Genomic DNA, 72,089 nt, shown 5'->3' with positions numbered 1-72,089 from the left:
GGCATTGCCCTAATTTAAAGTCTAAGGCTAGTCCGAGTTAATAAAACTCGAGGGAATGAAGATTATTTGGCATTGACCAAATTTAAAGGCTAAGGCCAGTCCGAGTTAATAGAATTCGAGGGCATGAATCTTATTTGGCATTGCCCGAATTTAAAGGCTAAGGCTAGTCCGAGCTAATAAAATTTGAGGGTATGAAGCTTATTTGGCATTTCTCGAATTTAAAGGCTAAGGCTAGTCCGAGTTATTAAAACTCGAGGGCATGAAGCTTATTTGGCATTGCACGTATTTAAAAGCTAAGGCCAGTCCAAGTGAATAAAACCCGATGGCATGAAGGTCATTTGACACTGACCGAATTTAAAGGCTAAGGCCAGGCCGAGTGAATAAAACTCGAGGGCATTAACCTTATTTGGCATTGCCCGAATTTAAAAGCTAATGCCAATCTGAGTTTAAAAAAACTCGAGGGCATGAAGCTTATTTGGCATTGGCTGAATTTAGAGGCTAAGGCTAGTCCGAGTTTATAAAACTCGAGGGCATGGAGCTTATAAAAATATAAGGCCAGTACGAATGAAAAACACTAGAGAGCGTGAAGCTTCTTTGGCACTGCCCGATTTTAAAAGCTAAGGCCAGTCCGAGTTAATAAAACCCGAGGGCATGAAGCTTATTTGGGATTGGTCGAATTTAAAGACTAAGGCCAATCCGAGTTAATAAAACTCCGGGCATGAAGCTTATTTGGCAATGCCCGAATTTGAAGGCTAAGGCCAGTTCAAGTTAATACAACTCGAGCGCATGAAGCTTTTTTAGCATTTCCCCAATTTAAAGGCTAAGGCCAGTCCGAGTTAATCAAACTCGAGGGCATGAAGCTTTTTTGGCATTTCCCGAATTTAAAGGCTAAGGACAGTCCGAGTTAATAAAACTCGAGATCATGAAACTTATTTTGTATTCCTCGAATTTAAAGACTACGGCCAGTCCGAGTTAATAAAACTCCGGGCATGAATCTTATTTGGTAATGACCGAATTTAAAGGCTAAGTCAGTTCAAGTTAATACAACTCGAGGGCATGAAGCTTTTTTGGCATTTTCCGAATTTAAAGGCTAAGTCCAGTCCGAGTTTATAAAACTCGAGGGCATGAAGCTTATTTGGCATTTCCCGAATTTAATGGCTAAGGCCAGTCCGAGTTTATAAAACTCGAGGTCATGAAGCTTATTTGGCATTATCCGAATTTAAAGGCTAAGGCCAGTCCGAGTTAATAAAACTCCATGGCATGAAGCTTTTTTCGCATTACCCGAATTTAAAGGCTAAGGCCAGTCCGAGTTAATAAACGCGAGGGCATGGAGCTTATTTGGCATTGCCCTAATTTAAAGGCTAAGGCTAGTCCGAGTTAATAAAACTCGAGGGAATGAAGATTATTTGGCATTGACCGAATTTAAAGGCTAAGACCAGTCCGAGTTAATAGAATTCGAGGGCATGAATCTTATTTGGCATTGCCCGAATTTAAAGGCTAAGGCTGGTCCGAGCTAATAAAATTGGAGGGCATGAAGTTTATTTGGCATTTCTCGAATTTAAAAACTATGGCCAGTCCGAGTTAATAATACTCCATGGCATGAAGCTTTTTTCGCATTACTCGAATTTAAAGGCTAAGACCAGTCCGAGTTAATAAACTCGAGGGCATGGAGCTTATTTGGCATTGCCCGAATTTAAAGTCTAAGGCTAGTCCGAGTTAATAAAACTCGAGGGAATGAAGATTATTTGGCATTGACCAAATTTAAAGGCTAAGGCCAGTCCGAGTTAATAGAATTCGAGGGCATGAATCTTATTTGGCATTGCCCGAATTTAAAGGCTAAGGCTAGTCCGAGCTAATAAAATTTGAGGGTATGAAGCTTGTTTGGCATTTCTCGAATTTAAAGACTAAGGCCAATCCGAGTTAATAAAACTCCGGGCATGAAGCTTATTTGGCAATGCCCGAATTTGAAGGCTAAGGCCAGTTCAAGTTAATACAACTCGAGCGCATGAAGCTTTTTTAGCATTTCCCCAATTTAAAGGCTAAGGCCAGTCCGAGTTAATCAAACTCGAGGGCATGAAGCTTTTTTGGCATTTCCCGAATTTAAAGGCTAAGGACAGTCCGAGTTAATAAAACTCGAGATCATGAAACTTATTTTGTATTCCTCGAATTTAAAGACTACGGCCAGTCCGAGTTAATAAAACTCCGGGCATGAATCTTATTTGGTAATGACCGAATTTAAAGGCTAAGTCAGTTCAAGTTAATACAACTCGAGGGCATGAAGCTTTTTTGGCATTTTCCGAATTTAAAGGCTAAGTCCAGTCCGAGTTTATAAAACTCGAGGGCATGAAGCTTATTTGGCATTTCCCGAATTTAATGGCTAAGGCCAGTCCGAGTTTATAAAACTCGAGGTCATGAAGCTTATTTGGCATTATCCGAATTTAAAGGCTAAGGCCAGTCCGAGTTAATAAAACTCCATGGCATGAAGCTTTTTTCGCATTACCCGAATTTAAAGGCTAGGGCCAGTCCGAGTTAATAAACGCGAGGGCATGGAGCTTATTTGGCATTGCCCTAATTTAAAGGCTAAGGCTAGTTCGAGTTAATAAAACTCGAGGGAATGAAGATTATTTGGCATTGACCGAATTTAAAGGCTAAGACCAGTCCGAGTTAATAGAATTCGAGGGCATGAATCTTATTTGGCATTGCCCGAATTTAAAGGCTAAGGCTGGTCCGAGCTAATAAAATTGGAGGGCATGAAGTTTATTTGGTATTTCTCGAATTTAAAAACTATGGCCAGTCCGAGTTAATAATACTCCATGGCATGAAGCTTTTTTTGCATTACCCGAATTTAAAGGCTAAGGCCAGTCCGAGTTAATAAACTCGAGGGCATGGAGCTTATTTGGCATTGCCCGAATTTAAAGTCTAAGGCTAGTCCGAGTTAATAAAACTCGAGGGAATGAAGATTATTTGGCATTGACCAAAGTTAAAGGCTAAGGCCAGTCCGAGTTAATAGAATTCGAGGGCATGAATCTTATTTGGCATTGCCCGAATTTAAAGGCTAAGGCTAGTCCGAGCTAATAAAATTTGAGGGTATGAAGCTTATTTGGCATTTCTCGAATTTAAAGGCTAAGGCCAGTCCGAGTTATTAAAACTCGAGGGCATGAAGCTTATTTGGCATTGCACGTATTTAAAAGCTAAGGCCAGTCCAAGTGAATAAAACCCGATGGCATGAAGGTCATTTGACACTGCCCGAATTTAAAGGCTAAGGCCAGGCCGAGTGAATAAAACTCGAGGGCATTAACCTTATTTGGCATTGCCCGAATTTAAAAGCTAATGCCAATCTGAGTTTAAAAAAACTCGAGGGCATGAAGCTTATTTGGCATTGGCTGAATTTAGAGGCTAAGGCTAGTCCGAGTTTATAAAACTCGAGGGCATGGAGCTTATAAAAATATAAGGCCAGTACGAATGAAAAACACTAGAGAGCGTGAAGCTTCTTTGGCACTGCCCGATTTTAAAAGCTAAGGCCAGTCCGAGTTAATAAAACCCGAGGGCATGAAGCTTATTTGGGATTGGTCGAATTTAAAGACTAAGGCCAATCCGAGTTAATAAAACTCCGGGCATGAAGCTTATTTGGCAATGCCCGAATTTGAAGGCTAAGGCCAGTTCAAGTTAATACAACTCGAGCGCATGAAGCTTTTTTAGCATTTCCCCAATTTAAAGGCTAAGGCCAGTCCGAGTTAATCAAACTCGAGGGCATGAAGCTTTTTTGGCATTTCCCGAATTTAAAGGCTAAGGACAGTCCGAGTTAATAAAACTCGAGATCATGAAACTTATTTTGTATTCCTCGAATTTAAAGACTACGGCCAGTCCGAGTTAATAAAACTCCGGGCATGAATCTTATTTGGTAATGACCGAATTTAAAGGCTAAGTCAGTTCAAGTTAATACAACTCGAGGGCATGAAGCTTTTTTGGCATTTTTCGAATTTAAAGGCTAAGTCCAGTCCGAGTTTATAAAACTCGAGGGCATGAAGCTTATTTGGCATTTCCCGAATTTAATGGCTAAGGCCAGTCCGAGTTTATAAAACTCGAGGTCATGAAGCTTATTTGGCATTATCCGAATTTAAAGGCTAAGGCCAGTCCGAGTTAATAAAACTCCATGGCATGAAGCTTTTTTCGCATTACCCGAATTTAAAGGCTAGGGCCAGTCCGAGTTAATAAACGCGAGGGCATGGAGCTTATTTGGCATTGCCCTAATTTAAAGGCTAAGGCTAGTCCGAGTTAATAAAACTCGAGGGAATGAAGATTATTTGGCATTGACCGAATTTAAAGGCTAAGACCAGTCCGAGTTAATAGAATTCGAGGGCATGAATCTTATTTGGCATTGCCCGAATTTAAAGGCTAAGGCTGGTCCGAGCTAATAAAATTGGAGGGCATGAAGTTTATTTGGTATTTCTCGAATTTAAAAACTATGGCCAGTCCGAGTTAATAATACTCCATGGCATGAAGCTTTTTTCGCATTACCCGAATTTAAAGGCTAAGGCCAGTCCGAGTTAATAAACTCGAGGGCATGGAGCTTATTTGGCATTGCCCGAATTTAAAGTCTAAGGCTAGTCCGAGTTAATAAAACTCGAGGGAATGAAGATTATTTGGCATTGACCAAAGTTAAAGGCTAAGGCCAGTCCGAGTTAATAGAATTCGAGGGCATGAATCTTATTTGGCATTGCCCGAATTTAAAGGCTAAGGCTAGTCCGAGCTAATAAAATTTGAGGGTATGAAGCTTATTTGGCATTTCTCGAATTTAAAGGCTAAGGCCAGTCCGAGTTATTAAAACTCGAGGGCATGAAGCTTATTTGGCATTGCACGTATTTAAAAGCTAAGGCCAGTCCAAGTGAATAAAACCCGATGGCATGAAGGTCATTTGACACTGCCCGAATTTAAAGGCTAAGGCCAGGCCGAGTGAATAAAACTCGAGGGCATTAACCTTATTTGGCATTGCCCGAATTTAAAAGCTAATGCCAATCTGAGTTTAAAAAAACTCGAGGGCATGAAGCTTATTTGGCATTGGCTGAATTTAGAGGCTAAGGCTAGTCCGAGTTTATAAAACTCGAGGGCATGGAGCTTATAAAAATATAAGGCCAGTACGAATGAAAAACACTAGAGAGCGTGAAGCTTCTTTGGCACTGCCCGATTTTAAAAGCTAAGGCCAGTCCGAGTTAATAAAACCCGAGGGCATGAAGCTTATTTGGGATGGGTCGAATTTAAAGACTAAGGCCAATCCGAGTTAATAAAACTCCGGGCATGAAGCTTATTTGGCAATGCCCGAATTTGAAGGCTAAGGCCAGTTCAAGTTAATACAACTCGAGCGCATGAAGCTTTTTTAGCATTTCCCCAATTTAAAGGCTAAGGCCAGTCCGAGTTAATCAAACTCGAGGGCATGAAGCTTTTTTGGCATTTCCCGAATTTAAAGGCTAAGGACAGTCCGAGTTAATAAAACTCGAGATCATGAAACTTATTTTGTATTCCTCGAATTTAAAGACTACGGCCAGTCCGAGTTAATAAAACTCCGGGCATGAATCTTATTTGGTAATGACCGAATTTAAAGGCTAAGTCAGTTCAAGTTAATACAACTCGAGGGCATGAAGCTTTTTTGGCATTTTTCGAATTTAAAGGCTAAGTCCAGTCCGAGTTTATAAAACTCGAGGGCATGAAGCTTATTTGGCATTTCTCGAATTTAATGGCTAAGGCCAGTCCGAGTTTATAAAACTCGAGGTCATGAAGCTTATTTGGCATTATCCGAATTTAAAGGCTAAAGTCCGAGTTAATAAAACTCCATGGCATGAAGCTTTTTTCGCATTACCCGAATTTAAAGGCTAGGGCCAGTCCGAGTTAATAAACGCGAGGGCATGGAGCTTATTTGGCATTGCCCTAATTTAAAGGCTAAGGCTAGTCCGAGTTAATAAAACTCGAGGGAATGAAGATTATTTGGCATTGACCGAATTTAAAGGCTAAGACCAGTCCGAGTTAATAGAATTCGAGGGCATGAATCTTATTTGGCATTGCCCGAATTTAAAGGCTAAGGCTGGTCCGAGCTAATAAAATTGGAGGGCATGAAGTTTATTTGGCAGTTCTCGAATTTAAAAACTATGGCCAGTCCGAGTTAATAATACTCCATGGCATGAAGCTTTTTTCGCATTACCCGAATTTAAAGGCTAAGGCCAGTCCGAGTTAATAAACTCGAGGGCATGGAGCTTATTTGGCATTGCCCGAATTTAAAGTCTAAGGCTAGTCCGAGTTAATAAAACTCGAGGGAATGAAGATTATTTGGCATTGACCAAATTTAAAGGCTAAGGCCAGTCCGAGTTAATAGAATTCGAGGGCATGAATCTTATTTGGCATTGCCCGAATTTAAAGGCTAAGGCTAGTCCGAGCTAATAAAATTTGAGGGTATGAAGCTTATTTGGCATTTCTCGAATTTAAAGGTTAAGGCCAGTCCGAGTTATTAAAACTCGAGGGCATGAAGCTTATTTGGCATTGCACGTATTTAAAAGCTAAGGCCAGTCCAAGTGAATAAAACCCGATGGCATGAAGGTCATTTGACACTGCCCGAATTTAAAGGCTAAGGCCAGGCCGAGTGAATAAAACTCGAGGGCATTAACCTTATTTGGCATTGCCCGAATTTAAAAGCTAATGTCAATCTGAGTTTAAAAAAACTCGAGGGCATGAAGCTTATTTGGCATTGGCTGAATTTAGAGGCTAAGGCTAGTCCGAGTTTATAAAACTCGAGGGCATGGAGCTTATAAAAATCTAAGGCCAGTACGAATGAAAAACACTAGAGAGCGTGAAGCTTCTTTGGCACTGCCCGATTTTAAAAGCTAAGGCCAGTCCGAGTTAATAAAACCCGAGGGCATTAAGCTTATTTGGGATTGGTCGAATTTAAAGACTAAGGCCAATCCGAGTTAATAAAACTCCGGGCATGAAGCTTATTTGGCAATGCCCGAATTTGAAGGCTAAGGCCAGTTCAAGTTAATACAACTCGAGCGCATGAAGCTTTTTTAGCATTTCCCCAATTTAAAGGCTAAGGCCAGTCCGAGTTAATCAAACTCGAGGGCATGAAGCTTTTTTGGCATTTCCCGAATTTAAAGGCTAAGGACAGTCCGAGTTAATAAAACTCGAGATCATGAAACTTATTTTGTATTCCTCGAATTTAAAGACTACGGCCAGTCCGAGTTAATAAAACTCCGGGCATGAATCTTATTTGGTAATGACCGAATTTAAAGGCTAAGTCAGTTCAAGTTAATACAACTCGAGGGCATGAAGCTTTTTTGGCATTTTCCGAATTTAAAGGCTAAGTCCAATCCGAGTTTATAAAACTCGAGGGCATGAAGCTTAATTGGCATTTCCCGAATTTAATGGCTAAGGCCAGTCCGAGTTAATAAAACTCGAGGTCATGAAGCTTATTTGGCATTATCCGAATTTAAAGGCTAAGGCCAGTCCGAGTTAATTAAACTCCATGGCATGAAGCTTTTTTCGCATTGCCCGAATTTAAAGCGTAGGCCAGTCCTAGTTAATAAACTCGAGGGCATGGAGCTTATTTGGCAATGCCCGAATTTTAAGGCTAAGGCTAGTCCGAGTTAATAAAACTCGAGGGAATGAAGATTATTTGGCATTGACCGAATTTAAAGGCTAAGGCCAGTCCGAGTTAATAGAATTCGAGGGCATGAATCTTATTTGGAATTGCCCGAATTTAAAGGATAAGTCCAGTCCGAGCTAATAACATTCGAGGGCATGAAGCTTATTTGGCATTTCTCGAATTTAAAGGCTAAGGCCAGTCCGAGTTATTAAAACTCGAGGGCATGAAGCTTATTTGGCATTACCCGAATTTGAAGGCTAAGGCCAGTCCGAGTTATTTAAACTCCATGGCATTAAGCTTTTTTCGCATTGCCCGAATTTAAAGCATAGGCCAGTCCGAGTTAATAAACTCGAGGGCATGGAGCTTATTTGGCATTGCCCGAATTTTAAGGCTAAGGCTAGTCCGAGTTAATAAAACTCGAGGGAATGAAGATTATTTGGCATTGACCGAATTTAAAGGCTAAGGCCAGTCCGAGTTAATAGAATTCGAGGGCATGAATCTTATTTGGCATTGCCCGAATTTAAAGGCTAAGGCCAGTCCGAGCTAATAAAATTCGAGGGCATGAAGCTTATTTGGCATTTCTCGAATTTAAAGGCTAAGGCCAGTCCGAGTTATTAAAACTCGAGGGCATGAAGCTTATTTGGCATTGCACGTATTTAAAAGCTAAGGCCAGTCCAAGTTAATAAAACCCGAGGGCATGAAGGTCATTTGACATTGCCCGAATTTAAATGCTAAGGCCAGGCCGAGTTAATAAAACTCAAGGGCATGAACCTTATTTGGCATTGCCGAATTTAAAAGCTATCGCCAATCTGAGTTAAAAAAACACGAGGGCATGAAGCTTATTTGGCATTGGCCGAATTTAGAGGCTAAGGCTAGTCCGAGTTTATAAAACTCGAGGGCATGGAGCTTATAAAAATCTAAGGCCAGTACGAATTAAAAACACTAGAGACCGTGAAGATTCTTTGGCACTGCCCGATTTTAAAAGCTAAGGCCAGTCCGAGTTAATAAAACCCGAGGGCATGAAGCTTATTTGGGATTGGTCGAATTTAAAGACTAAGGCCAATCCGAGTTAATAAATCTCCGGGTATGAAGCTTATTTGGCAATGCCCGAATTTGAAGGCTAAGGCCAGTTCAAGTTAATACAACTCGAGGGCATGAAGCTTTTTTAGCATTTCCCGAATTTAAAGGCTAAGGCCAGTCCGAGTTAATCAAACTCGAGGGCATGAAGCTTTTTTGGCATTTCCCGAATTTAAAGGCTAAGGACAGTCCGAGTTAATAAAACTCGAGGTCATGAAACTTATTTTGTATTCCTCGAATTTAAAGACTATGGCCAGTCCGAGTTAATAAAACTCTGGGCATGAATCTTATTTGGCAATGACTGAATTTAAAGGCTAAGTCAGTTCAAGTTAATACAACTCGAGGCCATGAAGCTTTTTTGGAATTTTCCGAATTTAAAGGCTAAGTCCAGTCCGAGTTTATAAAACTCGAGGGCATGAAGCTTATTTGGCATTTCCCGAATTTAATGGCTAAGGCCAGTCCGAGTTAATAAAACTCGAGGTCATGAAGCTTATTTGGCATTACCCGAATTTGAAGGCTAAGGCAAGTCCGAGTTAATTAAACTCCATGGCATGAAGCTTTTTTCGCATTGCCCGAATTTAAAGCGTAGGCCAGTCCGAGTTAATAAACTCGAGGGCATGGAGCTTACTTGGCATTGCCCGAATTTTAAGGCTAAGGCTAGTCCGAGTTAATAAAACTCGAGGGAATGAAGATTATTTGGCATTGACCGAATTTAAAGGCTAAGGCCAGTCCGAGTTAATAGAATTCGAGGGCATGAATCTTATTTGGCATTGCCCGAATTTAAAGGCTAATGCCAGTCCGAGCTAATAAAATTCGAGGGCATGAAGCTTATTTGGCATTTCTCGAATTTAAAGGCTAAGGCCAGTCCGAGTTATTAAAACTCGAGGGCATGAAGCTTATTTGGCATTGCACGTATTTAAAAGCTAAGGCCAGTCCAAGTTAATAAAACCCGAGGACATGAAGGTCATTTGACATTGCCCGAATTTAAAGGCTAAAGCCAGGCCGAGTTAATAAAACTCGAGGGTATGAACCTTATTTGGCATTGCCCGAATTTATAAGCTAACGCCAATCTGAGTTAAAAAAACTCGAGGGCATGAAGCTTATTTGGCATTCGCCGAATTTAGAGGCTAAGGCTAGTCCGAGTTTATAAAACTCGAGGGCATGGAGCTTATAAAAATCTAAGGCCAGTACGAATTAAAAACACTAGAGAGCGTGAAGCTTCTTTGGCACTACCCGATTTTAAAAGCTAAGGCGAGTCCGAGTTAATAAAACCCGAGGGCATGAAGCTTATTTCGGATAGGCCAAATATAAAGACTAAGGCCAGTCCGAGTTAATAAAACTTCGGTCATGAAGCTTATTTGGTAATGCCAGAATTTAAAGACTAAGGCCAGTTCAAGTTAATACAACTCGAGGGCATGAAGTTTTTTTAGCATTTCCCGAATTTAAAGGCTAAGGCTCGGCCGAGTTAATAAAACTCGAGGGCATGAACCTTATTTGGCATTGCCCGAATTTAAAAGCTAACGCCAATCTGAGTTAATAAAATTCGAGGGCATGAAGCTTATTTGGCATTCGCCGAATTTAGAGGCTAAGGCTAGTCCGAGTTTATAAAACTCGAGGGCATGGAGATTATTTACCATTGCCCGAATATAAAGGCTAAGGCTAGTCCAAGATAATAACACTAGAGGGCATGAAGCTTATTTGGCATTGCCCGATTTAAAATCTAAGGCCAGTACGAATTAAAAACACTAGAGAGCGTGAAGCTTCTTTGGCACTACCCGATTTTAAAAGCTAAGGCCAGTCCGAGTTAATAAAACCCGAGGGCATGAAGCTTATGTGGGATTGGCTGAATTTAAAGACTAAGGCTAGTCCGAGTTAATAAAACTCCGGGCATGAAGCTTATTTGGCAATGCCCGAATTTGAAGGCTAAGGCCAGTTTAAGTTAATACAACACGAGGGCATGAAGCTTTTTTAGCATTCCCCGAATTTAAACTCTAAGGCCAGTCCGAGTTAATCAAACTCGAGGGCATGAATCTTTTTTGGCATTTCCCGAATTTAAAAGCTAAGGACAGTCCGAGTTAATAAAACTCGAGGTCATGAAACTTATTTTGTATTCCTCGAATTTAAAAACTACGGCCAGTCCGAGTTAATAAAACTCTGGGCATTAATCTTATTTGGCAAGACCGAATTTAAAGGCTAAGTCAGTTCAAGTTAATACAACTCGAGGGCATGAAGCTTTTTTTGGCATTTTCCGAATTTAAAGGCTAAGTCCAGTCCGAGTTTATAAAACTCAAGGGCATGAAGCTTATTTGGCATTTCTCGAATTTAATGGCTAAGGCCAGTCCGAGTTAATAAAACTCGAGGTCATGAAACTTATTTGAAATTGTCCGAATTTAAAGGCTAAGGCCAGTCCGATTTAATAAAACTCCATGGCATGAACCTTTTTGGGCATTACCCGAATTTAAAGGTTAAGGCCAGTCTGAGTTAATAAACTCGAGGGCATGGAGCTTATTTGGCATTGCCTGAATTTAAAGGCTAAGGCTAGTCCGAGTTTATACAACTCGAAGGAGTGAAGATTATTTGGCATTGACCTAATTTAAAGGCTAAGGCTAGTCCGAACTAATAAAATTCGAAGCCATGAAGCTTATTTGGCATTTCTCGAATTTAAAAGCTAAGGCCAGTCCGAGTTATTAAAACTCGAGGGCATGAAGCTTATATGGCATTGCACGTATTTAAAAGCTAAGGCCAGTCCAAGTTAATAAAACCCGAGGGCATGATGGTCATTTGACATTGCCCGAATTTAAAGGCTAAGACAATACGAGTTGATAACACTAGAGGGAATGAACCTTATTTGCCATTGCCCTATTTTAAAATCTAAGGCCAGTCCAAGTTCATAAGCTCAAGGGCATGGAGCTTATTTGGCATTGCCCGAATTTAAAGGCTAAGGCCTATCCGAGTTAATATAACTCGAGGGAATGAAGTTTATTTGGCATTGCCCGAATTTAAAGGCTAAGGCCAGTCCGAGTTAATAAAACTCGAGGGCATGAAGCTTATTTTGAATTTCCTAAATTTAAAGGCTAAAGCCAGTCCGAGTAAATAAAACTCGAGGGCATGAAGCTTATTTAGCATTTGCCGAAATTACAGGCTAAGGCCAGTCCGAGTTACTAAAACTCGAGGGTATGAAGCTTATTTGGCATTGCCCGTATTTAAAAGCTAAGGCCAGTCCGAGTTAATAAAACCATAGGGCATGAAAGTTATTTGGCAATGCTCGAATTTAAAGGATAAGGCTAGTCCGATTTAATAAAACTCTAGGGCATGAAGCTTATTTGGCATTGCCCAAAATTAAAGGCTAAATCCAGTCCGAATTAATAAAACTCGAGGGCATGAAGCTTGTTTGGCATCGCCCAAATTTAAAGACTAAGGTCGGTCTAAGTTAATAAAACTCGAGGGCCTGAAGCCGATTTGGCATTTCCCGAATTTAATGGCTAAGGCCAGTCCGAGTTAATAAAACTAGAGGACATGAAATTTATTTGGCATTGCCGGAATTTATAAGCTAAAGCCAATCCGAGTTAATAAAACTTGAGGACATGAAGCTTATTTTGCATTGCCCGAATTTAAAGGTTAAGATAGTACGAGTTAATAGCATTAGAGAGCATGAAGCTTATTTGGCATTTCCCAAATTTAAAGGTTAAGAAAGTATGCGTTAATAACATTAGAGGGCATGAAGCTTATTTGGCATTGCCCGATTTTAAAAGCTAAAGCAAGTCCGAGTTAATAAAACCCGATGGCATGAAGCTTATTTGGAATTGCCCGAATTTAAAGGCTAAGGCCGGTCCGAGTTAATATAACTCGAGGGCATAAAGCTTATTTGGCATTTTCCCAATTTAAAGGCTAACGCCAGTCCGAGTTAATAAAACTCAAGGGCATAAATCGTATTTGACATTGCCCGTATTTAAAAGCTAAGGCCAGTCTGAGTTAATAAAACCCAAGGGCATGAAGCTTGTTTGGCAATTCTCGAATTTAAAGGCTAAGGCCAGTCCGAGTTAATAAAATTCGAGGGCATGAAGCTTATTTAACATTGCCCGTATTTAAAAGCTAAGGCCAGTCCAAGTTAATAAAACCCGAGGGCATGAAGCTTGTTTGGCAATGCTCGAGTTTAAAGGCTAAGGCCAGTCCGATTTAATTAAACTCGAGGGCATGAAGCGTATTTGGCATTGCCCGAATTTAAAGGCAAAGACCAGTCCGAGTTAATAAAACCCGAGGGCATGAAGCTTATTTGGGATTGCTCGAATTTAAAAGCTAAGGCCAATCCGAGTTAATAAAACTCGAGGGCATGAAGCTTATTAGGCATTTCCCGAATTTAAAGGTTAAGACAGTACGAGTTAATGGCACTAGAGGGCATGAAGCTTATTTGGCATTGCCCAAATTTACAAGTTAAGACTGTACGAATTAATCACACTAGAAGGCATGAATCTTATTTGGCATTTCCCAATTTTAAAAGCTAAGGCCAACCCGAGTTAATAAAACTCGAGGGCATGGAGCTTATTTGGGATTGCCCGAATTTAAAGACTAAGGCCAGTCCGAGGTAATATGACTCGAGGGCATGAAGCTTATTTGGAATTGCCCGAATTTTAAAGCTAAGGCCAATGTGAGTGTCACGACCCAAACTAACCCCTGTCGTGATGGCGCCAACCGTGGAACTAGGCAAGCCGACTCATTTCCAAAACAAACCGATATTTCATTTCAAAGATAATTTCAATGTTATTTAACATAAAAACCTTCGTAGGAGTTCCAATCAAAATAAAAGTGCGGAAGGAAAAGTCCGACATCGGGGTGTCACTAGTCATGACCATCTACTACAATCTATCTAACAATATCAAGGCTAACTCTGCCTGGAAAATAGCTAAATACAACTAGAGGAAGATACGAGGGAGAAGAGCAGGGGCTGCGATCGCCAAATAGCTACCTTGCTATCTCCAAGAAAAATCTTCAACCAGAACAATCAACAACCGCTACCGTGTCTAGCTACACCTGAATCTGCACACAAGGTGCAGGGAGTAACGTGAGTACGCCAACTCAGTAAGTAACAACAATAAATAAAGACTAAGCAGTAGTGACAAGCAATAAACCATATAACGTTCATATCATGAAATCTTAGTAAAATACCTCATGCTTTTAAAATCAGGATTTGAATCAAAATATCTCGTTTAAACCCAGTTCCAGTTAAAACTCATTTAAGGATATTTTTCAACAGCTTTCAAATAGAGGAAAAATGCAAAGGTGAGCAAAAATGATGAAATCATAAACAGCCCCTCGGGCAAAGCATCACTCATATACAGCCCCTCGGGCAAACCTCACAATCACTCTTGCCACTCGGGCAAACCTCACAATCACGCATGCCTCCCAGTCACTCAGCACTCGGCACTCGCACTTAATAGGTACCTGCGCTCACTGGGGTATGTACAGACTCCGAAGGGGCTCCTTCAGCCCAAGCGATATATCAAGCCAAATCATGGCATAAATCACTCAGGCCCTCGGCCTATACCAAACATGTTGCGACGTGCAGCCCGATCCCATAAATATCTTCACAAATCAGGCCCTTGGCCTCACTCAGTCATAAACCTCTCAAGCCACTCGGGCATTTCAGTAAAAGCAGGGCATTCGGCCTAAAACAACATTTATATGCATCAAAATAGAGTCATAAAACTGAGTTATGCAGTAAACAACTATAACCATGACTGAGTATAGATTTTCAATCGAAAACAATGAGAGGATAGTAAAAAAAAGGCCCCTAAGTGTCCAAACAACACTTGCACAAGGCCCAAAATATGGCATTCAGCCCAATTTACAGAAACTCTTTCTAAAATATGTAAGTATCATATAGATTCAACAAAATATGCAACTTCACAGTTGCTACTGGGCAGACCAAGTTACAATCCCCAATAGTGCACGCCCACACGCTCGTCACCTAGCATGTGCGTCACTTCACAATAGTAAAATGATATGAAATCCAGGGTTTCATACCCTCAGGACTAGATTTACAATCGTTACTTACCTCAACCCAGTCAAATCTCTACCCCGCAATGCTCTTGCCTCTGGACTCGGCCTCCAAATGCTCCAAATCTATTCACAATCAGTACAATACCATCAATATATGCTAATGGAATGAATTCCACAAGAAAAGCTACAAAATTAGACCAAAACCCGAAATTGGCTCAAATCCGGCCCCCAGGGCCCACGTCTCGAAATCTGACAAAATTTACAAAACTAAAAAGATCATTCACTCACGAGTCTAACCATACTAAATTCATCAAAATCCGACATCGTTTGGTCCTTCAAATCCTTAAATTACTTCTCCAAAAATCCCAAGCCCTAACCCCTCATTTTCACTAATTACAATGATTAAACAACGGAAAATCACTATATATACAAGTATTAGGGCTCAAGTAACTTACCTCAATGAAACCCCCTTGATTCCCTCTTCAAATATCTCCCAAAAGCTCCAAAACCGAATAGAAAAATGGTGGAAATGAACCAAAATTCGCGAAGTGCTATCTATACATTCTGCCCATATTTTCGCATACGTGGCCTATTCCACGCGCCTGCGGGACCGCACATGCGGTCAAAAATCCTCGCACCTGCGAGAATCACTTAAACTCTCAGCCTCCGCACCTGCGCCCTGGTCCGCACTTGTGATCTTGCAGGTGCGGCCAAATCCTTCGCACCTGCGCTCCAGACTTGGCCTCCCATTTTTCGCATCTGCTCCCCAGGTCTCGCAACTACAGGCTCGCAGATGTGACAGACTTCTCGCACCTGCACATCCTGCCTATCCTAGAACTGTCCGCACCAGCGGCCTCGCACCTGCGACTCTTTCTTCCGCATGTGAGAAAATAACAGTAGCAGCAACTTTAGCTGCATTTTCCAACTTTGACAAATCCGTTAACAACCCGGAATCACCCCGAGGCCCTCGAGACCTCAACAAAAAATACCAACAAGTCATATATCAACATACCAACTTAGTCGAACCTTCGAATCACTCAAAACAACATCAAATCATCAAATTACCCTCGGATTCAAGCCTAAGAACTCCTAAAGTTCCAAATTCGGCAACCGATGCTGTAACCAACCAAACCACGTCCGAATGACCTCAAATTTTGGACACACATCAAAAATGACACTACGAACCTACTCCAACTTCTGGAATTCCATTCTGACCCCGATATCAAATTTTCCACTACCGACCGAAATTGCCAAATTTCCAATTTCGCCAATTCAAGCCTAATTCTACCATGGACCTCCAAATCACATTACGGACGCACTCCTAAGTCCAAAATCATCTAACGGATCCAACGGAACCATCAGAATTCAAATCCGAGATCATTTACACATAGGTCAACATCCGATTGACTTTTCCAACTTAAGTTTCTACTTAAGAGACTAAGTATCTCAATTCACTCTGAAACCACTCCGGTCCCAAACCAACTAACCCTATATAACATAATATAGATGAATAACACAAAAAGAAATATAAATAGGGAAAACAAGGCTATAATTCTCAAAACGACCGGGCGGGTCGTTACATCCCCTCCCCCCTAACTATCCGTTCGTCCTCGAACGGATCTAGAAACATTCCTGGAGTCTTGAATAGGCGTGGATATTTTCTCTGCATCTCCCGCTCAATCTTCTAGGTGGCCTCCTCCACAGGCTGACCTCTCCATTGCACCTTAACTGAAGCTATATCATTTGACCTCAACCTTCGAACCTGCCGATCGAAAATAGCCACCAGCTTCACATCATAAGTCATATCACCCCCCAACTGAACCGTGCTGAAATCCAAAACATGGGATTGATCTCCAATATACTTCCAGAATAGGAAAACATGAAACACTGGATGCACACTCGACAAGTTGGGTGGCAAGGCAAGCTTATAAGCCGCCTCCCATATCCTCTGAAGCACCTTAAAAAGCCCAATGAATCGGGGGCTCAACTTGCCCTCTTCCCAAACCTCACAACACCCTTCATGGGTGATACCTTTAGCAAAACCTTCTCCCCAACCATAAAAGACACATCACGAACCTTCTTATCAGCGTAGCTCTTTTGCCTAGACTATCCCGTGTGAAGCTGCTCCTGAATCAATTTCACCTTATCTAATGCATCCTAGACCAAGTCTGTACCTAAGATCCTAGAATCACCCGCCTCAAACTCAATGACTCAAGCACGCAACATGTCCTCCAATATCTTAATAGTGTGCTCGGACTGCCCGTCCATCTGAGGGTGAAAAGTTGTGCTCAACTCAACCTGAGTACCCAACTCTCGCTGAACAGCCCTCCAAAACTGCGATGTGAACTGAGTACCCCTATCTGAAATGATGGAAACTGGGACACCATGCAGGCGAACGATCTCTCGGATGTAAATCTCAGCCAACCGCTCTGAAGAGTAAGTAGTACCAACTGGAATGAAGTGCGCAAACTTGGTCAGCCGATCCACAATAACCCAAATAGCATCGAACTTCCTCGAAGTCTGTGGGAGCCCAACTACAAAATCTATGGTGATCCGCTCCAACTTCCACTCTGGGATCTCTAATCTCTGAAGCAAGCCACCCGATCTTTGATGCTCATACTTAACCTGCTGACAGTTGAGACACCGAGCCACAAACCCAACTATATCTTTCTTCATCTGCCTCCACCAATAGTGTTGCCTGAAATCCTGGTACATCTTTGCGGCACCTGGATGGATGGAATACCGCGAGTTGTGGGCCTTCTCAAGAATCAAATCTCGAATCCCATCTACATTAGGCACACATATCTGGCCCTGCATTCTCAGCAAGCCATCATCACCAATAGTCATATCCCTAGCATCACCTCTCTGAACCCTGTCCTGAAGAACAAGCAAGTGGGGGTCATCATACTGACACTCCCTGATACGGTCATAAAGAGAAGACCTGGAGACAACACAAGCCAATACCCGACTAGGCTCCGAAATATCCAATCTGACAAGCTGGCCCGCTAAGGCCTGAACATCCAACGCCAAAGGTCTCTCTGCTGCTGGAAGATATGCTAAACTCCCCAAACTCTCTGTCCGATGACTGAAAGCATCGGCCACCACATTGGCCTTCCCCCGATGGTACATGATAGTGATATCATGGTCCTTAAGAAGCTCCAACCATCTTCGTTGACGCAAATTAAGATCCTTCTGCTTGAACAAATGCTGCAGACTCCGATGATCAGTATAGATCTCACAATGAACCCCATACAAATAATGACGTCAAATCTTCAAGGCGTGAACAATGGCTGCTAACTCAAGATCATGGACAGGATAGTTCTTCTCATGGGTCTTCAACTGGCGTGAGACATAGGCAATCACCCTACCCTCTTGCATCAAAACACAATTAATGCCTATCCTCGAGGCATCATAATACACAATGTAAGAACCTGAAGCTGATGGCAGAACTAACACTGGAATTGTGGTCAAAACAGTCTTGAGCTTCTTAAAGCTCTCCTCACATTCATCCGACCACCTGAATGGTGCACCATTTTGGGTCAATTTGGTCAAGGGCGATGCAATAGATAAAAATCCCTCCACAAAGTGACGGTAATAACCCGCCAAACTAAGAAAGCTCCTAATCTCCATGGCTGAGGACGGTCTGGGCTAACTCTGCACCACCTCTATCTTCTTCAGATCCACCTGAATACCCTCACTAGACACCACGTGCCCCAAGAATGCTACTGAACTGAGCCAAAACTCACATTTGGAGAATTTTGCATAAAGTTTCTCCTCCCTCACTCTCTGTAATACAATCTTCAAATGTTGAGCGTGCTCCTCCTGGTTATGAGAGTACACCAGGATGTCATCAATGAATACAACAACGAATGAGTCCAAATAGGGCTAGAATACACTGTTCATCAAATACATGAATGCTGTTGGGGCATTGGTCAGCCCAAAAGACATCACCAAGAACTCATAATGGCCATATCAGGTCCTGAAAGCTGTCTTAAGAATATCTGAATCCCAAATCTTCAGCTGGTGATAACCGGACCTCAAATCAATCTTGGAAAACATCCTCGCTCCCTGAAGCTGGTCGAATAAATCATCAATACGAGGCAAAGGATACTTGTTCTTGACTGTGACCTTGTTCAACTGCCTGTAATCAATACACATTCTCATGGAACCATCATTCTTCTTCACAAATAGAACCGGTGCACCCCAAGGTGACACACTAGGCCAAATAAATCCCTTATCAAGGAGTTCCTGAAGTTGTTCTTTCAATTCCTTCAACTTCGTCGGTGCCATATGATACGGTGGAATAGAAATGGGCTGAGTGCCCATCACCAAATCAATACCAAAGTCAATATCCCTGTCAGGCGGCATGCCCGGTAGGTCTGCAGGAAACACATCCGAAAAATCATGTACCACCAGAATAGAATCAATGACAGGAGTATCTGCACTAACATCCCTCACAAAAGCCAAATAAGATAGGCAACCCTTCTCAACCATGCGATGAGCCTTCAAATATGAAATCACCCTACTTGGTACATAATCTACAGAACCACTCCACTCAACCCTCGGAATTCCCAGCATAGCCAATGTCATCTTCTTAGCATGATAATCTAGAATAGCATGACATGGAGATAACCAATCCATACTTAATATCACATCAAAGTCGACCATACTGAGCAGCAAAAGGTGCACTTGGGTCTCTAGACCCCCAATAGTCACCACACATGACTGATATATGCGGTCCACAATAATAATATCGCCTACAGGAGTAGATACATGTACAGATAAAACTAAAGACTCACGGGGCATATCCAGAAAATGGGCGAAATATGAGGAACCATATAAATACGTGGAACCAGGGTCAAATAATACTGAGGTATCTCTGTGACAAACTGAGACAATACTTGTAATCACAGCATCTGAAGCAATAGCATCTGGTCTGGCAGGGAGGGCATAAAAATGGGCCTGGCCACCCCCTGATCTGCCTCCCCCTCTAGGACGACCCCTAGTTGACTGACCTCCACCCTGAGCTGACTGGGCGGGTGGTGAGGTAACTGGTGTTGAAGTCGGAGGCTGACTCCTCTGCTGAGATAGACCTCCATAATGATGAGGACAATGCCTCCACATATGCCCAAGCTCCCCATACTCAAAACAACTCCCTGGTGCTGGTGGCGGAAACTGACGGGAACCCTTAGAACCAGGATGACTGGTAGAAGAACCTAGCATGGAAGAGCCTTGAACAAGTGGAGCACGGGATGAACTCTAAGCTGGAAGGGCACTATGTGGTGAGTGGCCCTGATGAGAACTGTGAGAACTATGGCCAGATGATGCATCCCAATGAAATAGCCGAGCTGACTGAGCCTGTCTGAAATGACGACCTCTACCGTGCTGGAACTGACCCCCAAAACGAGCACCGCTGAATCCACCCTGACCATGAGGCCTCTTGGCCTCCCTATACTAACCGCGAACCATCTCAATTTGTCGAGCAATGTCGACAACCTCATCAAAAGTAGCACCCGAAACCCTCTCTCTGGTCATGAGCAACTGTAGTTGATAAGTGAGACCATCAAAAATCTCATGATCCTCTCCTTGTCCGTGGGAACCAACCATATCGCATGACAGGCTAACTCAGAGAACCGCATCTCATACTATGTCACAAACATATCACCCTGGCAAAGCCGCTCAAATTGTCTGCGCAGCTCCTCTCTGCGGGATCGAGGCACGAACTTCTCCAAAAAGACCACGGAGAACTGTTGTCAAATAAGGGATGTTGCGCCAATAGGCCTACGCCTCTCATAAGTCTCCCACCATCTGAGTGCAGCCCCATAAAACTGAAAGGTAGTGAATGAGACCCCACAAATCTCCAGAATACCAGTAGTACGGAGTATCTTCTGACACCTGTCCAAAAAGTCCTGAGCATCCTCTCTATCTGCCACTGAAAGGTGGTGGCTGGAGTCTCCCAAACCTCTCCAACTTACATTTATCATCCTCAGGCATAGCAGGAACCACATAATCCTGAGCAACTGCAACCGGATGGGCTGGTGGTGCCTCTAGTGTCTGAAGTCCCTGAATAACCTGCTCGGGTGTGCGAGCGATAGGAGTCTGAGTGCCTCCCCTGGCCTGAGAAGTGGCTGCGGCCGTCGAAATAGAGACCTCCTGAGCAAGGCCGGTACACGCTGTCAGAATATGAGTTAGGGCCTCCTGAAGGCCTGGAATCACAATTGGCACAGGTGGTGCTTGAACTGGTGCATCAACAACTGGAACCTGGTCCGCATCTGGGACAACCAGTGGATCTGCAGGTACTTCCCTAGCTATTGTACGGGCTGCACCTCTGATGAAACAACAGATGTTTAGTTACTAGAATCAATAGATTCGCACTACAAGAATTCAAGAATGTGAAGTTTGCTAAAGGTTCTGCAGCCTCTCGAAGATAAGTACAGACGCCTCCGTACCGATCTGCAAGACTTTACTAAACCCTCTCATGAGACCTATGTAACCTAGGCTCTGATACCAATCTGTCACGACCCAAACTAACCCTTGTCATGATGGCGCCTATCGTGGAACTAGGAAAGCTGACTCATTTCCAAAACAAACTAATATTTTTATTTCAAAGATAATTTCAATGTTATTTAACATAAAAACCTTCGTTAAAAAGTTCCAATCAAAATAAAAGTGCGGAAGAAAAAGCCCGACATCGGGGTGTCACTAGTCATGAGCATCTACTACAATCTGTCTAACAATATCAACGCTAACTCAGCCTGGAAAATAGCTAAATACAACTAGAGGAAGATGTAGTTTCAACAACATATGGCATTGGCACAAGGCCCAAAACATGGCATTCAGCCCAATTTACAGAAACTCTTTCTAAAACATGTAAGTATCATATAGTTTCAACAAAATATGCAACTTCACAGTTTCTACGGGGCGGACCAAGTCAAAATCCCCAATAGTGCACCCCCACACACCCGTCACCTAGCATGTGCGTCACTTCACAATAGTAAAATGATACGAAATCCAGGGTTTCATACCCTCAGGACTAGATTTACAATCGTTACTTACCTCAACCCGGTCAAATCTCTACCCCGCAATGCTCTTGCCTCTGGACTCGGCCTCCAAATGCTCCAAATCTATTCACAATCAGTACAATACCATCAATATACGCTAATGGAATGAATTTCACAAGAAAAGCTACAAAATTAGACCAAAATCCGAAATTGGCTCAAACCCGGGCCCCGGGCCCACGCCTCAAAATCTTACAAAATTTACAAAACTAGAAAGCTCATTCACTCACGAGTCTAACCATACCAAATTCATCAAAATTTGACATCGTTTCGTCCTTCAAATCCTTAAATTACTTCTCCAAAAATCCCAAGCCCTAACCCCTCATTTTCACTAATTACAATGATTAAACAACGGAAAATCACCATATATATAGGGCTCGAGTAACTTACCTCAATGAAACCCCCTTGATTCCCTCTTCAAATCTCTCCCAAAAGCTCCAAAACCGAATAGAAAAATGGTGGTAATGAACCAAAATTCGCGAAGTGCTATCTATACATTCTGCCCAGATTTTCACACCCGCGGCCTATTCCACGCGCCTGCGGGACCGCACATGCGGTCAAAAATCCTCGCACCTACGAGAATCACTTAAACTCTCACCCTTCGCACCTGCGCCCAGGTTCGCACCTGCGAGCTTACAGATGCGGCCAAATCCTATGCACCTGCGCTCTAGACTTGGCCTCCTATTTTTCGCATCTGCGCCCCAGGTCTTGCACCTACGGGCTCTCAGATGCGACACTCTTCTCGCACCTGTGTATCCTGCCTAGCCTAGAACTGTCCGCACCTGCGAACTCCCCACGTGCACCAGCGGCCTCGCACCTACGACTCTTTCTTCCGCAAGTGCAAAAATAGCAGTAGCAGCAGCTTCAGCGGCATTTTCCAACTTCGACAAATCCGTTAACCACCTGGAATCACCCTGGGGCCCTCGGTACCTCAACAAAAAATACCAACAAGTCATATATTAACATACCAACTTAGTCAAACCTTCAAATCACTCAAAACAATATCAAATCATCAAATTACCCTCGGATTCAAGCCTAAGAACTTCTAAATTTCCAAATTCGGCAACCGATGACGAAACCAACCAAACCACGTCCGAATGACCTCATATTTTGCACACACATCACAAATGACACTACGAACCTACTCCAACTTCCGTAATTCTATTCCGACCCCGATACCAAATTTTCCACTGTCGACCGAAATCGCCAAATTTCTAATTTCGCCAATTCAAGCCTAATTCTATCACGGACCATCAAATCACATTCTAGACGTACTCCTAAGTCCAAAATCACCTAACGGGGCTAACAGAACCATCAGAATTCAAATCCAAGATCTTTTATATATAGGTCAACATCCAGTTAACTTTTCCAACTTAAGTTTCTATTTAAGAGACTAAGTGTCTCAATTCACTCTAAAACAACTTCGGTCCTGAACCAACTAATCCGATATAATATAATATAGTTTAATAACACAAAAAGAAGTATAAATGGGGAAAATGAGGCTATAACTCTCGAAACAACTGGTCGGGTTGTTACACTGAGTTAATAAAACTTGAGGGCATGAAGCTTATTTGGCATTGGCCGAATTTAAAGGCTAAGGCCAGTCAGAGTTAATAAAACTCGAGGGCATGAAGCTTATGTGGCACTACCCGAATTTAAACGCTAAGGTCAGTACGAGTTAATAAAACGTGAGGGCATGAAGCTTATTTGGCATTGCCAAATTTAAAAGCTAAGGCCAATCTGAGTTAATAAAACTCGAGGGCATGAAGCTTATTTGGCATTGGCCAAATTTAAAGGCTAAGGCCAGTTAGAGTTAATAAAAACCCGAGGGCATGAAGCTAATTTCGCATAACCAGAATTTAAAAGTTAATACAGTACGAGTTAATAACTCTAGAGGGCATGAAGCTTATTTGGCATTGCCTGATTTTAAAACCTAAGGCCAGTCCGAGTTAATAAAACCCGAGGGCATGAGGCTTATTTGGGATAAACCGAATTTAAAGGCTAAGGCCAGTCCGAGTTAATAAAACTCGTGGGCATGAAGCTTGTTTGGCATTACCCGAATTTAAAGGCTAAGGCCATTCCGAGTTAATAAATCTCGATGGCATGAAGCTTATTTGTTATTGCTCGAATATAAAAGGCTAAGGCTAGTACGAGTTAATAAAACATAAGGGCATGAAGCTTATTTGGCATTGCCTGAATTTAAAGTCTAACACCAGTCCAGAGTTAATAAAACTCGAGGTAATGAAGCTTATTTAGCATTGACCGAATTTAAAGGCTAAGGCCAGTCCGAGTTAATACAATTCGAGGGCATGAAGCTTATTTGGCATTGGTCGAATTTAAAGGCTAAGGCCAGTCCGAGTTAATAAAACTCGAGGGCATGAAGCTTATTTGGAATTTCCCAAATTAAAAGGCTAAGGCCAATCCGAGTTAATAAAACTTGAGGGCATGAAGCTAATTTGACATTGCCCGTATTAAAAAACTAAGGCCAGTCCGAGTTAATAAAACTCTAGGGGATGAAGATTATTTGGCATTGCCCGAATTTAAAAGCTAAGGCCAATGCGAGTAAATAAAACTCGAGGGCATGAAGCTTATTTGGCATTACCCGAATTTAAAGGCTAAGGCAAGTCTGGGTTAATAAAAACTAGAGGGCATGAAGCTTATTTGGCATTGCCCAAATTTAAATGTTAAGACAGAATGAGTTAACAACACTAGAGGGCATGAAGCTTATTTGGCATTGCCCGCTTTTAAAAGCTAAGTCCAGTCCGAGTTAATAAAACTCGAAGGAATGAAGCTTATTTAGGATAGCCCGAATTTATAGGCTAAGGCTAGTCCGAGTTAATAAAACTCGTGGGCATGAAGCTTATTTGGCATTAAACGAATTTAAAGGCTAAGGACAGTTCGAGTTAATAAAACTCGATAGCATGAAGCTTATTTGGCATTACCCGAATTTAAAGGCTAAGGCCAGTCCGAGTTAATAAATTTTGAGGGCATGAAGCTTATTTGGTGTTGCCCAAATTTAAATGCTAAGGCCAGTCCGAGTTAATAAAACTCGAGGGAATGAATCTTATTTGGCATTGCCCGAATTTTAAGGCTAATGCCAGTCCGAGTTAATAAAATCTGAGGGCATGAAGCTTATGTGGCATTGCCCAAATTTAAAGGCTAAGGCCAGTCCGAGTTAATATAACTCGCGGGAATAAAGATTATTTGGCATTGCTCGAATTTAAAGGGTAAGGCCAGTCCAAGTTAATAAAACTTCGGTATGAAGCTTATTGGGCATTGCCCTAATTTCTAGGCTAAGGCCAGTCCGAGTTAATAAAACTCAAAGGCATGAATCTTATTTTGCATTACCTGAATTTAAAGGCTAAGGCTAGTCCGAGTTATTAAATCTCGAGGGCATGAAGCATGGCATTGCCCGAATTAAAAGGCTAAGGCAGTCCGAGTTAATAAAACTTATGGAGTTGCCCGAATTTAAAGGCTAAGGCTAGTCCGAGTTAATAAAACTCGAGGGCTTGAAGCTTATTTTGCATTGCCCGAGCTTAAATGTTAAGTCCAGTCAGAGTTAATAAAACTCGAGGGCATGAAGCTTTTTTGGCCTTTCCCGAATTTAAAGGCTAAGGCTAGTCCTAGTTAATAAAACTCGATGGCATCAAGCTTATTTGTTATTGCTCGAATTTAAAGGCTAAGTCCAGTCCGAGTTAATAAAACTTGGGGGCGTGAAGCTTATTAGGCATTGCCAGAATTTAAAGGCTAAGGCTAGTCCGAGTTAATAAAACTCGAGGTAATGAAGCTTATTTGGCATTGCCCAAATTTAAAGGTTAAGGCCAATCTGAGTTAATAAAACTCGAGGGCATGAAGCTTATTTGGCATTGCCCGAATTTAAAGGCTAAGTCCAGTCCGAGTTAATAAAACTCGAGGGCATGAAGCTTATTTGGCATTTCCCAAATTTAAAGGCTAAGGCCAGTTCGAGTTAATAAAACTTGAGGGCATGAAGCTAATTTAACATTGCCCGTATTTAAAAGCTAAGGCCAGTCAGAGTTAATAAAACTCTAGGGCATGAAGCTTATTTGGCATTGCTCGAATTTAAAAGCTAAGGCCAATCTGAGTTAATAAAATTGCCCGAATTTAAAGTCTAAACCTAGTCTGAATTAATAAAACTCGAGGGCATGAAGCTTATTTGGGATGGCATTAGCCTTCTAGCATTGGCTTCGCATGTCTTGGCGTTCTCAATTTCGTTCACTATGTCGAAATTCTAGGCATGGACTCCCTCGAGGGTCTTCCTTCGGGATTCCCACCACGCATGCTTCACAATACTTTTTTCCTGCTCCTGTATAGCCTTGGCATCAACTGTGAGCTGGGCCACCCTTTTAGTAGCTTTGTTTCGGGCCGTAATGACTTCTAACTTGGCAGCCTCGAACTCCTTAGCCAGATTATCTTCGCCAAAAACAGCTAAACTGAGCTGAGATTGGAGTTCCTCAATCGTTGTTGCCTGCGTTGAGTTCTTCTCTTTTGCAGCCCGAAGCTGAACCTCAGTAGAAGCCAATTGTCCTCGGGCAGTTTCTTTTTCCGAGGCCAGACGGTCCATATTTTCCTTCAATTTTTTGGCCTCGGCCTTCACCGCGTCCACCTCTGCCTGAAGCTGCCCGACCTGGTCAAATCTCTTTTTAGCCTGTAGTTTCGGATCGTTAGCTAAAGTATCTGAATCATCATCGCTAAGACTGAATATTCATATTACGTGCTCGAGCAAACCAGCATGCTCCTTCCGAGCCGCTTCTAACTCGGCCTGAAGCTTCTCACTAAAAAGCTTGTAAGTATCCTTCTTCTCGGCAAGCTATCGAGTCTCGACCTCATGACGCTTGAACTCCTCCCGGTATCGAAGAAAGGCCTCATGATGATGCACCGAGGCCTGCAAACACAAAGGAAGATGTTATGATTATTCACTATTGAATCTAAGTATATAACAAAGGGATATGCGAAGTTACCCGATTCAGCATCTGTCGAGCTTCGTTGAAAAGGCAGGGTGACTTTACCTCGTTCATTTTGATTTGATCCTCTTCGGTCACCAAGAACCAAAGGTAACTAGCAATTCCCACCGGGGCAAAAAGAACCCGGGCATCCTCTGGGATGGACATATAAATTGCTTGCCTCCGAGTAGGATCAACACTCGAAGCAGGTTATTGATTCACTAATTTCGGGCTCGAAGAGGACCAGCCAGCTCTCGGGGACGGTATCTTCATTGGTACCGGTAGGTCGCCCAAATCGGTAACATCCTCCGAAGTAATGGAATTTAGGCCGTCGAAAAAATTATGGAAAGAATCGGCTGCTCCTTGTGTCCCTTCGCCGAGGTTACCTTTCAAGGCCTAGGCCTCGTTTATCATAGAGGTTGTAAACAAAGGCTACCCAAAAAGGTCAATCACCCCAAGCGCCTCTTTGGGTATGTTATCTTCTGACCGGGATGTACCGATCACATATTCTTTCTCGACCTCACTGGCTCGGGCCAAATCGGTCTCGACCCTCTCGGAGACATCAGCCGCTGTTTATTCCACGGCCTCCATGGCTCGAGACATTTCAAAGGCGCTTCTCACGCGGGTTACTAACTCAGAATTTTCTTCTTCCTCGGACTCATCCCTCAACCGATTGAGCAAGTCCGATGAAAGTTCTCGGGCGCTGGTGTTCTTAGGTTTCTGCACATGTCACTTCCTCGATCTTTTCCTTTTAGGGGGCGAGGGACTCAGAGCTTTTATTTTCTTCTTATCTTTTCCCTATTTCGAAGTAGGGGGATCAGCGTTTATATCATCGTCAGCTGATGGAGGCCTCATCTCGACGTCCTTTCCTAAACCTATAAAATGAAAATAAAATGGATTAGAGACTAATGATGAAAAAATGAGATCAGATGTATTATTAGGGAAAAACCCTTACCATGATTACGGGCCTCCTATCGGCCCTTCGAGAGCTTACGACATAAGCGTTCGGAATAAGGTCTCTATGTCGCAATGCCCTCGACAAACTCTTTAAGTTTGGGAACGGGGTTCGGCATCTGGGTAACAGCTGCATCACATAGCATCGATGAGAAACCAAACGGAATGAAAAGAAATAAAAGGAATACCGAAGGCAAAGCTAAACTTACGTTTCATGTTCCATTTCTCAGGGAACGGCATGTCCGCAGCCGGTATTAAGTCCGAGGCTCTCACTCAAACAAATCTACCTAACCAGCCCCAATCTCGATCCTCGTCGATACTCGAGAACAAGGTCTTGGTGGCTCGGCATGCAAGCTTAACTAACCCTCCTCGGTAAAGTCAAGGGATGTACAGGCACATGAATGATGTATATGCCCGAGCGTGACATCACATCTTTTGCAAAAGGCTATGATAACCGGGTCTAGAGTACCCAACGTGAAAGGATAAGTGTAAACACTTAAGAAACCCTCCACGTAGGTAGTAATTGATTCTTCAAGGGTAGGAACCACTACGTGTTTTCCTACCCAGTTGCAATCCTCTTTAACCTTATCGAGGATGCTGTTTGTGATCGTACATATGTACCTCGAGACCGGTTCGCATCGACCCGGTACTATGGGCGTATTCTCTACCTTGAAATCAGCCGCAGTAGGGCACCCAATAGGTATGTATGATCTCAGAGGAGGTTCCTCAGTAGCAGCGTGAGGAGCTTTTCCGAAGGTTTTAAAGAAGGAGGTGTTTCTTTTTGGGGAATAGACTTTGATGTTTTTGCCATTTTTATAAAAAACAAATGAAGGAAATAGATTGTTGATAAGGGGAAGCTTTGAGGTTGGCAATGAGAAAATCAGAAGATGAAGAAGATGAAGTTCTTAGAATGCAAGAAGGATGTGAGAGTAAAAGTTCTAACAAACGGATTAAAGGGTATTTATAGGTTCCTCAAGCGGCGGTTCATCTCCCGAGGTAGTCGACCGTCAACTGACATACATTTAATGCCTCGAAGACTGGACTGACGGGACGTTTTCACTATTCTTATCACATACCTCATGTACCCGTCGTCATGATATATCGAAGTAAGGACCGAGGGTTCATATCGTTTTTAATCGCTTACTCTCCGAAAAATGAGGGGACTATCTATATACTGGTAGAACCGAACTCTATGCTTGATCGAGACATCTAGAACAATGCGTCAAGGCTAGGCACCTACGTAAGAGATCGAAGTTACAGATGTAACTGAGCTCGATATCAAGGATCGAAGTTCGAACCAGACCATCATATTTTCCCTCGAGTTTATCGGGGGCATGACCGACCCCGCTTCTAACGACCTCGAAGTAAAGCTTTGCCAACTCACACGACAAGTATCTGTGATTCTCGCCATTGACCAATCATTATGGCAAAAATTACGGGATTAAGTCAAAAAGGGAACCAACGGTTTCATCTCCCTATATATATAAAGGGAATGGAGTAAGTCATTGGACACATGGTAACATACTTAAGAGAACAAGATACTATATTTTTCAGCTTTGTTCATATTATTCTGGCTTCAATAATATCATATCCAAATTCGAAAGAAATTAACCTTGCGATGCTTAAGTTATTCAATATGCATGGTTTATATTTGTTTTTCTACTTATTCTTCCATATTAGATCTGATTTCTCACTTTGTATCAAATTAGATCACATATCCTTAAAACCGCATATAAATTCAACTGTTATCCGATTTTTGAGCATGTGTTTTTGAAAGTAGAAAAGAACTAGTGAGTGAGTTGACTAAAAGAATATTAAACTAATTTGATCGACATACTATGCAAGTAAAAGGACAAGGTTTCATCCAAAATATACGTCTATATAAACTGAATCTTAGCATATAACCTTTAAAAAGGTTTCGAACAAGTTTCAAACTAAAGGTTTAAAGTTGCAGAAGAAACTGAAGCACCTATAAAAAGTTTATGACCAAATTTGATCTAAAGTTGTCCGAAAAGTTTCACTCAAATTCTCTAGAAACTTTAGACGTATGACTTAAAATTATAGAAGAAACTGAACTGCCTATAAAAGATTTATGACTCATGGTCTAAAGTTGTTGGACATGTTCCACACAAGTTCAGTGGAAATTTTAGACCAAATGATTTAAAGCTGCAGAAGAAATAAAACGACCTACAAAAATATTAGTATGATCAAGCTTTAGACCACTTTTTCTATTTATGTAGGGATTTAGTCATATTTGCAATTTTTATAATATAAACAGTGACCTCAAATGGGGCTAGTTAAGAAAAATCAGCCCTGAACGAGTGGGCATTACCGCATTTTTACAAATTGGACCCAAACTAACGGGTTATTGACACTACATGGCAACTTAACCTTGTAAATGGCATTAAAAAAGCGTAATTTATGAGTGTTGGCACTAGCTAGCCCAAATTCACTTTTCAACTTTAAAAATAAGTATCTTATAACCAAAAACAATTCTACCAATTTCCAAAATTCTATCGTGACTTAACTCTATCGGAAAACCAAGTCCAAAAGTTATTCAAGATTCTGCTGCGAACCAACCCAAACCCAAAGTTTTGTCGTGACCCAACCACCCTCTTCTCATCACGTCTCCCTCCCCCTCTATCTCTCATCGAGTTAGAGTACAAAGGCATACACTATCAACGAGAAAGCTTAACAACCCCATTATTAAATTGTGAAAGATGAGATTCTGAAGTTTTAAATTTAAAAAAGTATTGTAAAATCTAATTGGTACTATTGCAATAGCTTAGCAATATCTCTGAGAATCAAAAATTTGAGGTAGATTTGAGTTGACTTTCAAATTGAAAACTCGAGTTTCAAGACTCCACATGTGTATCCCCTTCGTATTTCATATCCCCATGTATATCAGTATTATCTTATGTGTATCCATGTATATCCATGAAAATCTATTTGTGAAATACACGATATACAATATGATATACATAGATATCCATAAAAGTCTATGTGTGATATACACTAATGTATATGATATACAACCTAATATATACATGTCGTAACTGCATTAGGTCAATTTTGTACTTGAAACAAGTCTAAATTACTTTTAATCTTGCTCAAATTTTGTACATAGCATCGTCTAGATGTTTTCAACCAATTCTATGTTAGTCCCGCCAATATAGCTGTATTTGTAAATAATAATTCTGCAAAATATAAGTTAGCGTAATAAAACAGTAATTAATTCGAGCCCATTGAATTCACAGTGTTTCCTTAAGGAATTTAATCCCCTCCTAGTACCCAAGGTTATGAATTATTTCCTCCCAAGATAGAACGAATCACACACTGGTGTAGCGGTACTTCAAACCCCAGTGTTTCAGCGAACACAAAGTTTGGTAGCAAATCACACTTACAGTTGCTTTGTTTGAAGTTAAAACAATGCAGAACGAAGGAGTAGAAACTCAGAAAATCGTATGGAAATGCTGAGAGGAAGGAGTGCAATGTATAGCCAAAGTTGAGCGTTTTTCAGTTTTATTGGTGTTTTCGTTTTTCGTTCGTTCCTTTCTTCAACAGCTGCTGCACATATATATAGCAACCAGCTTTGAAGATGAACGACCCTCCACCCTCCATGGTGGAGCATGCACTAGCTTGTTTGTGGAGAAAGCACTTGGCCATGGTGGGAAGAGCATTAGGCGACTGCTATTGCAGCTGGTGGTCAATACACGGATTGGAACATATCCGTTACAAATACGGATAATCTTACGTTAATATTTTCTATTAACAAATAAATTTGGTCCAAAAAATTAATCAATCAATCGATCATTTGACCAAATCCAAATCCGAAGCCGAGCCGAGCGAGCGACGACGACGCGAGGCTTGCTTTCTTCTTAACTCTTTAAGAGCTACAAGAAGAGCAATTATATATATACCCACCAAAAATCTTTTTCTCTTCCAATATGGGACAATGTCTCATTGTCAAGAGGGGAAAACTTAAAATTTTACTCAAAAATTTTATTTTCCCTCCATTTTCCATTCATCCTCATTTTAAGACTATTTCATCTTAAATAACAAAAACATCAACAATCCCCCACATGAATGGGGAATGGCTATATCACGGAAGTATGCATGGAAAAACTGTGTGATTTGCAAGCAATGATTAATCGCATCTCGATAAGTACGTTTCTCTATGAACTTTCCGTAGTGAACTTATGTCGGATATACTCGGTCAATCGGTAGATTTGATATCTTTGAACTGTCGAACTTTGGTGTATACCTATATAACCATAAGTCACACAATCAACCCTTAACCGTCTTTGGTTCTCATTGTTGTGTTCTTTTCAGCCATGAACACCGCCTGGTTTCATAAGTGCGTAGAGAACTGGCCTTACAAAGTTTTCCTTGAAGCGGCTAACACTTCATACTTACATAGGTGATTCCTAAACGTGTCATCCTGTAGATACACTATTTGATATACCCCGTATCAAATTTAAAAATTATTAAAAAGCCTTAATGCTTTATCCTTGGTACTGAACATTGTCTCATCACGAGAACGGACTAAAATTTTATTTGACAATGTTGAACCATCATTAATGACTTTGTTTGATCTCCTTGAACCTAGATCGTGGGATCTCCAGTCTTCTAGGTAGAGTTACTGCCACAATGACTTGTTCTCGGCCATAGCCCCATTCCCCGTGATGATTTCTCAACTGCCTCTCTAGTTAGGCCTTTTGTAAGTGGATCCGACACATTATCACTTGACTTTACATAGTCAATCGTGATAATTCCTCTAGAGAGTAATTGCCTAACGGTTTTATGTCTTCGTCGTATATGACGAGATTTACCGTTATACATAATGCTCCCAGCCCTTCCAATTGCCGCTTGACTATCACAATGTATGCATATTGGTGCCAACGGTTTGGGCCAAAATGGAATGTCTTCCAAGAAATTCCGGAGCCATTCAGCTTCTTCACCGGCTTTATCTAAGGCTATGAATTCAGCCTCCATTGTAGAGCGGGCAATACATGTTTGTTTGGACGACTTCCAAGATACCGCTCCTCCACCAATAGTGAATACATATCCACTCGTGGACTTAGAATCAGTTGAACCGGTGATCCAATTTGCATCACAGTATCCCTCAATCACCGCAGGGAAATTACTGTAGTGCAATTCAAAGTTCTGGGTATGTTCTAAATATCCCAAAACTCGTTTCATTGCCATCCAATGAGATTGGCCTGGATTGCTCGTATATCGACTCAGTTTACTTATAGCACAAGCTATATCTGGTCGTGTACAATTCATGATATACATTAAGCATCCCAACACACGAGCATAATCCAATTGTGATATGCTTTGGCCTTTATTCTTTGCTAATGCAAGATTCACGTCAATTGGAGTCTTTGCAACTTTAAAGCCCAAGTGCTTGAATTTTTCAAGTACTGTCTTAATATAATGAGATTGTGACAATGCCAGACCTTGAGGAGTCTTATGGATCTTAATTCCCAGAATTAAATCAGCAACTCCCAAGTCTTTCATATCAAACTTGCTATTGAGCATACGCTTAGTAGCATTTATGTTGGCAATGTCATTACTCATTATCAGCATATCATCCACATATAGGCAAACAATGACTATGTGATTTGGAACATTTTTAATGTACACACATTTATCACATTCATTTATCTTAAAACCATTTGACAACATTGTTTGGTCAAATTTTGCATGCCATTGTTTGGGTGCTTGTTTTAGTCCGTAAAAAGACTTAACAAGTCTACATACCTTCTTTTCTTTACCTGGAACCACAAACCCTTCAGATTGTTCCATATAAATTTCTTCCTCCAACTCTCTATTTAAGAAGGCAGTCTTAACATCCATTTGATGAATTTCAAGACCATACACTGCAACTAATGCTACTAACATCCGTATGGACGTAATTCTTGTAACTAGAGAGTATGTATCAAAGTAGTCTAGACCTTCTCGTTGTCAATACTCTTTGACTATGAGTCTTGCCTTGAATTTATCAATAGTGCCTTCATTTTTGATTTTTCTCTTAAAAATCCATTTAGAACCCAAAGGTTTATTTCTTGGAGGAAGATCAACCAATTCCCATGTACGGTTGTTCAATATGGATTCTATTTAACTATTGACTGCCTCTTTCCAAAACAATAATTCCGAAGAAGTCATAGCTTCTTTAAATGTTTGAGGCTCATTCTCCAATAAGAAAGTCACAAAATCTGGTCCAAATGAAGTAGACGTTCTTTGACGTTTACTACGTCTTGGATCCTCCTGATTATATGTACTTTCTTTTGTTTCTTCCCGGGGTTATTTAGATCCTTCACCAAACGACTCACATTCCTTTTTACACGGATATATATTTGCAAAGAACTCAGCATTATCTGATTCTATAACCGTATTATTATGAATGGCGGGATTTTCTGATTTATGAACCAGAAATCGATATGCTTTTCTATTTGTCGCATATCCTATGAAAACACAATCAACGGTTTTCGGTCCTATCTTTACCCTTTTGGGTTTAGGAACTTGCACTTTTGCCAAACACCCCCACACTTTAAAATAATTCAAGTTGGGCTTCCTTCCTTTCCATTTTTCATATGGAATGGATTGTGTTTTGCTATGGGGCACTCGATTTAATATTCGATTAGCCGTAAGAATGGCTTCCCCCCACAAGTTCTGTGGCAAACCAGAACTTATCAACAACGCATTCATCATCTCCTTTAATGTGCGATTCTTTCTTTCCGCAATCCCATTAGATTGGGGCGTGTAAGGGGCTGTTGTTTGATGAATAATTCCATATTCTAAACATATTTCTTCAAAAGGAGATTCATATTCACCACCCCTATCACTTCTTATCATTTTTACTTTCTTGTTAAGTTGCGTTTCAACTTCATTTTTGTATTGCCTGAATGCGTCTATTGCTTCATCTTTACTATTCAGTAAGTAAACATAGCAATATCGAGTACCATCGTCAATAAAAGTTATGAAATACTTCTTTCCACCGCGAGATGGTATTGACTTCATGTCACAAATATCTGTGTGAATTAAGTCTAAAGGATTTGAATTCCTTTCAACTGACTTATAAGGATGTTTAACATACTTAGATTCCACACATGTTTGACATTTTGATTTTTCGCATTCAAACTTAGGCAGTACTTCCAAGTTAATCATTTTCCGCAAGGTTTTATAATTGACATGACCCAAACGTACATGCCATAAATCATTTGACTCAAGTAAGTAAGAAGAAGCTGAAATATTATTATTGTTTTCCACAACCATTACATTCAGATTGAAAAGGCCCTCGGTGAGGTAACCTTTTCCTACAAATATTTCATTCTTACTTATGAAAACCTTGTCGGACACAAAAACACACTTAAAACCGTGCTTAACAAGAAGTCCAGTAGAGACTAAATTCTTTCTCATTTCGGGAACATGAAGGACATTGTTCAAAGTCATGACCTTGCCAGAAGTCATTTTCATAAATATCTTCCCATATCCTTCAACTTTTGTTGTTGAAGCATTTTCCATATAAACTGTCTCTCCGGGTCCAGCAGGAGCATAAGTAGCAAAAGCTTCTCTAACTGCACAAACATGGCGAGTGGCTCCAGAATCAAACCACCACTGTTTAGGATTTTCTACCAAGTTACATTCAGAAATCATGGCACACAAGTTATCAACATCATCATGCTTTACTACCATGTTTGCTTGACCTCTTTTCTTGTCTTTCTTCGGAGCACGACACTCTGTAGATTTGTGTCCGATTTTTCCACAGTTGTAGCAGTTTCCACTGAACCGCTTCTTGCTTGGGTTGTATTTCGGAACAGAAGCCTTCTTCCTCTTTTTGTTATTTTCAACAATATTTGCTCCCATTATTGTTGAATTTCCACGGCCTCTCCTTTCAGCACTTTTATTGTCCTCTTCGATTCTCAACCGAACAATGAGATCTTCAAGGGATATTTCCTTTCGTTTGTGATTCAAATAATTTTTGAATTCCTTCCACAACGGAGGCAACTTCTCAATCATTGCTACTACTTGGAATGCTTCATTGATGACAAGACCTTCACCAAGTAAATCATGAATAACCACTTGCAATTCCTGGACTTGGGTAATAACAGACTTGCTATCTACCATTTTGTAGTCCAAAAATTTTGCGGCAACGAATTTCTTCATCCCGGCATCTTCAGTTTTATATTTCTTTTCAAGAGCATTTCACAATTCTTTTTGACGTCTCCACGCCACTGTATACATTATACAGATTATCATCCAGTCCGCTAATAATATAATTCTTGCATAAAAAATCAGAATGCTTCCACGCTTCAATCACAAGAAAGCGTTCATTCTCTAGAGTTTTATCTGGTAGATCAGGAACATCTTCCTTGATGAACATCTGTAGACATAACGTAGTTAAGTAGAAGAATATCTTCTGCTGCCAGCGCTTGAAATCAATCCCGGAAAATTTTCCAGGTTTTTCTGCCGGTGCCAACGCCGGTGTTCGGCTTGTCGATGCGTTGGCAGTCGCCGTCGGAACATCTTGGTTTTCGCTTTCAGTCGTCATTTTTTTCTGTAAAATAATGACACAAACAAACGTTTAATAAACGTTTTCAAACTGGAGTAAAAATCACGTAGATTTTAATTTCCAACAAAACGCCACGAAGGCTTTACTCTCCAAAACGGGAGTACACAAAACCACAAAGGTTTTAGTTTGCAAAATAATAAGAATAATACAAATACAGAAATAAATAATTAAATTCCTTAAGCTTGTTAGTCCCGCCAATATTGTTGTATTTGTAAATAATAATTGTGCAAAATATAAGTTATCGTAATGAAACAGTAATTAATTCGAGCCCATTGAATTCACAGTATTTCCTTAAGGAATTTAATCCCCTCCTAGTACCCAAGATTATGGATTATTTCCTCCCAGGATAAAACGAATCACACACTGGTGTAGCGGTACTTCAAACCCCAGTGTTTCAGCGAACACAAAGTTCGGTAGCAAATCACACTTACAGTTGCTTTGTTTGAAGTTAAAACAATGCAGAACGAAGGAGTAGAAACTCAGAAAATCGTATGAAAATACTGAGAGGAAGGAGTGCAATGTATAGCCAAAGTTGAGCGTTTTTCAGTTTTATTGGTGTTTTCATTTTTCGTTCGTTCCTTTCTTCAACAGCTGCTGCACATATATATAGCAGCCAGCTTTGAAAATGAACGACCCTCCACCCTCCATGGTGGAGCATGCACTAACTTGTTTGTGGAGCAAGCACTTGGCCATGGTGGGAAGAGCATTAGGCGGTTGCTATTGCAGCTGGTAGTCAATACACGGATTGGAACATATCTGTTACAAATGCGGATAATCTTACGTCAATATTTTCTATTATAAAATAAATTTGGTCCAAAAAATTAATCAATCAATCGATCATTTGACCAAATCCAAATCCGAAGCCGAAGCCGAAGCCGAAGCCGAGCCGAGCGAGCGACGACGACGCGAGGCTTGCTTTCTTCTTAACTCTTTAAGAGCTACAAGAAGAGCAATTATATATATACCCACCAAAAATCTTTTTCTCTTTCAATATGGGACAATGTCTCATTGTCAAGAAGGAAAAACTTAAAATTTTGCTCAAAAATTTTATTTTCCCTCCATTTCCCATTCACCCTCATTTTAAGACTATTTCATTTTAAATAACAAAAATATCAACATTCTAATCATACCCACTCGTCCAATCCAATAAAGATTTTGTATTATTTGTATATCACAATGTATAACATACTAAATAACATGTATACCAAATTGTATATCACAACTTTATTTTCTTTTGTTTGTATAAATTAAAATGAATATCAAAAACTTATTTTCCTTGTATATCTCAGTGTATAACACATAATTATATACACAAAATATATATGGTAGAAATACATTGATATACAAGATGAGACATCCGTAAAATAAAATAAAATCCAAAAGAAGAGGAGGGCAGGGGCAGGGACTTGGGGTTTGGGGGGGGGGGGGGGGCAGCAAATTAATTTATCGTTATTTTATTTATGTAAAAAGGACCTCCCAAGAAACGACTATAGTAGACGGAATCCGTCGTTCGCAGCCTTAGGTTTCCATCTTTTACTAACTTATCCGAACTTTTAGTATTTTAAACAAGATGGCAGGAGAGGGAGGAGGGGTTGGGGGGGGGGGAGAGGACAGGAGGGAAAGCAAATGGGTGAGACAAAATAAATAAGAAAATAATTATTTTTTAAGATTTGACTATGTAAATTATTTGGGATTGTTTTTATCAAACCTAATATAAGACTATAAATTTGCAAATTCCTCTTATGTGTTAGTCATATGGTATATTTATTGCGACCTTAACCCAATTTAAAGCTCCACGTAAAATGATGAGAAGAAAAGTACGTTTAGAGCCCCTTTAACAATTTATGATCAAAATGCTCTCCTTTTTAAAATATGACAAATTATGTCCCCTTTAAAGATTTTAGTACCTAACTGCCCCTCTTTTCCTATGTCCATGCTCCACGCTCCCCTTTTTTCTTTCTTTTCACTGCTTGTTTTTTTTTGTCTTTTTTATGGGCAGTTCTTGGAGGGAAGGATGCCGAAGATCTATTGGAAACAGTCTCTCTACTCCAGGTTAGAGGTAAGGTCTGCGTACACACTATCATCCCTAGACTCCACTAGTAAGATTATACTGGGTTGTTGTTGTTGTTGTGTTGCCCCATTTGATTGTTATTTATTCGTTTTGTGTTTAAAAATAAATGTATGCACTCTTTTTCATTATTATTTTTTATTATTATTTTCTTGCCAGTAACAATCCCTCACTATTTTCACTTTATTTTGTATGTATTTTTTTATTATACTTCTTTATATATATACACACACACACACACACTTTTATTTCCAATTTTATTATTATATTTTTTTCTAATAAAATTAGGCATTCCTTTTTAGTTTTTATTTTTATTTTTATTTTTTATGTTCTTTCTAGTAAAAATTCCTCACTCTTTTTATGTTATTTGTTTCTTGTATTAATTGTTCTAATTATTTTGTGCTATATTTTTTTATTTTCTTAATTTTATTCTTTCTAATAAAATCTTTTCATCCAAGATATTTATCACTCTTTGCTACGTTATTTTTTTTAAAATTCTTTTAGTAAAATTCCTCCGTCCAAAACTCCTACTTCATTACTTTTTTTTTGTTCTTTTAGTTAAATAGCCGAGTTTTAAATTTTATATTGGGACACTTTCTATACGATTACTAATCGATTATAATTACTGAGAGTTATCTTGTCACTCTTTTGATTTTTATTTTTTTGTATAATTTTCTAACAAATTTTAGACCTTTTAAAGTCAATTTTTTTTTCTTTTCTTCTTATTTTTTGTTAAACCAGTGAATTAAAAAATTAGTATTATATCACTTTCTACACAATTACTTATCGATCATGATTACCGAGAGTAAACTTGTCACTTTTTTTACTATAGTTTTGAAACATTTTGTCTTATTTTACATTGTACATGATTGTCAAGACCCAAATCTTCCTCCGTAAGATGTCGTGGCGACACCTAGTCTCTACGACTAGGTAAGCCTAACAATTTGAGGAATAATTGAAATAAAAGCAGAATCAACCACTAAACTTCAACAGATAACTATATAACTGAAAAATACAGCTCGACATGTACAAGTAAACCAACACTCGAGTATAAATATTTCCCAAAGACCCGGTAGTCACAAGTCACAAGCTTCTAAGAGAAAGTTAGGTGTCTCTATACATCAAAGTCTAAGGATAATACAGAAAAGAAAATAACATATGAGGGAATAAAAGGGGGCTTCGAGGTCTGCGAACGTTGGCAGATATACCTTGAAGTCTCCGTAGCAGCAGCAAGTACACTCAGCTAATAGCGGGGCTGGTAGGAGGTACCTGGATCTGCACACAAAACATGTACAGAAGAGTAGCATGAGTACACCACAATGGTACCCATTAAGTTCCAAGCCTAACCTTGGTAGGGTAGTGGCGAGGTCAGGTCAGGGCCCTACTAGGATATAATAATAAGACAGAAGATATAACAACATGATGAAAGATTGAGAATTTAAAAAAGAGAATTTATAGAAAAGTAACAACACAACACATAGAGGTAAACAACAGGGGCGCTCCCAAGATACCGTCTCGTAGTCCCAAAAGTAAATACTCAACAAGTGATCTCCCGAGGTACCGCCTCATAGTCCCAAAAGTAAATATGCAAGGGGATCTTCGAGGTACCACCTCATAGTCTCAAAAATAAATATGCAAGAGGATCTCCCGAGGTATCGCCTCGTAGTTCCAAAAGTAAATGCGCAGGGGGGATCTCTCGAGGTACTACCTCGTAATCCCAAAAGTAAACACACAGCTCGAAACTGATGGAAACAACAATTAACAGCAAGAATCCTATAGCTTAAGACTTATACAAATCAAGGAAAGACAAGAATTCAACTAAGCATGCTGCACGGATTTCAAATAAGCATTTAAGACATATAGACATGTGATATTATGTTAAACATGATAATTACACATGCTGGGATGTCTCAATTAATATGTAACAGGTTACTATTCATTAAAAATGGATTTTCAACAATTAACCTGTATACGCACTTGTCACCTAGCGAACAAGGCACTCGCATATCACAGAATTTCCACAATAGTATGTAATCCTAAGGGAATTTCGCCCACATAAAGTTAGGCAAGCCACTTACCCCAAACCAAGCTCATTCAATCAGCAAGAATGCCTTTTTCTCGACTTTCCGACTCCGGATGGCCCAAATCTAGTCAAAAGCAATTACATACTATAAATACAACTATAACAAACTAATCTAATTAATGAAATCAAGACTTTAACAAGAATTTAAAAAATCACCCCAAAAATTCGACCCAGGCCCACATCTCGGAATCGAGTAAAAGTCACAAAATATGAACATACCTTCAACCACGAGTTCACTCGTACCAAAATTACTCAAATCCGATACCAAAATTCCAATCAAAACCCAAAAAATTCGGTTGAAGAACTTCTTCCACTTTTTTCCAAATTTCTCAACTCAAACATTAAATTAGAAGGTGAAACTAATGTTAGATTGGTGGGATATAACCAAAAACAAGTGAATAATCATTACCCAATCGATGTCTCTGAAAATATCTCAAAATCTCGTCCAATTTCGAGCTCTCTATCTCAAGTTTGATAAAAATGGTAAAACCCTCATTTTTGAAATGTTTATAACTGCCTAGAGATTCCTTCTTCGCGAATGCGGAACCATCCTCGCGTTCGCGAAGCATAAAAATGCTTCAGTATAAAAACCTCCTTCGCAAACGCGATGGCCCAATCGCGAACGTAGAGCTTACATAGCCTGACCCTACGCGAATGCGGGACCCTCATTGTGAATGCGTAGGCTAATTGCCTGGGGACTCATTAGACCAATTTTCTCTATGCGAACGCGAGGTCCCTATCGTGAACGCGTAGACCTAGCAACTCACAACTTCGTAAACGTGGGACCTACATCGCGAAAGCGCAGAACAAAACTCCTCCGGTATCCAGATACCTTACGCGAATGCGAGACCTCTCTCGCGAACGCATTGAAGGAAACCAGCAACAGAACATCAGATTTTTCTGCAAATCCAACAAATCCAAAACTAGTCTGTTAACCACCCGGAATCCATCCGAGTCACCCAAGACCTCAACCAAACATACCAACAACTCCTAAAACATCATATGGACTTAGTCGAGCCCTCAAATCAAATCAAACAACAACAAAAACATGAATCTCACTCCAATTCAAATTTAATGAACTTGAGACTTCACACTTCTACAAGTGATGCCGAAACCTGTCAATTCACGTCCGATTGACCTCAAATTTTGCACACAAGTCATAATTGACATTACGGACCTACTCCAACTTCTGGAATCGGAATCCGACCCCAATATAAAAAATTTCACTTTCGATCAAACTTCCCAAAAATTTAACTTTCGCCATTTCAAGCCTAATTTAGCTACAGACCTCGAATTCACAATACGGACACGCTCCGAAGTTCAAAATCACCCAATGGAGCTAACGAAACCAAAAAAATTCCATTTCGGGGTCGTCTTCGCACAGTTCCAACTACAGTCAAATTCCTAGAACTTAAACTTCCATTTTAGGGTCTAAGTGTCCCATTTCACTCCAAAAACGAAAACAAATCCTCGGCAAGTCACGTAAGCATAAAATGATACAGGGGAAGCAGTAAATAGGGGATTGGGGCTAATACTCTCAAAACGAACGGCTGGGTCATTACATCCTCCCCCTCCTAAAACAATTATTCGTCCTCGAACGAGTACAGATACATACCTGAAGTGGTGAAAAGTCGAGGATAACGGCTGCGCATATCATGCTCGGTCTCCCAAGTCACCTCCTCGACCAGCTGACCTCTCCACTGAACCTTCACGGAAGTAATGTTCTTTGACCTCAACTTTCAAACCTGCCTACCACAAATGGCCAGTAGCTCATCAACATAAGATAAATCCTTGTCCAACTGGACTGAGCTGAAATCCAACACATGAGACGGATAGTCGTGATACTTCTGGAGCATTGAAACATGGAACACTGGATGAACTGTAGAGAGACTAGGTGGTAGTGCAAGTCTGTAAGCCACCTATCCAACCCTCTCAAGAATCTTGAAAGGCCCGATATACCTAGGGCTTAACTTACCCTTCTTCTCGAACCTTATGACACCCTTTATGGGCGAAACCCGGAGCAAGACCCGCTCTCCAACCATGAATGCAACATCGCGAACCTTACGATCTGCATGACTCTTCTTTCTGGACTGGGCTGTGCGAAGTCGATCCTGAATTACCCTAACCTTCTCCAAAGCATCCTGAACCAAGTCTGTACCCAATAGCCTAGCCTCGCCTGCTCGAACCAACCCACTGTAAACCGACACCGCCTACCATACATAGCCTCATACGGTGCCATTTTAATGCTCGACTGATGACTGTTGTTGTAGGAAAACTCTGCAAGTGGAAAAAACTGATCCCAAGAACCCCCAAACTCCATCACACATGCCCGAAGCATATCCTCCAGTATCTGAATTGTGCGCTCGGACTGCCCGTCTATTTGAGGGTGAAATGTTGTACTCAACTCAACCCGAGTACCCAACTTATGTTTTATGGCTCTCGAGAACCGCGATGTAAACTATGTACCCCGGTCAGAGATGATAGATATCGGCACGCCATAAGGCCTAACAATCTCACGGATATAAACTCGAGCCAGCTGCTCAGAAGAATAAGTAGTCATCATAGGAATGAAATGAGATGACTTGGTTAGTCTATCCACAATCACCCAAACTGTATCGAAATTCCTCCGAGTCCGTGGAAGCCCAACAACGAAATCCATAGTGATTCGCTCCCATTTCCACTCCGGAATCTCTAGCTTCTGAAGCAAACCACCTGGCCTCTAATGCTTATACTTCACTTGCTGACAATTTAGACATCAAGCTACATACTCTACTATGTCCTTCTTCATTCTCCTTCACCAATACTGCTACCTCAAGTCCTGATACATCTTCGTGGCACCTGGATGAATAGAGTACCGCGAACTGTGAGCCTCCTGGAGAATCAACTCACGCAAACCATTTACATTTGGCACACATAGCCTGTCCTAAATCCTCAATGCACCATTATCTCTAATAGTGACCTCCTTAGCATCATCGTGTTGAACTGTGTCCTTAAGGATAAACAGATAGGGGTCATCATACTGACGTTCCCTAATACGATCATAAAGAGAAGACTGAGAGACCACACAAGCCAAAACTCGACTCAGTTCAGAAATATCCAATCTAACAAACTGGTTGGCCAAGTCCTGAACATCCAACACCAATTGCCTTTCTACTGTTGGTAGATATGCTAGGCTCCCCAAACTCTCTGCCCTGTGACTCAAGGCATCTGCCACCACATTGGCCTTCTTAGGATGGTATAGAATAGTGATATCATAATCCTTAAGCAGCTCTAACCACCTCCGCTGACATAAGTCAAGATCAATCTGTTTGAAGAGATGCTGCAAACTCTGGTGATCGGTGTAGATCTCACAAGGAACACCATACAAATAGTGCTGCCAAATCTTCAAGGAATGAACAATAGATGCTAACTCAAGGTCGTGGACAGGGTAGTTCTTTTCATTCACCTTCAGTTTTCTAGAAACATAGACAATCACCCTACCATCCTGCATCAACACCACACCGAGACCAATCCGCGATGGATCAAAATATACAGTATAAAACCCCGAACCTGTAGATAATACCAATACTGGGGCTGTAGTCAAAGCTTTCTTGAGCTTTTGAAAGCTCTCCTCTCACTCCTCTATCCACCTGAACGGAGCACCCTTCTGGGTCAGTCTGGTCATAGGTCCTGCAATAGATGAGAAACCCTCTACAAATCGACGATAGTACCCCCCCCCAAATCAAGAAAACTCTAGATCTCCATAGCTAAGGATGGTCTGGGCCAACTCTACACTGCTTCAACCTTCTTCGGATCCACCTTGATCCCTTCACTCGACACTACGTGGCCCAAAAATGCCACTGAATCTAGCCAGAACTCACACTTTGAAAATTTTGCATATAACTTCTTTTCTCTCAAGGTTTGAAGCATAGTCCTCAGGTGTTGCTCGTAATCCTCCCGACTCCGGGAGTACACCGGAATGTAGTCAATAAACACAATGACGAAAGAGTCAAGATAGGGCTGGTGTGCATCAAGCGCATGAATGATGTTAAGGCATTTGTTAGGCCAAATGGCATCACAAGAAACTTGTAGTGACCATACCGAGTCCTGAAAGCAGTCTTCGGGATATCTTGCTCCCGAATCTTCAACTGATGAGCCTGAACGCAAGTCAATCTTAGAAAATACTCTGGCACCCTGTAACTGATCAAATAGGTCATCAATACGAGGCAATGAATACATGTTCTTCACTATAACTTTGTTCAACTGGCGATAATCAATACACATACACATAGAACAATCCTTCTTCTTCACAAACAAAACTGGGGTTCACGGGGAGTGTAATCTAAGGTACACTCTAACCCCGGTAATCTTGGCACATCCAGCATCACGGTCTTTGAGTGACAATCAAGAATAGTATAATGGGGCGACAACCAGTCCATGCCCAAAATAATATCAAAATCTACCAAACACGCTCTGGACTCAAAATCACTAAGAACAACCAAACACGACCGATACACACGCTCAACAATAGTAGAATCTCCCACATGTGTAGACACATAAATAGGAGAACTCAAAGAATCACGGGATACACCCAAATATGGAGCAAAATAAGATGATACATAGGAATAAATTGAGCATGGATCAAATAAAAATGATGTATCTCTATGACAGACCGAAACAATACATGTAATAACAGAGTCAGATGAAACTGCCTATGTCCGAGCAAGTATGGCGTAGTTTGTGGCCTGGTCTGCCGCTCTAGGGCAACCTCTACCTTCCCAACCTCCACCTCGAGCTGGCTGAGCAGGTGGAGTAGTAGTTGGTGCTGTAATCATAGCCTAGGGACACTGTGGAGCACGCGGTGCCTGAGTAGTCTGTGGAGGTGCACCCCTCCTAAGTTTGGGGCAATCCCTCACCATATGACGAGTGCACCACACTCAAAACAAGCTCTCAAAGGGCATGGCTGCTGCAACTGGCTCGGGCCAAGTCGGCTTGACTGACCGTTAAAAGAACCCCGTGCAGGAGGTGCACTAGACACTGGCGGTGCATAATAAGGCTCCTGAGGCCTAGGAGTGGCCGGAATACCACTGGCGGTTGGAAGTGATAAATGAACAAGGCGACTCACATAGCCCTTACCATGACGAGGTGTTGATGGGGCACGAGTACCACTATAAGTGTCATGAACCAAAATCCCAACCTATCGTGATGGCGCCTATCTCAATACTAGGCAAGCCGATAATCTCCACAAACCACAATTTCTCTTTAAGTTTGAAAATATAATATTTAAATACAATACAAAATCCCACAAATACTGATACGAACACTCCCCAAAACCTGGTGTCACTGAGTACATGAGCATCTAATATGAATACAAGTATGAAAAATATGGTCCATAACAGTCTGAGACCAAATACTGTAAATAAGGAGATAGTAAAGGAGAGGCAAGATCTGTAAAATACGGCAGCTACCTATGAATCTCCGAAGAGTCAACTGTGCAAGAGAATCAACACCTGCTATGTTCGGGAACACCTGGATCAGCACACGAAGGGCAAGGTATAGTGTGAGTATAACCAACTCAGTAAGTAACAATAATAAATAAAGAACTGAAGATAGTGACGAGCTACACAGTTATAGTTCACTTTCAGTAATTCCAGCAAAGAATAGACATGCTTTCAAATCCAACAGTTTAAGTTAAATCAATTTTATATAGTTCAAGTTCATGTAATCCAGATATAAAATCTTTTAGATAATTTCATAACAATGACAGATAGCAACTAAGTGCAACAACAAATGGAAAGCAAGTACAGCCTCTCAGGGAAATAGTCATTCAACTCGTCACAACAACTCAACCGCTCGGCTCTCAGCCCTCAACACTTAGGGGTGTACAGAGTCCGGAGGGGATCCTACAGCCCAAGCGCTATAATCTGCAAGGCCAACTCACGTGCTGCACGGGCAACTCACGTTTCATAGTATCAATATCTAGATCTGCACGGACAACTCACATGCTATAGTATCAATATCTAGATTCTCACGGCCAACTCACGTGTTGTAATATCCCGTACGAACAACTCATGTGCTATAATATAATATCTCATAATCAGGCCATCAGCCTCACGCAGTCACAAATCTCTCCAGTCTCTCGGGCTCTCAATAATCATGAAATCAGCCCAAATAACAATGATATGATGCATCAATAATGAACAATAGAGATCGAGATAAAATAAATAAGTAAACTATGACCGAGTACAAAAAAACAATTAAGAAAATAGTTCAACATGTACACGACCTCTGTGGGTCCCAACAGTACCAACATGTAGCCTAAACATGGTTTATAACAAAATTTGCAGTCAAATCTCTATAACAAAGAGAGAGCATATAGCTAATAACAAGTTATACAACTTTACAGTTTCACGGAATGGACGAAGTCCTAATTCCTACAGTGCACACTCACACGCATGTCACCTAGCATGTGCGTCACCTCCAGAATACTCACATAATCCAATAATCCGGGGTTTCATACCCTCAGGACCAGATTTAAAACTATTACTTACTTTAAACCATGAAATTCTTATTCCGCTAAGCCTTTGCCTCATGAATTGGCCTCCAAACGCATCGAATCTAGCCATAAATAATTCGATTCAGTCAATAAAATTTATTGGAATTAATTCCATAAGAAAATACTAATTTTTCATAAAAATCCAAAATTTAGCTCAAATATCGCATATGGGGGCCCATGTCTCGGAACCTGATAGAGGTTACAATATATGAACGCCCATTCAACCACGAGTCCAACCATATAAATTTTACTCAAATCCGACATCAACTCGACCCTCAGATCTCTAAATTAAACCAAGAGGGTTTTCACAAAATCCAACTTAATTCACCAATTAAATATTAAAAACAACCATGGATTCGGATAATTTGACCAATATTGAGTTAAGAACACTTACCCCGTTGTTTTCCTAGAAAATATCCCAAACTTCGCCTCTTCCCGAGCTCCAAATCAGTAAAATTGCAATTCGTCCTATTTCAGAACTTAAACTCTTTGCCCAATTATTTCTTCTATGCGATCGTGGTCCAAGTCCCATGATCGCAAAGCACAATATTTCCACTGCCCAAAATAATCCTATGCGATCGCGTACAAGGCTATGAGATCGTGAAGACCAAAATGCACTGCCCCCAAAACTTCTTTACGCGAACGTGAAGCACGAGATTCCCAGTCCTACGCGATCGCGGACAGCCCACGCATTCGCATAGAACAATGCTCTCGAACCCCAGCTACCTCACCTCCTCTTCGCGAACGTGGCTCGATCCACGCGTTAGCGATGCATTCCTTCTTCTTAGCTACACGATCGTGGTCGTTCCCACGTGATCGTGTAGAAGGCAATCAGATATAAATATCATAAAATTCCAGCAAAATTCCAAGTCAAAAAATTGATCTGTTAACTATCTGAAACTCACCTGAGGCTTTCGGGACCTCAACCAAATATACCAACAAGTCCTAAAACATCATACGAACTTAGTAGAGTCCTCAAATCACATCCAACAACAATAAAAACACGAATCATACCCCAATTCAAGCCTAATGAACTTTGAAATTTCAAGTTTTCACAAACAACGCCGAAACATATCAAATCTCGTCTGATTGACCTCAAATTTTGTACACAAGTTATAAATGACATAACAGACCTATTAAAATTTTTAGAATCGGATTTCGACCCCGATATCAAAAAGTCAACCCCCGGTCAAACTTGTCAAAAATTCGACTTTCGCCATTTCAAGCCTAATTCCACTACGAACCTCCAAATAATTTTCCGGACACGCTCCTAAGTCCAAAATTACCATACGGAGCTATTGAAATCATCAAAATTCAAATCCGAGGTTGTTTACACATAAATCCACATCCGATGAACTTTTCTAACTTAAATTTTAAATTATGAGACTAAGTGTAAGTGTCTCATTTCACTCCGAATTCCTTCCGGACACAAACTAACTAACCCGATAAATCATAAATCAATTGTAAGGCATAAATTGAGAAGTAAATGGGGGAACTGGGTTATAATAATCACAACAATCAGTCGGGTCGTTACATTCTCCCCCACTTAAGCATACGTTCGTCCTCGTGCCAAGAGTTATTTCTAACCTTCCAATCTCCATTCCGCCTTACCGCGCCATACCCGTGGGTGATCCCACGCCACCCTATTCCATAGATCTGACAACACAACACAATTGAAGATCATTAATTTAATCTTAGCCCAAAAACCTTGGAGCCAAATTTCTAACATCCAGAATTCTTTTCGAGACCCGAATCTCACATTTACACATTGTATTAGCATGAACAAGTTGTATCCAGCCATGAACATAATCCCAGATATAATTACATAACATACTATACAACTCGTATACTCGTAGCATCATTTCTGATCGCAATAACTACTCAAAACCAACCAAGTACTAGTATAAAACCTCGCATTCAACAGAACCTCATTCCAAAACCTTCGTACATTGCCAAAGATGAAAGAAACAATCAAAAACTCATAACCACTTATCAGATCAACTAGGCATGGAGCTCTCTCGCTCCAACCAGAACCACACTTCTCTTCTAAGCCGGCTTTCAATATTAACCTCTCGAATATACCATAATCAAGCCTGATAGTACCCATTCTAGGTCCAATGACCTTATATTTTTAAACACATATGTCCCCCAGACATGCCACATCAATATAACTTAATCCATAACTGCACAATCTGTGTACCCCAATATGGGAGATGTATCAAGGAAGAGAACCGTATTACAAGTTCAACAAGCACCACCATAACCACAATGTTACAACCCACTTCTTAAATTTCATGAAGAGGATAATCGTAGGCGCATGTGCACAATTGTAGAGGAAGGGAATTTATGAATCAGATAAATTGTTATAGAAATAGAATTCCCACACACGACACGGATGACTCACGTGCCAATAATATGAATCGCCTGGCATGGTCACAAGCCTCGAGTCCCCGCATATCATACATGAGCAATTAAATAAGTACACTTGTATATGATAATGAAATAAGATTCTCATACTCCTGGACTGGTATAAATAATACGCCATAGTGTAAGCATGTGCAAAGTCTACTATCACGCTTCAAATCGGCAATTTAACGAAGAAATAGTAACTAACCCATTTATTCAGGGGAATTAGCCTCTTTGTAACCTCAAATGTAGCCAAGATAGTTTTCCAACAAAGGTACGAACATGAGAAACGTTATAACTTTACGCTTAACAGTCAACTCTAAGAATATCATAGCCAAAGCATTCATTCGAGTATGAATACTTTCCCAATGCCCGCACATTAGCTCAAACCTCACATATATGCACACTTATGGCGCGTAACTATCACAACTAATTAACGCAACTAGCACAATCAACACTCAAATAAGTAAACCTATCTTATCACGACCAATCAAATTCATACTTTGTGTGCACTACATCCTTCAAAATAATAACTTAATCATTCCATAATTTTCATATTTTCATAAAGTGCAATGTAACCCGTATCCAGGAATTTCTTTACTCGAGTCATCCTCGATCTCAACATCTGCAAGTCATAACTAATCCACAAGTATGCCTCGTACCAAAACTAAAATTTAGCACATAACTATGATATAAAATTGTCCATAGCAGGCTCCCCCACTTAGCCTTAAGCTGCAATTATATAAAATTAGAACCCGCAAAGATTTCTCCTTCTCAATTACCAAGATCTCGCACCGTTAACTCGCCAAATTTCTCGAAGTCTTTTGTTAAGCTTTTCATGAACATTCTGAATTGCCAGCCACAGTCACACGCTCAACCTCTTACCGGGTAGCAAGTAATATTCCTCGCAGAAGCTTCATCAACATCAAGCCACCGCTAACTGCTCACAAGAGATAACCCATCTATGGAATTCCTTATCGATATCTTCCAACGATGTTGCACTGGGTGCAACGACCACACAATCAGTAAATTCTCCTGAGCTCATGCTCGCCCACCATTTGTATAAGTCTGCACTTTCCCTATTGACATTAACTGAAAGTTTAATAATTCCTTCCGAACTCAAGTCATACTGCGCCTGAAACGATAAGCAGATCTTCACATCCCTCTTCATTTCAAACTAACTCCTTTCCTCCATATGCAATCTCTTTTCGTACAGTAACTATCACTCCAAATAAAGTTTGTAGGCCAAATCACATTCTATCACGATTCCAAACTGTTCTACACTTTCTCAAGGTGCGTGACTACCCTACCACAAAATTCATATGCTAATCTGCCACTCTTACTTCGGTTAAACCATTTCCTTTAAGCAACTTCTCAACCTTCACTTCTCCTACTTGACCTGCTAGTACTTCAACCACCGCGAAACACTTCCCGTCATGTATTCCCTCATACTTTGTTTCCCGACTATTGCAACAAATCGAAATGCATCTCCGTCGCACCTGAACCACTAAAATGTTACCGACTCTAAGCCTCTTCGAAGATCATCTTTCTTGAGCCATCAATATTGGAAATGCCCATTCATAACCACAAATACTACACAATCACTTACTCATCTTGAGTCCAAACCTATTGACAAGACATGAGAATTTAATTTGCCCCACAATTTAACAACGTGAAAGATCCTTCAATACACTCACAATTCGAGACTGTACGTCACATAAAAACAAAAATAAAGCACCCAATGGCCTTCCTTTACATTTCAAGAAAACACTTCTCGTCACATTCAAATCGTCTTAACACATCCCGCAGTTATATCATACTCATCATAAAGCCATTCCACCGCTCATCGAGCCACAAATTCAACTCGTAGGGACATTATCGGATATATGAGTCCAAATGTACATGTTACAACCGAAGCTACCGATCCTAAGTTGCGGTCTAAACCTGGTCTCAAGTCCTCCAGACTGGCCCATCACCAAAACATAGAATACACATCTTGAACCTCGTTCATAAAATCCCAAGCCGACGACACACAGCTGATACCGAGCGTTCATATGCGCATACGAAATGCGTGGAAGGAATTCAAAGAGTTATGTTTCAAGCTGAATAAATTTCGCATGATAGGATATAAGAAGGTGAAATTTTTCTAAGGGTTCGGTAGCCTCTCGAAGATAAGTACAGACATCTTTGTACCGATCCGCAAGACTCTACGAAACCCGCTCATGACTTGTGAGACCTATGTTACCTAGAGCTCTGATACTAACTTGTCACAACCCAAAATCTCAACCTATCGTGATAGCACCTATCTCAATACTAGGAAAGCCGAAAATCTCCATAAACCATAATTTCTCTTTAAGTTTGAAAATATAATATTTAAATATAATACAAAATCCCACAAATACTAATACGAACACTCCCTAAAACCTGACGTCACTGAGTACATGAGCATCTAATATGAATACAAGTCTGGAAAATACGGTCAATAATAGTCTGAGACCAAATACTGTAAATAAGGAGATAGTGAAGGAGAGGCAAGGTCTGCGAAATATGGCAGCGATCTATGAATCTCCGAAAAGTCAACTGTGCGAGAGAATCAACACCCGCTTTGTCCGGGAACACCTAGATCTGCACAAAGTGCAGGATGTAGTATGAGTACAACCAACTCAGTAAGTAACAATAATAAATAAAGAACTGAAGATAGTGACGAGCTACACAGTTATAGTTCACTTTCAGTAATTCTAGCAAAAAATAGACATGCTTTCAAATCCAGCAGTTTAAGTTAAATCAATTTTATACAGTTCAAGTTCATGTAATCCAGATATAAGATCTTTCAGAGAATTCATAGCAATAACAAATATCAACTAAGTGAAACAACAAATGGAAAGCAAGTACATCCTCTCAGGGAAACAATCACTCAACTCGTCACAACAGCTCAATCACTCGGCTCTCAGCCCTCAGCACTCACACTCAATGTGTACCCGCGCTCACTGGGGGTGTACATACTCCGGAGGGGCTCCTACAGCCCAAGCGCTATAATCTGCACTAGGGGTGGGCATTCGGTATTTCGGTTCGGTATTTAAGAATTTCGGTATTCGGCTTATCAATTCTATATACCAAATACCATACCAAAATATTTCGGTACGGTTCAATATTTCTTATTTTGGTTCGGTACGGTTCGGTTTAAACCAAATTTTTACTATCTCCCTCACTCCATTAACTATTAGGAAGCAAACAACTGAAATATCTTGTTTATTTCTTCTGCCATGGATCAACCAATTCTCCACAATCTATTCCTAATTTCTCGCATGAATGACTTCCACGAAACGTAGTTTTTGGTATATTACAAATTTAATTAGCAACATTTAATAATATAAAAGGTATAATAATAAAATAATTTCATTTTATATTTATGGAATAATGATAGTATATTGCATATTTAATTATATAAATGGTATAAGATACATACATACTTAGAAGTAAATATTTACAGAATAATATCGGTATAAATATTATATATACAGAATTCCGCCAAAATATTGATATAAAAATTCTGGATTGTATTATATGTTATAATTCAGCTTGTGGTATATTTATCGTATAAATATTACTATATGTTTGAACTATGTTATATAGTTGTATGAATTTCACTTTGTATAATATAGTACTATTATATACAACATATATAAATGACATAATGTACATATATAAATAGGTATGTTCCATATGGTGATAGATATATACGTAGAATTTATCTAACATAAACCATCAAAATCCTACAGAATAATGGAACGCATGAAATACCATAGGATGCATTTCAATGTTGGATATTGCCGGATCAAGGAAGTATGTCAAAAGTTCTTTAAGATGGTAGAGAATGTTCTATGATTTATTCATCCTGTCTGGTCATTAATTATTTACTTAATCTTTATAATATGCCATTAGTGTAAAATAAATCTTTCATTTATGTAATAAATAAAGAATATTATTATTTTCTTAAATAATCTTTAAAAAGTGCTCACCCATGTTGATTCCTCTTTGGAATTTGGGGTGTGGGCTTAAGGTTATTGGGCTAAAAATTAAAAATAAAGTTGGGCTTGGACTAAACTATTTCGGTATTTCGGTATACCAAAATATCAAAATATCAAAACCCAATACCGTATAGTGAACCGAATTACCGAAATACCGAAATGTTTGTACCGAAATAAACCGAAATACCGAAAAAACTGAAACCAAAATACGAAATTAATTCGTTTTGGTTCGGAATTCTATTTTTCAGATTTTATGCCCACCCCTAATCTGCACGGCCAACTCACGTGCTGCGCGGACAACTCACATTCCATAGTATCAATATCTGGATCCACACGGCCAACTCACGTGTTGCACGGACAACTCACGTACTATAGTATTAATATCTGGATCCGCACGGCTAACTCACATGCTGCACGGACAACTCACGTGCTATAATATCCCGCACGGACAACTCACGTGCTATAATATAATATCTCAAAATCAGGCCCTCGGCCTCACTCAGTCACAAATCTCTCCAGCCTCTCGGGCTCTCAATAATCATGAAATTAGCCCAAACAACAATGATATGATGCATCAATAATGAACAATAGAGATTGAGATAAAATAAAAAGTAAATTGTGACTGAGTACAAAACAACAATTATGCAAATAGTTCAACATGTACACGACTTTTGTGGGTTCCAACAGTACTAACATGTAGCCTAAACATGGTTTATAACAACATTTGCAGTCAAATCTCTATAACACAGAGAGAGCATATAAGCAATAAGTTATATAACTTTACAGTTTCACGGAATGTACCAAGTCCTAATTCCTACGTGCACTCCCACATGCCTGTCACCTAGCATGTGCGTCACCTCCAGAATACTCACATAATCCAATAATTCGGGGTTTCATACCCTCAAGACCATATTTAAAACTGTTACTTACTTCAACCCGTAAAATTCTTTTTTCGCTAAGCCTTTTCCTTGTGAATTGGCCTCCAAACGCATCGAATCTAGCCACAAATAATTCGATTCAGTCAACAAAATTTATTGGAATTAATTCCATAAGAAAATACTAATTCTCCATAAAAATTCAAAAGTTACCAAATATGAACGCCCATTCAATCATGAGTCCAACCATATAAATTTTACTCAAATCTGACATCAACTCGACCCTCAAATCCCCAAATTAAACCAAGAGAGTTTTCACAATTTTTCAACTTAATTCACCAATTAAATATTAAAAAAAACCATGGATTAGGGCAATTTGACCAATATTGAGTTAAGAACACTTACCCCATTTTTTTCCTTGAAAATCTCCCAAAAATCACCTCTTCATGAGTTCCAAATCGAAAAACATAGAGTCCCATTTTTAGAACTTAAACTCTTTTCTCAGTCATTTCTTATGTGCGATCGCGGTATAAGTCCCGCGATCGCGAAGCACAATATTTCCACTACCCAAAATAATACTATGTGATCGCGTACAAGGTTATGCGATCGCGAATACCAAAATACACTGCCCCCAAAACTTCTCTACGTGACCGCACCATAACACATGCGAACGCGAAGCACGAGCTTCCCAGGCCTATGCGATCGCGGATAGCCCACGCGTTCGCATAGAACAATGCTCGCGAACCCCAGCTGCCTCACCTCTTCTTCGTGAACGCGGCTTGATCCACGTGTTAGCTATGCATTTCTTCTTCTGAGCTACACGATCGCGGTCGTCTCCACGCAATCGCATACAAACAAAATCATTATCCCCCAATTAACGCAACGCGATTGCAGACCTTCTCATGCGATCGTGTAGAAGAAAACCAGATACATATATTAGAAAATTCCAGAAAATTTCCAAGTCCAATAATTGATCCGTTAACAATCCAAAACTCACCTGAGTCCCTCGAGACCTCAACCAAATACACAACAAGTCCTAAAATATCAAATGAACTTATTTGAGTCTTCAAATCACATCCAACAACACTAAGAATACGAATCATACCCCAATTCAAGCCTAATGAACTTTGAAATTTCAAGTTTCCACAAACGCCGAAACCTATCAAATCACGTTTGATTGACCTCAAATTTTGCACATAAGTCATAAATGACATAACGGACCTATTAAAATTTTCAGAATCAGATTTCGACCTCGATATCAAAAAGTCAACCCCCGGTCAAACTTCCCAAAAATTCGACTTTCATCATTTCAAGCCTAATTCCACTACGGACCTCAAAATAATTTTTCAGACATGTTCCTAAGTCCAAAATCTCCATACCTATTGGAATAATTAAAATTCAAATCCGAGATGGTTTACACATAAATTCACATCTGGACAACTTTTCTAACTTAAATTTTAAGTTATGAGACTAAGTGTCTCATTTCACTCCGAATTTCTTCTGGACACAAACCAACTAACCCTAAGTTGTAAATCAATTGTAAGACATAAATTAAGCAGTAAACGGGGGAACATGGTTATAATACTCAAAACAATACGACCGTTCAGGTCGTTACAATAAGTGTCAGACTCTCGAAACCTCTTGGCCTCTCTCTCCTCTCTCTCTCCCGAGTTGGCATGCCCTCCAATCTCCTAGCAATACCCACAACCTTCTAGTAAGAAATATCCATCTCCAACTCTTGGGCCATGCTAAGTCTAATTATGGGGTTGAGCCCCTTGATAAATCGACGGACCCTCTCTCGAACTGTAGCAACCAAGGTTGGTGCATGCGTAGCCAAGTCACTGAAGCGAACCACATACTCTGACCCAGTCATAGAACCCTGGTGCAACTGCTCAAACTCTGTGCGCTATGCATCTCTAAGACTCTGGGGAATATACTCCCTTAAGAACATATCCGAGAACTGAGTCCAAGTGAGCGAAGCTACCTCGGTCGGACTACCCAACTCATAAGCACGCCACTAATAATAAGTTGGAGCGCAATGAAAGAAACCCCACTCGACTCCGCTACACCCATAGTACGGAGGATACAATGACACTCCTCAAGAAAACTCTGGCATCCTCTGACGCCAAGCCACTGAAAGTAGGAGGGTGGTACTTCTTGTATCTCTCAAGCCTCAGCTGCTCCCCCTCAGAAACTGATGAACTAAACTCGGGTTGAACAGGAGCAACCGGCTGTATTGGTATGATCTCTGCATCCTAGTCGACATGAACCCGCTGCTCTGGGGTACGAGCAGCGGGAGTCTGTGCTCCTCCCCTGGCATGAGATGAGGCAAGAGTAAGTGGAATCAACCCTGCCTGATCTAGAGTACCAAACATGCTCAGAAACTGTGCCAGGGTCTCCTTAAGAACTAGTGCGTAACAGGCATCTCAGGTGCCTGCGCTCCAACTGGGTTGCTGGTGGTTCCTCTGTAGCAGCTCGTGCGGGTGCTCTGGCCGCACCACATGGACATCCTCAGCCTTTACCCTGGCCCCGACCTCTCACGGATCTAGCAGGGGGCGCGGGTGCCTGGTCATCTGATCCGTCTGTACGTGTCATCACCATCTGTGAGAGAATAAAAGACAAAAGTTTAGAATTCCAAAGTCAATAATTTCACACGACAAGGAATCAAAGAAGTGGAAGTTTTCCAAACAGTTCCATATCCTCCCAAAGATAAGTACAGACGTCTCTGTACCGATCTGCGATACTCTACTAAACTTACTTGTGGCTCATAATACCTATGAACCTAGAGCTCTAATACCAACTTGTCACGACTTAAATCTCTGTCCGTAAGATGTCGTGATGGCACCTAGTCTCTACGATTAGGTAAGCATAACAATTGTGGAATAATTGAAATAAAAGCAGAATCAACCACTAAACTTCAACAGATAACTAGATAACTGAAAAATACCGCTCGGCATGTACAAGTAAACCAACACTCGAGTATAAATAATTCCCCAAGACCCGGTAGCCACAAGTCACAAGCTTCTAAGAGAAAGTTAGGTGTCTCTATACATCAGAGTCTAAGGAAAATACAGAAAAGAAAACAACATAGGAGGGAATAAAGGGGGACTCCGAGGTTTGCGGACGCTGGCAGATATACCTTGAAGTCACCGTAGCAGTAGCAAGTACACTCAGCTAATAGTGGGGCTGGTAGGAGGTACCTGGGTCTGCACACAAAACATATACAGAAGAGTAGTATGAGTACACCACAACGGTACCCAGTAAGTGCCAAGCCTAACCTCGGTAGGGTAGTGACGAGGTCGGGTCAGGGACCTACTGGGATATAATAATAAGACAGGAGATATAACTACATGATGAAAGATTGAGAATTTAACAAAGAGAATTTACATAAAAGTAACAACACAACACATAGAGGTAAACAACAGGGGCGCTCCCGAGATACCGTCTCGTAGTCCCAGAAGTAAATACTCAACAGGGGATCTCCCGAGGTACCGACTCGTAGTCCCAAAAGTAAATATGCAAGGGGATCTCCCGAGGTACCGCCTCGTAGTCCCAAAAGTAAATATACAAGAGGATCTCCCGAGGTACTGCCTCATAGTCCCAATAGTAAACACACAGCTCGAAACCGATGGAAACAAAAGATAACAACAAGAATCCTATAGTTTAAGACTAATACAAATCAAGGAAAGTCGAGAATTCAACTAAGCATGCTGCACATATTTGAAATAAGCATTTAAGACACGTAGACATGCGATATTAGGCAAAACAAGATAACTACACATGCTGGGATGACTCATTTAAGATGTAACAGGTTATAGTTAATTAAAAATTGGATTTTCAACAATTAGCCCGTATACGCACTCGACACCTCGCGTACAAGGCACTCACATATCACAGAATTTCAACAATAGTATCAAATCCTAAAGCCCCCCTCCCCCCACCCCTCCACCACCACCACCACAAAGTTAGGCAAGCCACTTACCTCGAACCAAGCTCAATCAATCAGTAAGAATGACTTTTCCACGACTTTCCGACCCCGGATGGCCCAAATCTTGCCAAATACAATTACATACTATAAATACAACTATAAGAAACTAATCTAATTAATGAAATCAAGAATCTAGTAAATCACCCCAAAAAGTCGACCCAGGCCCAAGTCTTGGAATCGGGTAAAAGTCATAAAATATGAAGACTCCTTCAACCATGAGTTCAATCGTACCAAAATTACTCAAATATGATACCAAAATCTCAATCAAAATCCAAATATTCGGTTGAAGAACTTCTTCCACTTTTTCCCAAATTTCTCAACACAAATCTTAAATTAGAAGGTGAATTGAATGATAGGTTAGTGGGATATAACCAAAACAAGTGAGGAATCATTACCCAATCAATGTCTCTGAAAATTCCTCAAAATAGTGTCCAATCCCGAGCTCTCTATCTCAAGTTTTGATAAAAATGGCAAAACCCTCATTTTTGAAATGTTTATAACTGCCCAAAGATTCCTTCTCCGCGAACGCAGAACCATCCTCGTGTTCGCGAAGCATAAAAATGCTTCAGTCCAAAAACCTCCCTTGCGAACGCGATGGCCCAATCGCGAATGCGGAGCTTACATAGCCTGACCCTACGCGAACATGGGACCCTCATCGCGAACGCGTAGGCTAATTGCTTGGAGACTCATTAGACTAGTTTTCTCTACGCGAACACGAGGTCCTATAGCGAACGCATAGTCCTAGCACCTCACAACTTCGCGAATGCTGGACCTAAATCGCGAACACGAAGAATAAAACTCTGTTGGCTTCGAGATACCTTACGCGAACGCGAGGCCTCTCTCGCGAACGCGTTGAAGGTAACCAGCAACAGGACATCAGATTTTTCTGCAATTCCAACAAGTCCAAAACTAGTCTGTTAACCACCCGAAATCCACCCGAGGCCCCCGTGACCTCAACCAAACATACCAACAAGTCCTAAAACATCATATGAACTTAGTCGAGCCCTCAAATCACATCAAACAACAACAAAAACATGAATCACACTCCAATTCAAACTTAATGAACTTGAAACTTCACACTTATACAACCGATGGCGAAACCTATCAATTCATGTCCGATTGACCTCAAATTTTGCATACAAGTAATAATTGACATTACGGACCTACTCCAACTTCCGGAAGCAAAATCTGACCCCTATATCAAAAATTTCACTTCCGGTCAAACTTCCAAAAAATTCAACTTTCGTCATTTCAAGCCTAATTCAGCTATAGACCTCCAATTCACAATCCAGACACGTTCCTAAGTTCAAAATCACCCAATAGAGTTAATGGAACCAAAGAATCTCCATTCCAGAGTCGTCTTCACACAGTTCCAACTACGGTCAAATTTCTAGAACTTAAGCTTCCATTTTAGAGACTAAATGTCCCATTTCACTCCAAAACTAAAAATAAATCCTTCGGGAAAGTTACGCAAGCATAAAAAGATACAGGGGAAACAGTCCCCTATTTACGATCGTCCGGGTCGTTACAATAATTTTCTTTTATAAATTTCGAACAAATTTTTGGGATTTTTAATAAAATTATATCTCTAGTGTTTTATATATATCATTACATATACTAGTAATATATTGTGAATACAGTTTAACATGCATGTAACCACCGAATATCATGATACAATGGTAATCGTAGTATACCATGATTCAGTTGTAATGATGGTATATTGTATAGTATATTAAAAATATTGAGAATATCATTAACTTACTCAAACAATATATACCATGATTCAATATAGTCTTGGTATACTGTATAGTATACCAAGAATATTGAGAATATAATATAACATAAATAAAGTATACCATGATTCAGCTATTGATATACCACAAAGTATATCATGATTCAACAATAATCATAATATACTACATAATATACCAAGAATACTAAAAATATCATTTAACATAAATAAAGTATATTAAAATTTATATTAATCACAATATGATGTGAGGTATACCAAAAATATTAGGAATATTATTTAATATACTCAAACAAATTATGCCATGATTCCATAGTAACTGTAGTATACTAGTATACCAACGAATATTAAAATATCATTTAACATAAGCAAAGTATACCATGATTCAACATTAACAATAGTAATTATCGTCTACTATATAGTATACTATGAATTTTAGATATCATATTTTACATACTTAAATTAAAGGGGGATTTGCAGTTGTACCCTATATTTGTACCACTTTTTAATTTATACCATATTTTTAAAAATTATTGATTTGGTAGCCATCTCACAAAAAATCCGTAATAATATGACAATTATACCCCTGACAAAAGATATAAAATGATCTCCTACTCTCCTCTCAGCAACTTTATAAAAAATCATAAACTTGTCTAGATTCATCTTCAGAATCATACTTGCATGAAGTGGTTTCACCTTGAAGATAAAACTTCATGCTAATGTAGCATGAAGTTGTTTCATGTTAATGTAGCATGAAGTTGTTTCATGTTGAAGCTAAAACTTCATGCTAATATAGCATGAAACTGTTTCACATTGAAACTAAAATTTCATGCTAATGCATGCTGAAGTTATTTATCCTGCAGTCTACAGTTTTGTCATGAATTTTATCTGAAACTTCAGTCTAAACATGTTGAAGTTATTTAGTTCATTTGCTAAAATTTCAGACTAAACATGCTGAAGATTTTTAGTTCATTTGCTAAAACTTCAGACTAAACATGCTTAAGTTATTTAGTTCATTTGCTAAAATATCAGACTAAACATGCTTAAGTTATTTAGTTCATTTGCTAAAATATCAGACTAAACATGCTTAAGTTTTTTAGTTCATTTGCTAAAACTTCATACTAAACATGCTTAAATTTTTGTCTTGTAGTATGTAATTTTCTAATGAGATTTTGTTAATGCATGCTAAAGTTATTTAGTTCATTTGCTAAAAATTCAGACAAAACATGCTGAAGTTATTTAGTTCATTTGCTAAAATTTCAGACTAAACATGCTGAAGTTTTTTATTTCATTTGCTAAAACTTCAGACTCAACATGCTTAAGTTTTTGTCTTGCAGTATGTAATTTTTTAAAGAGTTTTTGCTAATGCATGTTGAAGTTATTTAGTTCATTTGCTAAAAATTCATACCAAAACATGCTGAAGTTTTGTAACGCAATCTATAGTTTTGTCTTGAGTTTTATCTGAAATTTCAGTCTAAACAAGCTGAAATTTTTTAGTTTATTTGCTAAAACTTCAACCTATACATGCTTAAATTTTTGTCCTGCAGTTTGTCAATAGTCTTTTATTAAAGAAGGACAAAATTTTCTTTTTAAAATGCTTTTAACAAAAAAATGAGTATGGATGCAAACGGAAAAACAAAATGGGTATAAGTTAAAAATGGGCGACTAAATAGGGCGCCACATGCAATTTTTACAAAATAAAGTATACCATGAGTAATTGTAATCATGAAATACTAAATATAAAGTATACCATACTATATAATATATAAATATACCATTTGTATATTATGAATATCATTTAACATACCAGCAAACACTAAAAAAAAGGATTTCAAAAGAAGAAGAAAAAAGGCAAACACAATATACCATAATCCAACCGTAATCATAGTTATCATGATTTAAATGTAACCATAATATACTACTGTATACCACAAATATTGTGAATACCATTTAACATACTAGTAATCATAGTATATCATAATTCAACAATAATCATATTACACTAAATAATATACTATTTGTTATATATAAACTAAAAAATTATATTATTATGCAGATCAAATCTATCTATTTTCAATTTGGAACAACTTTAAGATTTAGACTTTACTAAATAAAATGGTAACTCCAATATTTAGATTGGAAATGATTTAACTTTTTATATTAAATTAATTAGTTACCAATTTTATTTTGTTGTTTTAATTTTAATCTCTTTTGATTCTATTTCTAAATAAAAATAGATAAAATAAATAGAAACAAACGAAAAAAGAAATCCAAGGAAAAGAAAGAAAGAACACGTCCCCTCTCCCCAATTTGTTACAAAATTTATAATACACAAACACTGATGCAAAGTCCCTCACGTTCACACATAGAGGGGGTCACCAATTTCACTCCAGTGTCTCCTATCTTCATTACCAACAAAACCGCCAATTCTTCTCATAGTTTCATCAAATTGATCATTTACTTGGAATACCAAAATCACGATTGTTATATCTGAGACGGTTGAATTGGAAAAGTAGGGAAATGAGGAGTTAGGTAGACGAGTGAGTCTAGTTAAACGGGATATGGGCCAGTGCGTGTATTGGGCTTGAGTCACAAATTGGGCCAAACAATTAGAAGTAGTCAGCTGCCCAGTTATTACTTAGCCTTACTTAGCTTAATAAATAACAAAACTGAGAGAGGAGGAGCTATGCTAAATTTTTGGTAATTCTGTTACTCCTTCTAACCACTTCTCTCTCTGCTTTCTCTCTCTCTGCCTATCTCTCTAACCTCTTCTCTTCTTCTTCATTTCCAGGTAAATGCAAGAGCCAGATAATAATCAACGTTGTAATTCAGTCAATTGTTCCATTGATTAATAAGAATTCATGTTTCTACTTGTTCTTCTCCAATTTCTTATTTAAATTCTAGTACATAACAAATTGGTATCAGAACTTGATCCTCGCACCACGATGAAAGTGTTAAGAAATTAGAGAATCAATTGCAGAATTACATATAAGAAACTAATGAGAAATTGGAAACTAATGATGCAAAAATGGATGATCTAGGTCATAAATTAGATTTGATGAAGAGAAGATCTTTGCCAACAAAGATAGCATCATGGGGAGTGCACTAGCTGAAATCCATGAAAGGACAGAAGGTTCTGGTAGTAGAGTGAGAATGATTGAGTCTTATGAAAATTCTGTTGGGAGATTCCACTCGAACAGCTCATCCAACAAGGTTGATTGCCCTTATTTTGAAGAAGGAGACCCTAGATTTTGGCTGCGAAAATGTGAGAGGTATTTTCATTATAATCACATAATAGATTCTCACCAAAAACTAGAAATTGTTGTAATTCACTTGAATGGTAGAGCTGAGTCTTAGTATTTTTCATATCAACTAAGTAGGAAAATTATGACGTGGTCTGATTTTGTGGAGGAAATTTGCAAGAGGTTTAATAATTCTGATAATAGCAATCTAAATTTACTAGAAAAGTTCAAAAGGATTGAACAACTAGGTCCTGTGAATGAGTGTCTTGAGAAATTTGAAGATCTTAAAGCTTGGGTGTTGATTAAACATCCTACCATCCCTGAAATATTCTTTTTAGGGTTCTTCATTGAAGGCCTTAAGAAAGAAATTAGACACACAGTTAAAATGTTGGACCTTTATTCCTTGAGTCAAGCAGTAGAGAAAGTTAGACATAAGGAAGATCTGCTAGAATCAATGAACAAAAAGGGAAAGCCAGGAATTAACAGACAAGGAACTCGGTATAATACTAATCATAGTGCATTGGGTATTAAAAATTCTGGTTATGGGCCAAAAAAGGGTAACACTAATATAACAATGCATAGTAACAAACTGTTTGAGGCTAGAAAGGCTAAATGAGAATGTTACAAGTGTGGGGAGAGATATTTCCTAGGTGATGTGTGCAGGCATGGACAAATAAATGCCCTATCAGGTGCTACTAAACAAGAAGAAATGATGGAAAGGTTCAGCTTAGAAGAAATTAATGAGCAAGAGGATCCTTATGAGGAGGTGATTGATGAGGCCATCAGTTTGAATGCCTTATCAGACACTGTTACTTCCAATACAATTAAGCTGAAGGGGACGTATGGAAAGAAAGGGTTGATAATACTAGATGATAGTGAGAGTACACATGGTTTTGTGGCTAGTGACACTGCCAAACAATTGGGTTGTGTGATCAGGGAGGCTGCTCCTATGAGGGTGCATGCTGCCAATGGTAGTCATTTGATGAGCTACCACTACTACCCTCAATTCAAATGGACTTCACAAGAGTCTTTGGAGAGCCGAAAGCACTACCTCCAAGAAGGGACCAAGTTCATTTCATTCCTCTCAAACCTGATATAGCACCAGTCAATGAGATACTCACTAATGGCACTATACAACCCAGTCACTCACCATTCTCTTCCCCGGTTCTTTTAGTTAAAAAGAAGGATGGAAGTTGGAGTTTTTTCATTGATTATAAAGAGTTGAATAAGATGACTATTAAGGACAAGTTTTCTATTCCATTAGTAGACAATTTAATAAATGAATTACATGGTTCCTGTATCTACTCAAAGATTGATTTGAGTGTTGGTTATCATTAAATAAGAATGGGAGAAACTGACATCTATAAGAATGCTTTTAGAACTCATCTGGGCCATTATGAGTTCAGGGTCATGCCCTTTGGCTTGACCAATGCACCGGTAACCTTCCAGAGTCTTATGAATAACATTTTAAAACCTTTTTTGAGGAAGTTTGTATTAGTATTCTTTGATGATATTCTAGTCTATAGTTCTTCAATGGAAGTGCATACATTGCATCTCAGAAAAGTGTTGGAGGTGCTATGCAGGGAGCAACTCTATGCCAAACTGTCAAAGTGTTCATTTGGACAGGAAAGAGTTGAGTATCTATGCTACATCATTTCAGGGAAGGGATTCTCCACTAACCCTTCAAAAATTGAAGCAATGATCAACTGGTTTGTTCCTAAATCTGTGAAGGATTTAAGTGGTTTCTAGGCTTACTAGCTACTATAGAATGTTTGTTAAGTCATATGGAGTTATCAGCAGGCCACTGACAAATCTTCTAAAAAATAACTCCTTTCAGTGGAGTACATAAGCAGAAGTGGTCTTCCAACAGTGAAAGGAGGTTATGTTAACAGTGCTAGTATTGGCTCTAGTTGATTTTTCCAAACCTTTTACTATTAAAACGGATGCATGTGCAACATGTATGGGAGTTGTACTCATGCAGGGAGGTTGGCCTATAGCCTATTTCAGCAAGGCCCTAGCTTTGAAACACAGAGGACTCTCTCTTTATGAAAATGAGTATCTAGTTGTACTTTCTGCAGTGGTTAAATGGAGACATTACTTACAAGGGGAAACTTTATTGTTAAAACATACCATCAAAGTCTAAAGTATCTTCTGGAGCAAAAAGTCACCACAACATTGTAGCAGAAAGGGCTCACTAAACTTCTAGGATTGGATTAAGAAGTGCAATACAAAATGGGTGTGGAGAATAAGGTTGTAGATGCTCTTTCAAGGAGACAGGCAAAATACTCTACCCTATTAGCTATGTCTACATCTCAGGCTACTTGGTTACAGGAGGTTTCTCAAGGTTATGAGAATGATCCAATAACTCTACATCTTTTGAGTGAACTAGTGATCTAACCTTACAACATGGCAGACTATTCCGTACATAAAGGAATCATCAGATTCAAACAAAAAATCTATGTGGGGCAGAGTAGTGGATTGAAAAAAAAACTATTAGAGGCCTTGCATCAATCATCCTTAGGGGGACACTCAGGTCAACAGGGAATATACAGAATGGTGCAGTCAATGTTCTACTTGTCAAACATGAAATCAGAAGTCTTTAAGTGGGTAAGTGAATGTGATATCTGTCAAATGATGAAAGCTAAGCATGTACATTCCCCTGGGTTATTACAACCTCTACCTATTCCAGAGCAAGCTCGGTAGGATATATCCTTAGACTTTGTAGAAGGATTGCATGCTTCTGGTCATAAAAATACTGTGTTAGTAAGCATAGATAGACTAACTAAGTATGGGTATTTCTTAGCTCTTAAGCACCCATACTCAGCACAATATTCGACAGAATTATTTATGAGAGAGATCTACAGGTTGCATGGGCTTCTCAGGACCATTCATTGTATCTGACATGGATGCCATTTTCAACAGCCATTTCTATTAGTACCTCTTCAAGGCCTTAAGAACTAAGCTCAACATGTATTCTTCCTATCATCCATAATAAGAGGCCAAACTGAGAGACTCAACATGTGTTTGAAGACTTATTTGAAAGCTATGGTGTTTAGTAATCCAAAATAATGGAAAAAGTGGCTACACCTTGCAGAGTGGTGGTATAATACTAATTACCACTTCACTCACGACTATACCGTTTGAAGCACTATATGGGAACCCTTCGACCCAGTTACCATTGGGCTCATTACCTAATAGTGGTCATAACCCAGCAGGGGCCAGCTTAGCACAAAGATAACATATGCTTTAGGTTCTAAGAGATAACCTAACTCAAGCCCAATCCAGAATGAAATTCTATGCAGACAAACTAAAGACAAAGAATATTTACAATAGGGGACCTGGTCTATCTAAAGCTACAACCTTATAGACAATCCTCAGTAGATGTTCGCAGAAATGTGAAGCTAAGCGCTCATTATTATGGTCCCTACAAGATTCTATAGTAGATTGCTACATTGGCTTACCTACTTGAGCTTCCAGCAGGGTGTCAGCTACACCTAGTCTTCCACGCGTCCTTGTTGAAGAAGCGAATCGACCCTGCTGTGACATCCCAACTACAGCCTCCTATTTGTGATGATGAAGGCCGAGTCTTGATTTAACCATTATCCATTTTACAACATAGAATGGTCAAGGTTGACAATGTGGTACAAGTGAAGGTGATGATTCAGTAGGCTAATTTAGGTAAGGACGGGGCATCATGGGAGGATTGGGGTACATTAAGGGTAGATTTTTGGATTTGTCGCACAACAACAACCTTGAGGGCAAGGTCTGTCTTTGAAGGGGTAGGTATTGTTATGTCTGAGTGAGTGAGGAAAATAAGGAGTTAGGTAGATGAGTGAGTCTAGTTAAAGGATATATGGGTTGGTGCGTGTATTGGGCCTGAGTCACAAATTGGGCCAAGCAATTAGAAGTAGTCACCAACCAATTATTACTTAGCTTAATAAATAATAGAAATGAAAGAGGAGGAGTTATGCTAAATTTTCGATAATTCTGTTACTCCTTCTAACCACTTCTCTCTCTTCTTTCTCTCTCTATGTCTATCTCTCTAACCTCTTCTCTTATTCTTTATTTCTAGGTAAATGTAAGAGCTAGATAATAATCAATGTTGTAATTCATTCAATTGTTCTATTGATTAATAGGAATTCTTGTTTCTACTTGTTCTTTTCCAATTTGCTCTTTAAATTATAGTACATAACAACAATCTTCTAAACAACCGTGAAATTTTAGAGTTTTCTGACTAATCGAATTACGAAGACAATGAAAAAAATACCAAAATGGGAAGTAAAAGAATAGTATGACGATGCCACCCAAGATTACACTCCGACGAAGACTCCACCATTGAATAGTTTTCGCAACCCCATACCGATATCGTCTCAATTGATATCCCACAGTTGCCTTGCCATTACAAAATTTCGATCCAATCCTTTGTTATTATAGTTAAACCACTGAAAAATTATAGTTAAACCACCGATTGATATCACAATTCACAAGTTTAACTTACTTGCAGAAGAACAAATATTATTATTGAAGTGCAAGAATAATAGACTTGTGTAGTTGGGGGTCAATTAGCAATTAGGAGAGTTGTGAGGGACTAGTTAGTTAAGTCGATTGCTTAACATTGCAAAATTTGTTATACGAGCACTGTGAAGCGCCTAAATGTAACTAACTCATTCATTTTTACAAAAACACAACTACCTCTTCTCTCTTCTCTCATCTGAATATAGATCCATGCTCTCCATATCAATGCAATTCATTTCTTCTACATCTTTCTTGATATGATTAGCTAGTAATTCTATAAATTAATATGGTATCAGAGCAACGCTCCTGAAATTAGAGTGCTCTCCGATGAATCCACGACGAAATTCTGACGAATAAGCAAAATTGCTAGTGAATCGACATTGACAAAGCTCGAAACCTATTGAAAATGACATAAAATAAAGTAACACAGCTGGAACACAACCACCCGTTGTTTTTCCAAGCATCGGATGCTCCGGGACTAGTTCTAGTGACAATTAAACTCACAGGGCCAGAAAATTATGCCATATGAAGTAGGGCAATGAAACTAGCTCTTAGAGGAAAGAGCAAGCTTGGATTTGTAGATGGAAGTTGTGAGAAAAGCATGTATGGAGGTGAATTAGCAGAGCAATGGGAGAAATATAATGCGATTGTATTGTCATGGATATGCAGTACAGTTGCAAGTGAATTGATACCAAGCATCATGTCTGCATCGAGTGCAAAGAAAGTGTGGAGCGACTTTAAGGAAATGTTTGACAGATGCAGTCTGACCAGGATCTATCATTTGTGGACAAAATTTGCATCATCAAGGCAAGATATAGACTCTGTAACCACCTACTATTCCAAAATAAATGATTTGTGGAATGAACTGGACATATTAGCACCAAAATCAGGCTGTGATTGTGAGGAATCCATACTATCGCTTGAACATTTATCACAACAACGTCTGTTGTAGTTTTTTATGGGCCAAAATGAAAGTTATAGTAATGTAAGGAGTAATGTGTTGATTAAAAGGCCAGTGGCCAGTGTAAATATAGCTTATGCCATAATGATTTAGGAAGAGAGTCAAAGAACCCTAGGAGTGGCTGATATGAACACAGATCCATTGAATATGATGACAGGGAAGCCTCAGTTTAACAAACCTAAGAAAATAGGGATGATATGTGAACATTATGATTACAAGGGACATTTGAAAGAAAATTACCATAAAATAGTTGGATATCCAACGAATTTTAAGAGCAAGAAAAAGACTCATGTTGTAGGAGGAAATAAGACATTTGCTAACAATGCAAGTATAGAGGAAACCAACAACTCTGAAAGTCAACCACAAGGACACTACCTGACAGAGGAAAAGTATAAGCAATTGGTAGGATTGCTGAACAAACCTACAGGTGCAGAGCGTTCCACAAATATGACAGGTATTGTTTCATAAATGTCCAATTCCACAGAAAAATATTGGATAGTGGATACAAGTGCCAATCATCACATAACTTGTAATAAGGATTTACAAGATACACTTAAGATCATTGATGGATATAGAAGTGCACAATTACCAACTGTGAAGACTTCTAATATTACACATATAGGAAATGCATAGATTCTAGAAAATCAAAAAGTGAAGAATGTGCTCCATGTACCAGAATTTAAGTTTAATCTGCCATCAGTGTCAAAGCTCACCAAAGACCTCAATTGTTTAGTTGCCTTTTACCCTGATTTATGTATGTTGCAGGGATTTTACAGTGGCAAGTTATTGGAAATTGGTAAAGAACATGAGGGATTGTACATAATAAAGAAAAGAGAAATAAAAAATAAAGCATTGGCGGCAGGAACAATTGCAAAAGAAGGAGCATAAACAGTTTTATGGCACTACAGAATGGACATGCCTCAATAAGGTCATTGCAACACTTGCCAGCCTTGAAGAATAAAATCAGCAGTGTAGGAATAGAAAGTTGTGATGTATGCCCTCTTGCAAAACAATGTAGGCTGCAATTTCCAACTAGTGTTTCAAATTCAACTATTGTCTTCCAACTTCTTCATTTAGATGTATGAGGACCATACAAGGTTCCAACCTATGATAGAAAATAATACTTTGTTATAATAGTAGATGATTATAGTAGATACACATGGGCATATTCGATACATTCAAAATGTGAAGTATGTGTAGTTCTGAAAAACTTCCTTTTAGTAATAAACAATCAATTTGGTATTAATGTCAAATATTTGAGATCTGACAATCGCACAAAATTCTTTAATGCACAATGTGATAATTTGTTGGTCTCTTATGATATTATCCATCAAACTAGTTGCCATATACACTATAGCAAAATGGAATAATAGAAAGAAAGTGCAGGCACATCTTAGAGGTTTTTAGGGCACTGAGGTTTCAGAGTGAAGTTCCCATAAGGGTTTGGGGTGATTGTATTAAGACTGTAGTTTACCTGATTAATAGGTTGCCGACACCAGTTTTAAAGGGAAAGACTCCATATGAACTTTTATATGGTAATGAACCTAAGATATATCATCTGAGGATTTATAGTTGTCAATCTCATGCAACTGTCTTGTCCATGGGAGATAAGTTTGCACCCAGAACCAGGAAGGCAGTGTTCATTGGTTACTCAGAAACACGGAAACATAGAAAGGTTATAGACTATATGACCTTGTACAAAGATCCTTCTTTGTAAACAGAAATGTAGTGTTCCAAGAGAGCAAATTTCCTTTTAATGAAACATGAACTGAAGCAGATGATATGTTTCTTTAATAGTCTATTTTTGAAGGAGATCAAATCCTTGATTTACAGCCTATACAACTTGTGAATCCAGATGACATTGATCCACTTGTTCATGATCATGCTCCTACAGAGGCTAATCCCATGGACTCAGAGTCAGAATAAGTAGAACCGAGATCTATATCACTAGAGCAGGTGGACCTGAGAAACACTCAATGTCCAACACTAGAAGAGGTCACATAGGAGAATTATGCTACTAAGTCAGTGCATGAACCAACACCATCCCACTTACCAACACAACATGCTCTAAGAGAGCCCAGAAAGACAACCCCTCCCATATTGATGAAGGACTATATGACTACTATAAAGTGTTTTGGGACCTGCAGATTCCCTATTTCAAATCATGTTATATATGATCACCCTTCTACAACATATCAGGCTTATCTGCGGGCATTTTCAGTTCTTGTAGAGCCTAGATCCTTCAAGGAAGCAACACATGATCCATAATGGGTGGCAGTAATAAAACAGGAGATACAAGCTCTAGAAGACAATCATACTTGGGAGATTGTAGACCTGCCTATTGGAAAACAAGTCATTGGCTCAAAGTGGGTATACAAAATAAAGTACAAAGCCAATGGGGAGGTTGATAGGTTTAAAACACGATTGGTAGCTAAAAGTTACACATAACAAGATGGTTTGGATTACCATAAAATTTTCTCACATGTAGCTAAAATGGTTACAGTGAGAAAATTTATCAGTGTTGCCGCTTCTAAAAGTTGGACATTGTTTCAATGGATGTCACTAATGCATTTCTATAAGGTGATCTTACTGAAGAAGTTTACATAGACTTACCTCTGGGATTTCACAAACCGGGGGAGTATAAGGTATGCAGGTTGTTGAAATCCCTCTATGGCTTGAAACAAGCCTCGAAGCAATAGAACATTAAGCTTACAAATGCCTTACTACAAGCTGGATACTCTCAAAGTTCATATGATCATTCACTATTTACCAAGAAATGGGACAGGGACATTGTGATCATCTTGGTGTATGTTGATGATTTATTGATAACTGGGAATTCTCACAGTATGATTACAGAAGTGAAGAGGACCCGTCACCATAACTTCAAAATAAAGGATTTGGGAGAACTCAGGTACTTCCTTGGAATAGAGGCCTTGAGATCAGAAGGAGGAATTGTATTGCATCATAGAAAATATGCCATGGAACTTATTTCAAAGGCAGGTTTGAGTGGTTGCAGGCCAGTTGCAACTCCAATGGGACTAAACCATAAGGTGATTACTGTGGACTATGATAATCATATTGGGAACACTGGAGATAAACTACTAGAAGATGCTGGAAGTTACCAAAGGTTGATAGGGAAGTTGTTATGTTTAACCATCACAAGACCAAACATAAGCTTTGTTGTGCAGGTCTTGAGCCAGTTAATCCCAAACAATCTCATTTAGATGCAACCTTGAGGGTGGTGAGATACATCTAGGGATCCCCAGGTTTAGGTGTGTTGTTGAAGAAAGATGAAGCAAACAACTTGACAGTGTTTTATGATTCAGATTGGGCAGCCTGCCTAAATTCAGAAGGTCAACTACATGATATGTTGTCAAACTAGGAGA

The sequence above is a fragment of the Nicotiana tomentosiformis genome, chromosome 6 (assembly GCF_000390325.3).
Source record: "Nicotiana tomentosiformis chromosome 6, ASM39032v3, whole genome shotgun sequence".
NCBI lineage: Eukaryota > Viridiplantae > Streptophyta > Magnoliopsida > Solanales > Solanaceae > Nicotiana > Nicotiana tomentosiformis.
This window is presented reverse-complemented; position numbering follows the sequence as displayed.